Raw genomic sequence first — 72,089 nt, 5'->3', positions numbered from 1 at the left:
TAATGCCCGTTGTCATGTCGCAGGAACAGTGGCTGAATTGCTACAGAGATGGGATTGGGAGGTACTGGAATATCATCCGTATTCCCCAGACATGAGTCCTTGTGACTACAACTTGTTTCCAAGGTTGAAAGAACCACTTAGAGGCAAGAGGTTTCCAGATATTGTAGCAATGCTTCATACAATAGGGTAGTCCTTCAGAGAGATCAACAGAAACAAACGGCATTCAACGGTTACCACGAATTTAGCAAACGATACAGGAACGCGCTGGTGATTACATTGAAGAGATGTAAATGTATTTTCCATGTAAATTCAATAATATGTTCGTACTGTCATGTTGCCACTACTTTATTTACAACCTTCGTATTATTTAGATTAAAATGACATAATATACAATGTAATGTGTATTCATCTGAATGTTAGTTGGTGTCTTGATCTTTATAATCTGATGTGTTGCAGTGTAAAATGAGGTATTTTTTAGTTTCGAAAGTGAATATTCTTCTCCTTTTCCCGAAACGATATTTATATCGAGAGAAAACTTATTTCGACGTCACATAAAGCAATTGGTGCAAATTTGAAATATTCTACATAATGGTCCGATATAGTTTGCCATTTATTTGGGACCTTTCAAAGCATTTATAATACCAAAGTTTGCAAAACAAACAAGGATTTTTCTCCAGGACGACTTTTAATTTATGCTGCACTTTTTCTGAAATTGATTCTGAAGATGGTCTGTTTATAATTTCAGATATCTCCTCTTCACGTTTTAGGGTATTTAACATTGGAATATTTGTCGATTCCATACGACTACATAACATTTAGGAAAATATTTGTTCAGAGCTGTTCGGCCTGCGAAATGTCAATTTACACATCTGTAATAATTTTTTTTTATTAGGGTTTTCAGCTTCAGAAAACGGAATATTAACTGACATTATTATTTCACATAATTAAAAAAATATCAGCTCGTGTATCTGAAAATTTTTCGTAACTCTCTTTGTTTACTAAAAATTTAATATGTTTTCATAGTGTCTTATAAAATTACAATATCGTTTCAATTCTAGACGCTTTTAATTCTTTGATTATATCTTACGAAACTTATATTTTGACATTCAAATTCCTTTATAAGCATATTCAATTTAGAAATACGTGATATTGCTTGTTCCATTTCAATAAAACTACACTACACATAAGATACGTAGCTTCATTCGATAACTTCCACACTGTTAGCTTAGGAAGGCACTTCAGTAGATATTGAAGCGAGATTCTACACTCATTCTACCCTCCTCCTCCTGACGTCACGTATCCAAACTCGCGCCACAATTATGCTGATATGTTGTTTGCAAAGGAATTGTTTCATATCTAGTTGTTACTAAGGGGAAGGAGGGAGATCATGCCCTTCTGATGTGCTAAGGGATTGATTCGCGAGTCAAGAAATGCCGAACGAATATTACTGGATACATTTCATACTCACGTCATTAACATGACAACATACAAGCACAAGATACAGTCCTCGTACAGAGGATATAAATCTCACTTTTCTGTTATTAATAACATGATAATTAATTAGATATGCTATTAATAACAGCAAAAATTTCCAATCTAAAAAATGTCAATAATATTTAGTGATTTTAGAAGCCATGTTTAATTTATAAATAATTAAATGCAACTGACTCTCAACATTTTAATCAAAAGAGCATATTTAAACATGAAGCATATCTGACATTTTATTTGAATCAGGTCTTCCGGGGCAGATATTGTAGAACCCATCCTGTCCGCCAGAATGATCAGCACCTTCGGATTCAAATATGGACGAGTTGAAATAAAAGCTCAGATGCCTAAAGGACACTGGTTATGGCCAGGTACGTGCAGAGTTTTGTGTTACTCGACCAAGGCGAGTGGAGCAGCGGGAGTAATGTAAACTATCGCGATGCGTTATTACGAACGCAGGAGCAGTAGCGCCACGGCTCCGGACTGCAGGACTCCACTGGCCTTGGTCGAGTAATAACCACTTTTTATTATTATTATTATTATTATTATTATTATTACTATTATTATTATTATTATTAAGTTATTGTTATTATTATTAAGTTATTATTATTATTAAGTTATTGTTATTATTATTAAGTTATTATTATTATTATTATTATTATTATTATTATTATTATTATTATTATTATAGTTTCACTATGTTTACTATCACTATCATTATTACCTTCAAGAATTTATTGATCTATTTGACTCACCGTGTCTTGTGGAGAGTGTGAATTAGATATAACTCGCTACTCGTATGGTCATATTAGTGCTTTTTAGTGAGTGAAATAAACATTTAAAAGGGTGCTATGCATAGATATTTCGCTAGCCAGCACTATGAGCGTGCTAAACTAGCCCCGGCTATCGTGTGATTACTTGTACGGGATTCATATCATATCGTATCGCTGTCACTGGTTTATGAATACGAAAAACGTTAGTTCGCTGATCATCCACCGGAAGCCCGCGCTAAGAATGTCTATGAATATGGCCCTCAATATTTAATAAAATTAAATTGCCGTAATTCTAGACAATTGAAAAATAAATGAAGAATCTTCACAATTGGGTCTCAATTATACCCTTTTTTTATTTCTATAGCTATCTGGATGCTGCCAAAGGATAACGTTTATGGTGACTGGCCTCGGTCTGGAGAGGTTGACATTATCGAAACTAGGGGAAATGAAAACTATTTCGATCAAAGTGGCGTGAATCAAGGAATTGATAGGATGGGTTCGACGATGCACTGGGGACCAGACTATTTGCACAACTGGTACTGGAAGACACATTGGGAGCAGTGAGTACTATACATATTTTCTCATTTTATGACAAAATGCTACAACTATGATTAGCAGTTCTTCCATTAATATAAAATAGCAATATTTAAACGTTTTTATCGGCCTACTAGAAAGGAAGATAGGAATCATAACGTATGTTAAATTGTGACAAACTTTGTCCACTTCATACTCGTACAATATTAATATGTAATAAATAAAAAATTGCCTCCCCGGACGTTTCAGGAGTCTCGCAGGAACAGGCCGCACATACGCCGATGACTTCCATCTGTACGGAGTAGAGTGGACCGACCAATACATGCGCTTCACTCTAGATTATGTGGAATATGGGAGGATCGATGCTCCTGCAGATGGATTCTGGTACTTCGGAGAATACGACAAAAATCCTGGAGGTGATAACATCTGGCAAAATGGAAACAACATGGCCCCATTTGACCAAGAGGTGAATGCATTTACATTAAACTATGCTTCATCCCTGACCACATATTGCTATTCCCATGTTATGAAATGGCAACATAAAAAAAGAATCACTGGAGCCTCCACTGTCGAAAAGGCATTTTTGGTAACGACCGCTAGATGGAAATACAGTTGTAAACTATTACCACAGTCTAGTATATACAGTCACGAAGCTCAATACGTAGGGAATATGCATCCATAGACAGTTGCTAACCACTAGGACCGCTACTGTCGCCTCATCACAGACAATGCGATATAGTACCGGCACAGTCTATTGTTCCTAGTACCCTCACAACTCAAGCTTCGTGACTGTATATACTAGACTGTGCTATTACTCTATGCAATCCCATAATGAGTATAACGTGACGTGTTGTCATTAGACGGCAGCATAATCCAAGTGATAAAAGTTATCTTCAAAGTCCATTAGGCTGATGAATCTGTTATGTGATCAGAGGCTTCACGATGGTGCACCGTTAGTCGAATTCCTTTAGTAATTCAATATGTGGGTTGAGAATGATTAAAAAATAAGACATTCTTAAAATAATATTTAAACCTTTAATTAATTGATCATTGATATTAGATGAAGAGATATGTTGTTGTTTAGTGAAATGTCCGAAGACAGGTCTGAACCTCATAAATGTCACCAATAAAGCATCACTCATGAGGCAACTAAGGCAGGAGATAATGGGGTAAGTTGGCCAGTTATTTCTGCCCTCCATTGCATATATCGCTGATTAATAACATATTATTATTACATTAATGAGAATTCAGATGCATAGAAACAATTGAATTGAAGCGTGTGATCCTGAAACGCATTCAGTGCATTTTTATGAAGGGACTGGGCTAGTTTTTTTTTTATCTACCGGTCTACGGACTGAGCGAGTTTTCATGTGACATGCACAACAACACAAACTTCTAGACAAAGATTGGCGTTGTTTTGGAAGAAAAGAAGCTTAAGTTATAATAATACATTTCTAAAAAATATCATGTGTATGAATAATTTAAAAAAAAAACGGGCAAACGGACTGAACGAGGTTTGGGATGACACTTTTCAGTTGCTCTTCCTCTGGCAAATATCATCAAATGAGATGTACTGCCTGATAATAGATGTACCTATCAGCCACAACCTCAATCAGAGCTTAACCAGATTGTATGAGTGTTAATTTTATACAAGATTATTTATTTATTATTTAAATTTAAATATACAGAATACAGAATATAATTACAAGAATATAAATAGAAACAGAAATAAAATAATACAATCAATTTAAGATACAGTAGTATTAACAAAATTTTAGGACCGAATGAGCAGCGCAGAGTGCAGCATTCAGACTTTTAGGAACATTTACTCAATATCCTGTACACATGAACGAAGAAGAATGTAATTATGGGTACTTTATCGAGTAAAATACCACTGCATGTATCGCCACTCATTCAATGACCATAAATCGTGAAGTCATTGTCAGTTGTGATCTGTAGCCACCACGAGTTTCCATGTATTTCACTTTGTGTGATTATTATTTATGGGAAAATTTTAAAGTTGAACTGATGAAGAACATTCCCATTCCGTTGATGAAACTAAAATATATGAACAGTTTTCCAAAAATTAAGAATTCGTTTCCGTAGAATAACGTGAGTAGTGAAAGAGTGGCATAAGTGTCTATTTATTACTATTAATGTATATCAATAACCTAACTGATGATATTGTATCTTTTTCAAGTTTACGTTCATCTTCAACGTGGCTATTGGAGGCTACTTCTTCCCTGATGAATGGGATCCACATCCATGGAGTTGGTTCTCCGGACACACTATGAGGGACTTCTGGGAAGGCCGCAGTGAATGGCTACCGACCTGGAATGGCGAACAAGCCGCCATGAAAGTAGATTATATCCGTGTTTTCTCTTTAGATTAAAATAATGTATTGTATACTTGATCTAAATAAAATACGAGATATTTCCTAGAGATATTATGCGATTTATTATTTCTTTAAATTTTAATATCATCCTAAATGCTAAAAATTTCCAAAGATTTCTTACATTGTGCAAATTAATTGATTAACATATCGTAACCAAACATTACTGGCCACTAAATAAGAAAAAATTATATCCTGCCTTGCTTAAATTTAATTTTAATCATGACTTCAGAATTCGACATTAGCGCCAATTGTAAAAGCAACAAGAATTAAATCGTATTTTATTCATAGCAATCTTTGGTTGGTTCTGTAAAAAACAAAGAACTTGACAACTATATCTATGACAATTTTTATTACATTACGCTTCATTAATACAACTTTCAGTTTATTGATAACGCACGTACAATTACCAGCTAGAGATGAGGATTGGGCCAGCCAGGCCCAGTGTAAGTTCCGTATAATATCATGCAGGCTTGTATCGTCCGTTGCTCATACTTCGCGGGCTAAGTAAAGCATACTGCATATCTATAAGGGGTAGCTTATCGATATAGCGCTCTAAATTTAGTAGTACGGACAACACGTATATAGTTTCCTTCACAGTAACTTAAGGTGAGCGAAAGGTATTTACATTAAATATGCTAAATTATTAATAGAACAAAATACGGTATTCACAAATAAAAAAGTGTCTGCATAAAAATTCAGTTTCAAGTTGTGTTAGTTATAATTATTGTTGTTAATTTTTGTATTTCCTTTTCAATCAATGTAAAATATACAGTTGTAAGTTAAAATGCAATATTATTATTGCATATAAAATGTGTATTTGCTGAGCGTTTGTAAAAGAATAAAAGACAGAGCTGGAGTGATACTGATGTGGAGGACGATAAGAATAAAATATAACTGTATAACAATGAGGAGAAATATTCACTATCACGAGTAAAGACTGGTTCACAATTAACCGGGAATAGAAACAACGAGAACGAGAAAGGAAATAATGTTAAAGTAATTAATGTTAATAGTACATTGTGAATGCTCACATTTAAATACATTTATTTTAACAATATCTGCTTTCTCGTTGTCGTTTTCGTTCCAGGTTTATTGTGAACCAGCCTTAGCAGCTTACTTAACTACAATTTTTCGTTCACAGATACGTCCACTCCTCATTAGAACCTACGTCCATTTTATTAGCTGTCTAATGTCTGTAAATAATAAAATATCTCCTCATTTTTTACATCTAAACAAACTTAGTCATTAGAATTGTGTTTGAGGAATTTTTTTTCAGTTATACAATAGACCTATTATGCACTTTCCGTTAGAAAAGATGAACGTATGTGAAGAAATATATTCCAGAATTTGAAAACTACAGCACAAGGTATAAACTCGGATTTAAAGCTACAATTTAATCTTAGTGGAATTCAAAATTAGTGCAATAAATGCCGCTCAAGTTTCGTTCCAAAAGTATAGTAAAGGGATGTCTATTTCTTTGTCGTTAAAACATTTGGCGTCACACAGTAAATCTTGGACTTCGAGAACATTTCCCAAATAATGTCATTCGTATTGGCTTTCGTCGCCTTCTGATCCTTCCTCTTGTTTCATTGGAAGATGTAGAAGATAATTTAGCCCAATAGCATACCGATCGTTTTGCATACATTGAGGCAATATATGCAAGAGGCAGAAGAGGGCTACCTCCAAGATTTTCACTCGCACTTTGGAATGTCTATGGCCAAAAGATAAATAGAGTGCAGAGTACTAATAAATTATGTGGAAGGTTGGCACTTCCGTTTTCAAAAAATTCATTAGAACACATCATTCAAACATTGGGACGTTTTGAAACATATTGATAAAGATCGTTCGGAAATACAAACAGCGATTCTACAATTATCCGCGGGACACGTAAACATCAGATAATAATAATCCGTGGCGCTTCAGCCCGTGAAGAGCCTAGACCGAACAGCCGGCTGCTGGCCTCACGCCCACATGCCGAAGCAGATGTGGACGATCATCCTACTAGAATGGAGGTATCGTGTGATTAGCACGATGATCCTCCCAGCCGTTATAGCTGGCATTCGCAACCGGATTTCGCTACCTATCGTAACTCCCCAAGTGCAACACGATGCTGGGTGGGCACCGGTCCCATACACTGGCCGAAATTTCATGAGAAAATTTCTTCCTCCATGAGGACTCGAACCAGCGCGCATTTAACGCAAGTCCTAGGCAGGATGCCTTAGACTACGACACCACGGCGCGGGACGTAAACATCAGATACCTTGTTAAAAAGGCAGTCTACTCCTGAAGCAACTGTAACTAGAACAAATTGTGGGTAGATATCAAACATATTGTAAACATAACAACATTAACCTGTATTTGAGAATCATAAGTTACAAAATTAGTCGATAGAACCACAAGGAGAAAGAGAACATTAATAACTATAGGCAAATCTTTTGACGAAGAGACGAATATACTTAACATGGAATAATAATACAATTATTATTATTATTATTATTATTATTATTATTATTATTATTATTATTATTATTATTACTATTATTATTTTCTATGACCGTGATATCATATGGACGAAAAATCCTTGTGAATGAACAATAGGCCTATAGAGGGATGAAAAGGGAGTGGAGAAAGATATAAGCTTACTCACAATGGAGGAAAGATGAATGTAGACATAAAATAAGAGTAGACGAAGAGATAAGCGACAGAACTCGTAAGGACGACACATCTGGGAATAATGAATATTTGTTATTATACAATTAATAATGAGAATGAATGGTGGTAATGTCAGAAAATTGCCATATCATTTATTTGTTAACTTTATATTGAAGGATTTATGTAGGCCTAATGTTGTATAAAATAAGAGTATTTTTTCTACCTATATTTTACTTTTCATTCGAATATGAACAAGTTTAGTGTGGCAATACTGTTATTTTCAAAATAATAAGAGCAAAGGATAAGATTATTTACAGAAATATGTTATATTATGCATAAAGTGGAGGAATATTGTGTTTTAATGCATTAATATTATATAAGCGAATAGTAATAGATCAATCGATGTAAGAGGACAGAAAGAGGAAGGCTATGTCGTCTTTGAGACGGGCTCGGAGTTCACACGAACTGTGAAGGAGTCACTGCGGTCTCCAGGCAGGTCTGCGTGGACTCCGCGGGCCATCGATCTAGGGTCCAGTGTATAACATTAAAAGAAAAGAAATTCATGTCATCTGGATCAAATTGGAGATTAAATCACGTCAATAAAATGTGTATAGAAAATATCCCAATACGATTCCTGAGGTATCGCCCTAAAGATAGCGGAAATCAAATTTGACCAACCGCCTGAGCAATTAATAGGTATCATTATAGGCCAATGTCGTAACACATATCTGATGATGATGATGATGATGATGATGATGATGATGAGAATTTGATTTGGTCATACATTTCAAGTACTTGTGTTTGTAGACGTTCCGAGTATTTATTAAGAAACACGTTTGATTTTTAAATGTCTTCTTTTCCTTCGTAAAATAAACTAAACTCTTCATTCTATTATGGCTTAACTATTTCACATACATACATACATACATGCATACATACAGACATACATACATGCATGCATACATACATACATACATACATTACATACATACATACATACATACATACATACATACATACATACATACATACATACATACATACATACATACATACATACATACATACATACATGTGGAGTAACGGTCAGCGCATCTGGCCGCGAAACCAGGTGGCCCGGGTTCGAATCCCGATCGGGGCAAATTACCTGGTTGAGGTTTTTTCCGGGGTTTTCCCTCAATCCAATACGAGCAAATGCTGGGTAACTTTCGATGCTGGACCCCGGACTCATTTCACCGGCATTATCTTCATTTCATTCAGAAGCTAAATAACCTAGATGTTGATACAGAGTCGTAAAATAACCCAATAAAATACATACATATATACATACATACTTTGTTGTTGATTACAAATGTATTATACATACATACTTTGTTATTGATTACAAACGTATTAGGAATTAAAGGTAAGATATTAAAGTATTTGTAAATTAGATTAATGTAAAAAATTAATCACATAAACAATCGAACACCCTTGGCTGCTGAGTCTACAATACCCTGTAATATATTAGGGTTTAAGAATGTAAAAAAACAAAACTCGGTACAAAAAGCGACAATCTTCCAAATAATAAAGTTCTGAAGTATCTAGCAAAACTCAACAATCAAACCAATTGAAATTTTACAAGACGTCCCAGTAATAACATATGGCTGTGACCATTGGTCTTTAAGTCGTACAGCCGAAAGGAAAATTATATCAAATGAAATGAAGTCCCTCCGAAGTGTAGCGGTTTTCACTCTCCTAGATCATCAGAGAAATTAATATATCAGGGAACAGTAAGATATTTTCAATCTGACAGAAAGAATTAAAAAACAAAAGCAGAATTGATATCTCCATCTAAAATGGATGGAAGATGACAGGGTACTGAAATAAATTCTTAACTACGTATAGACTAAACCAACCGGAGGGAGAAATATTGGAAGGCCGAGGACAAGATGGATTGATGATATACAGAGTGATTCAGAACCTCTGCGACAAACTCTGAGGGATGGTAGATCTAACAACAAGGAACCCTTTTCGTTAAACAGCCTATGTCTTTTGACGCGTCGTTTCGAAGTTACCGTTTTTTGCGCGGGCGTATGTCCATGTCTACGAATGTGTGCATCCCTGTTTGTTTGTTTGTTTGTTGAGATATTTGTAAGAGACGAGAAGGGTTGTTGTTTGTTTACGTTTAATGTTCAATTCCTTTTCCTTTCAGTTCAGTCTAATCATCAATTGAGAATGAATGTCTACACATTTCCCGAGTTAGCCGACATGGTAATGTGTTATGAGGAGGTTCGTGGAAACGGAAGAAGAGTTCTCCACATGTGCCAATAACAGTTTCAAAACAGAAATCACCCTCACCACACAATGTTTGCTCGACTTTATCCGCGCCTTCGAGACGATGGGTTTCTTCGTCCCCGGCTCATTGGCGGAAGATCGCGCAGACATCCATATGAAAGAGATATGGTATGATGGCAAGAGGAAGAGAATACTTAAAAAAGTCGTTATTGACACATTTTCTGTGATTACCAGAGGTGCTCATTAAGGTTCCTAGGAATAGGAATCCTGTGAGTTCGAAAGTCAATGCAATAGCTAGTTGATCAGGAATAATAATAATAATAATAATAATAATAATAATAATAATAATAATAATAATAATAAAACAACATATCGTTACGTTGTGCTGTTGAAGGTAACATAGACCAAGAAGAAAGAAGGAAAGAAACAAGAAATAAAAAGCAGCAGGGAAACAGGGAAAGCAAGGAAGGAAAGAAAACGAAAGAAGGAAATGAAGAAGCAAGATAAGAGAAATAAGAAACAAATACGAAACTAACACTTGTATCGCATCGAAAATAATACCAGTAGCTGATAAGCTGAAATCCTGTTCACCCTACAGAATGACACAAAACTGAAACCTTCAGAGTGACAGACACTAACATAAAACTCACTATTTAGAGAAAATAATAGGCTTGTTGAGGTCCAATCCAGGTAATAAAATGAAGTGGGCAATGCTGTGAAAATTGAGACACTCCAAATATTACGACTGCCAGAATGTACGGCAAAAGCTGTCACTGAACACAGTAACGGAAGGCATTAATTTCCTACCTGCCTTCGTGGCGCAATCGGCTAGCGCGTTCGGCTGTTAACCGAAAGGTTGGTGGTTCGAGCCCACCCGAGGGCGAATATTTTTAGAATTAAGCGAATTACGCGTGGCTAAGTTCTAAGGCAGGCATTTGAGGCCCATGAGGATCGGACAGGTTTAACATGTCATGTAGGCCTAATATCCGATGTTTACATACAATTTTGCTTTGGGAATTTATTTTGTATTTTTTTTATTACCTAAGACTGTTATCATTAGCCCAAACGAGGTAAATTAATGAATTCTGATTCATTTCTTCAAAAAATAATTATTAAATGCCAATATTCTTGGCAGATCAAAGGGCAATTCTAAAAAATACAAAAAGAAAAGTTGGACGGATGAGGAAAAGGTCTTTTACATATCACAAAATCTAGTGACATAAGCCTGTCGCATTTAAGCACACTTAAATGCCATCGACCTGGGCCGGGATCAAACCCTCAACCTCGGACACAGAAAGCCAGTGCTATACCAACTGCGCCACTCAGGGCGACTGTAAATCTAAGATACTATTTCTTTCAAATGCATGGTTATTCCTTGACATTGTTTTACTTTAACATGAAAACTTTTATAATCGCTAGAATAGCATTTAAGGTACACATTTGAAAATGATGGATATTAGGCCTAATATTTATTTTAAATTACACTCGCTCCTTTTCATTTTTACTATGAGGTAGACTTGACTAATCATATAATTGTAACACGAATACAAAACAATATGGCTTAGTGGTCTAGGGGTATGATTCCTGCTTTGGGTGCAGGAGGTCCCGGGTTCAAATCCCGGCTGAGCCCTATTTTTTAAATTTCAATAACTTATAGTTGGAACTCTAAACACAAAGGCTCCTTTTCAAATGCCAAACATAATATCTTCTGTTTAAGGTAATAGGAAGTTTGCATACAAAAACATCAAAAATACTATGTATTTCAAGTACACTGCAAAGCAACTTTGCTGCACTTACACGCAAAGATTTACAGTTGACTTGTTTTCGTATTATGATGGGAATTCATGTCGAGGACTGAAAAAAAGACATTGCGCGTCCATCTAAGGCAATATATAATCTTATATTAACATTACAAACGTAACTGTTAAGGCGGGTTTCCACCAAAAACACAAAACAGAAACACATTACTTTGTCAACACAAGTGCAACGTTGACACAACATATTGTAAACTTGAGTTGTTGGCGACTGTTTTGTGCAGGTTTCTGAATTGGGGCGAGGGTTAAATTTGTTTCCACCAAATAGATAAACTGAAAACAAAAGAGAAAGTCATAGAGTTTCTTGTCGCCAGCGTAGTCATTCACTACATTATCCTTGGACTGGAGTTGTTGGGATCTGTTTGTGTTGTTTTGAGAGCCCCAATTCAAACGGGTCATGACATTTGTCTATACACGATCTGCATAGTGAAATAGGTTGTTGGTGGGAACAGACGCGGAGTCGGAATGACCGAAGAAAGAAACCATTGTATTACGGAAGACGTTGTGAATTTAATCTATGTGTTTCGCGAACATTCAAATGTATGGATCACAAAAGGCACTTACTTACTTACTTACTTTACTTACTTACTTACTTACTTACTTACTTACTTACTTACTTACTTACTTACTTACTTATGGTTTTTAAGGAACCCGGAGGTTTATTGCCGCCCTCACATAAGCCCGCCACAGGTCCCTATCCTGAGCAAGATTAATCCAGTCCCTACCATCGTATCCCACTTCCCTCAAATCCATTTTACTATTATCCTCCCATCTACGTACTAAAGGCACAAATTACAAAAATAGAATTAAGGAAGTAGACTCATACAAAGAATTAGCAGGGATTTTTAATACTACCTGTAATGAGATTGAAAGAAAAATTAAAAAAAAAAATGTAGTGACTCAATAACAGCGTGAAAAAATAAATAATAATATAGTGAAGAAATCTGGCTCTGGCAATGTATTTGTAAAAAATGGTTTGACTGTGATGCAATAAGCTTTCTACATGACACAAATAAAGACAGAAAAGGGCCAGAAGTTGGTATGGCATTGCAGGCGAATGTATATTAATTTATGTATTTATGGTATATTTGCTTCATTCTGTACGTGTACACTATAGCTATACATGATTTTAAAATTTAACTACAATACTTAGGCATACTGTAATTGCGAGGGTTCTTGTCCCATATCTGACATTATACAGGGACATCATTTTATTTTTTACTAACATTTCTAATATTAACCTGGCTATACCTTTCGTTGAGAACCGGAAACACCGTTTGCTACCCCCTTCCACGATTGGAGTGCGATGATACGGGAATAAAATACAAACAAATCACTTTACTAGGTAGGCTATGGGAGGGAAGAAAAGTAGTTCATCCATTTACGTAAACTAGGAAATATCGCGATTTTGAGTTTGATAATTTTCATTACGTTTTTGTTTAATAAAAATACAATACAGTATTAACAATAAGTGTTTTTACTCGCGAACTGAGCTATCCATGGGAACGTATTCATTATGCAGTATATATTATACTGTCTACAGCACATTAGCGTGCAATATAGAGAACGAAGTTAAATTTAAAAATAATTATAATATGGATATTTAAACACATTTTTGAAAATGGTGGCCGTTCATTTCGATACAGGCTTCAGTTCTTTTGTGCATATTACCGCAATATAGATTACTGTACATAATTCCAATTACCAGTTTCGACTTTCGTACTAGTAACTCATATTGAAATAATTCTGTACCTAGACTACTCTATAAAAGAGTACCTTACGTACTGTAAATTCAATCTTCACTTCTGCCCGATCCGAAAAGATAAAATTACTCAGACATGCTATCTACTGTCCGTCCAAGTGGATATGTAGCAGGGTCGTAGAAAGGGGGGAAATCACGTGACAGTTAATTACTTAACAAGGCCCTTTTATAATTATTTTAAACAGTTGTATAACATTACGTAGACGTCCAATTCTTAACAGAAATTAATGTTTTCAGAAAAGAGGTAAGACAGCCCAGCTACTAACCTTTACAGATGAGCGAGCAGAAGCGTGTGGGGGAAACCGGGATGCGACGTAGGCAGACGGAGGACAGTGTCTGTGAGAAAATATGATTTAATATTGAAAGCTCTTTCGTCACTGGAAAATGCGAACATACAGTATATCTGGAACGTACTATACTCACTAACTCAGTACTGCTTACTATGATTGCATACGTGGCCTTGGCTCTGTGTGGAGAACGGTTGGAAGTTTACTAGTAGAGGGGTGGGAATGAAGTACATTCAGAACCTCAGGTACAATAAAAATTGAAGTAAAAATAAAATGATGTCCCTGTATATTCACAGAATTCGTCCCTTATCATTTTTATTTCTTCTGATCATTTTCTTGGTCTATGCCTAAGAGGTAGAAATGACTCACATGGTTGAGGATCGTTTCTCCATGACCCTGGAACTACAAGACCACTGTCGAAATCGTACATATCAAAAGACCCTGCTGGTGTGTAAGATAATTTTGATTCTGAATTTCTACGTAAATAATTGTGTAGTAACATACAGGTCTCAACAATTTTCTCACTTTCTCTGGCTCTAATAGTAAGTTATAGGTTTACGGAGAACCCATGAAACATACATTTTCTATGACTCTTCGCGCCCTGCTAATACGATAATTTTAATATCCCTTGCCTTGAACCACGCTCTTGGTGTTCTGGATATGGCTCCATTATTTTTCTTGACAAGGGAAACGCATCATCTGCCAAAAGGACATTCGGTACATGCTTGTCTCTTCCCGGAAAAGGTGACATTGGTGGCAGATTTAATAGTTGCCTGACCAGTGCTTTTGCAAATCCGGTAGTCTTGAACACTCCTCCATCTGGTATACGACCTTGGCATCCAATAGAGACGTAAATGAAATTGTAGTTGGCATCCACTTCTGCAAATAGAACAATGCGAAATTCCTTTTATAGTTATAAAATTCACTTCCACTATTCTTTGGCGATTGTAGTATTATATGCTTTCCATCCTTACTGCCAATACACATAGGAAAGTTCCAAACTGCATTATAATTCTTCTGAACTTGTAGGAACCTGAAACAATAGTATTAACCGAATTTAATATTTGTACAAGATTACATCATATCTAGTCTATATATATTAGTACATAGAGTGTGACCCAAGATTTGCCCAACTCATTTTGAAACATTTCCACTTAAAAGGGATAAAAATTACAAGTGTATTACAGACTTCTTAATATTATGTTTGTTGTTTTTTGTTGTAGGACAACAATTCATCGGATAAGATCATTACAGAAGAATCGCAGGCAGGCAATGAATGTGTACATATGGAGAGTGAAGGTTCAAACCAGGAGTAATTCGTTTAATGCTAAAAATATTCGCCCTCGGGTGGGCTCGAACCACCAACCTTTCGGTTAACAGCCGAACGCGCTAGCCGATTGCGCCACGAAGGCAGGTAGGAAATTAATGGCTTCGGTTACTGTGTTCAGTGACAGCTATTGCCGTACATTCTGTCAATCGTAATATTTCGAGTGTCTCAATTTTCACAGAATAGCCTACTTCATTTTATTACCTGGATTGGACCTCAAGAAGCCTATTATTTTCTCTAAATTGAGAGATACATAGTAGTTGAAGTGGTAACAAACGGAAAACCAAAACCAACTCAGAAACAATTGAGGCCTAGATATTCCACAGGCGCAATGCAGCAAAGATGATGGCACAAACCATGAGGTTTCAGAAGTATATCAGATGTTGAAATCCGTTTTCGAACGGAGAGATACAGCACAAAGACTATGAGGTATTTGGCGAACTGGTAACTCGCAACATCCGAAAATTGAAGACGGAATATGCGAAAAAATACAGTGCAAAACCGAATAAATAATCTATTCTATGAGGCTTAACAAGTGTACTATAATTTTCCACAAGACTCCGGTCCATCCACGCCAGGATTCTGGTATCACAGAAATAAAACAGAAACATCTGCAATCACTTTTGAGCCTGCGTTATGTGAACCCGCAACAAGTAAGGTGTGCGAAACCGGTGGAAAAAATGCTTTGCAATGAGCCATGGAATCGTCATTTGCAGATGAATACGAAACACGCCAAAGGCAAGAATATAGAACAAAGTGTTACTTTTCCTTCTGGCATATTAATTTCTTTATCAAATACGAATACGTTCTTTCAGTAGGTATGAAGAATAAAATGTAGGGTGTTTGAGTGAAGTAAAAATAATTTTGTTTTCCATGTAGACTATAAAGACATTGTTTTCATTAAAAATGTTTTTCAATGCACTAAACATTTTGTCAGGTACATTGTGAAGAATTAAGTGATTATAGTCATACATAGCTTTGTTTCATTAATAAAACGAATTTTGGACATAAGTTTTTGCCTTCACTTACCTTTATAGAATTCATTAGACTTTCGCTTAAAGCACTGCAGTCTTGAGGCACAATGAATGATATGGAAGAAACAGATACTCGAAATAAATACATTAGACTTTGATAGCTGTCTCCAGTAGCAAAAAATTTCAGAGTTACTGCTGACCGGTCTTTAACAGGAATGGCATCTCTATAATTCGTTTTTTTAAGTAGGCTATTTTACGACGCTGCATCAACATCTTAGGTTATTTAGCGTCTTAATGAGACGAAGGTGATAATGCCGGTGAAATGAGTCCGGAAAGTTACCCAGCATTTGTTCAAATTGGGTTGCGGGAAAATCCGGGAAGAAAACCTCAACCAGCTAACTTGTCCCGATCGGGATTCCAACCCGGGTCACCTGGTTTCGCGGCCAGACGCACTAACCGTTACTCCACAAGTGTGGACTTCTGTAATTCGTATTCTGCTTACAAATCTTACTGCTAACTAGATTGATGAGGTTTTCGAAGTCGCCACTAGACATTCTGACGAAATTATGAAACGATAATCGCAGTTCTCCATGCAATCTAGTATCATCCGTTTTTAACACATTCAACATTCATTTGGTGTAATTTTCACGTCTAGACAAGAACTGTCTCACTCAATATCGCGACTTACAGTACGACGTTTCCTTCTTGTAGTTTGCATAGCCGCAGTATAAACCACCCACATACGAATAAATACATCATCCTCAGTGAACATTTTGTTGTACACCGTCCCTCGCTAGTGATAGCTGACAGCCTCTAGAGTTCTAGACAGAAACCTGTTCGTGTAGTTGAAATACGTTTCTTATTGTTTCTGTTTTGGTTTGGTGTGTTGATGTTTACATAATTCGGAAACAAAACAATAACCCGATCGACCGACCAATCAATCAATCAATCAATCAATCAATCGACGTGACGCAAAACCTAAGTTATGCATTTTGTTCCAAGTATCACACCAAAAGAGATGTTTGCCTCGTCAGGTTTTCAGATCAAACATGAGGCGGTCAGCCTCCAGTAATACAAAATCATTATATAGAAATATATTAGATAAACAACAGAAACGATTAGATTAATTGGCTAGTGAATTGTGGCCTTCTGAAAATAAAATGTTTGGTTTCACCTATTATTCTCATAATTGAAACTTCAGCCTATTGGCATTTCAATATAAAGTATAATCCTTAATGATTGACAGGTGAAGTAGTGTCAATGACCATGTTGCGTAGGCTTATTGAAAGGCTGAATTGTCGCCATGATTTCTTGTATTGAACATACTAATAACGACACTGGCTTAAAAACCTCCTTCAGTTTTAATAGAACGTTTGGATGTTAAAATAATGGAATAATTTATGAAGTTAGTGTAATTCTGTCTCTAACGGTTGAGATGTTTGTCTATATGATGATTGTGAATTGATAGACGCTATTTAACCAAGTTGAAGTTGAGATGAAAGGTGATGGGGGTTGCATTCTGGTTCACTTTGTGGTATGGGTTCCGGCGTTGTGGGTTAACGTATGGAATAAACTTAGGGCAATGACGATAACTCGCATTGTGTTTATCTCCACAATATGCACATAGAGCTTTATATTCTGGTCCTTTCTTTGGACAGTCAGTTCACTCGCGCACTTAACACATTTACTTTAGTGATGAGCTGATGACACCCAGTAGACACATGACCAAAAGCCTGACATTTGTAACACTGACGTATAGATGGTTTAGGTCGACAGGATTCAACAGTCATTTAATATTAAATAGTCCTGTACATTGACGTAATGATTCACCGGCAGGCGAATTTTCTAGGCAGTTTGGAAGCTTCTTGGAAACCAGTTGATTTTGAGGTAAATTCACGAAAAGATTGAACTGGATAATTCAAAACTAGAAATTCTTGGTAAATTAAATTCTTCGGAATTTGTGGGTGGCAGTCGTTTAATTCCACACTTTAACGGCCTTTCTGATAGTGAAATAAACATATGAAATTCAATGTTTTCAGATATGAAATGTTTAGTTAATTTGTTGTGGGCCTCTGCTGCTTTTGGGTGAATTCTTAATCCATCAATAGTAAATGTACATGTGAGGCTTGGATCACCTTTAATGTCTATGGACTTTTTAATGGAAGACAAATGATTTTTACCTTTCTTGACTACAATCGGTGGTGGTTTAATGAGCCTCGAAGACGGAGTCTGGGCGTCTGATCTCACCAACAATCTATTTCACTACGCAGATCGTGTGTAGGCAAACACCGTGTTCTGTTTAAATTGGGGCTCTCAAAACAACACAAACAGACCCCAACAACTGCAGTCGAAGGATAGTGTAGTGAACGACTGCGCTGGTGACAAGAAACACAATGACTTTCTCTTTTGAATTCGGTTTATCAGCTTGGTGGAAACAAATTTAACCGTCACCCCAACTTAAAAATCTGCAAAAAAACACTCTCCAAGAACTCAAGTTTACAATATGCTGTTTCAACGTTGCACTTGTGTTGACAAAGAAATATGTTTCTGTTTTGTCTGTTTGGTGGAAACCCGCCTTAACAGTTACGTTTATAATGTTAATATAAGATTATATATTGCCTTAGATGGATGCGCAATGTCTTTTTTTCAGTCCTTGACATGAATTCCCATCAATACACGAAAACAAGTCAACTATAAATCTCTGCATGTGAGTGCAGCAAAGTTTGTACAGCATACTTGAAATACATATTGTTGATGTTTTTGTATGCAAATTTCCTATTACCTTAAACAGTAGATGTTATGTTTGGCATTTGAAAAGAAACCTTTGTATTTAGAGGTGCAATCATAAGTTACTGAAATGTAAAAAATAGGGCTCAGCCGGGATTTGAACCCGGGACCTCCTGCACCCAAAGCAGGAATCATACCCCTAGACCACTGAGCCATGTTCCTATGTACTTGTATTATAACTACTGTATATGATTATTCAAGTCTACCGCATAGTAAAAATGAAAGGAGTGGGTGTAATATATAATAAATATTAATATCCATCATTTTCAAATATGTAGCCATTCTAGCTAGACAATATTGAGAATAGGACGCATGTTTATGACATTTTTTTTCGATTAATACACACACACACACACACACACACACACACATACCTAAACTGGGCTCTAACCCTAGAGGAAATGCCACTGCCCCTGTACGGAAGCGCGCCCAAAAATACAAATATTAATCCCCAAAGTAAAATTGTATGTAGATCTAAACATCGGATATTATACCATATGCTAATCCGGTGCGATCTTCATGGACCTCAAATGCCTGCCTTATAACTTAGCTATACTGTTCTCGCTGTAAGAGAAATCCTAATGTAAACACAAACACGTTGCTGTCATACCCGTGATTGGCTCCCAGTCAGAAACACTCACATGACGCAGGAAAATATAGTTCGTATTTGGAAACCACAATCTTGTATTATTTGAAAATAAAACATTGAATTCTAGTTGTTAAATACGATGAAACATTTAACTTCACTCATATGTAAAACGCTATGTAAGAGAAAAGCTACTTTTATATTTTGTTATGTACTATGAACGCGGATGAATACCAACAGTAATACCGAGGTAGTCTGTTCCTGTAATAAGCTGGCGTCACTTGAGCTCGTAGTTGTTCACGTAAGCACGTAGTACTTAAGTATGGCTTTTGCATCCTCAACTATCCATTGTGAAGACATAAGACTTAAAAATAATTTAATTACAGTACTTATAACGTAAATGTTTCCTAAGCAAACGAATGCATAGTAGTGAGGTTTGGCCTACTTGATGAGTAACGGGAAATGTTTAAAATGGAACAGAATGTACAACAGTAGGCGGGAACACGTACTGAGATTCTATGGCGCCAAATAGCGGCCAATGAAGCCTCACTTCAGTCACGTGCTATTGTTTGCATTAGGATTTTTCTTATAGCGAAAAGATTATAGGAGTAATTCCCTTAATGTTAAAAATGTTCGCCCTCGGGTGGGCTCGAACCACCAACCTTCCGGTTAATAGCCGAACGAGCCGAACGCGCTCGCCGATTGCGCCACGAAGGCAGGTAAGAAATTAATGCCTTCCGTTATTATATTCAGTGACAGCTATTGCCGTACATTCTGTCAATCGTAATATTTCGAGTGTCTCAATTTTCACAGCATTGCCTACTTCATTTGATTATTTTCTATAGCAAGTGGATAAACTGTGCGACTTAACGTTCATTTTTTTCTATTAATGTTTCAAAAAGATATCGTTCTTTTCACATCGCATCATTATTTTATAATTGCTAAATTCTTTTTCTTCTTCAAGTGTTGAACTCCTTTTTTAAAAAAGTAACTGTATTACAATAAATGAAATGAAAAAAAAATGACTATAGTTCAAACGGAACCTGGTGAAGCTTGACCTTGACGACGAAACCAGTTCTACGGGCGATTAGGAGTGGAGGGGATCAGTCTCACTTGCTACTCGTCACTGTAATATCGGCCGGTAGCCGAATCCACACCACACTACTGCTCCCTCACTCCAAGATTCACCAGGTTCCGCACCCTGGAGGTTTATGCTGGCACAGCGTTCTAGAAAGAGAAAGGAACACCTTGTCACTGGGGACAGAACAACTAGAAGCTTCAGTGACGTCACTACAGAAGAGCCCACACATTCTGTGCTCGTTGCCCACACACAGCAGAATTGTTCGTTGCACTACAAACTGAAAACTTTGACCACTTTCTTTCACTGATCCAGCTGCGCTCTCACAATACAATAACTTCCGTTCAGAAAATGTTTTGCAGCTGAATGGTATACCTGGTAGTGCGCTAGGAGGGGGTGGTCGGACTGCTTAAAAGTAACGGCCTCCAAGCTAGACGTTCTGTCCCCGGACCTGACTCACTGAAAGGGGAAGCGGATGTCGCAGTCGGGGGAGGGTTGGATATGTCATCTTACTGCTTTGTTCCTTACAGCTTACAGTAATCCTCAGATAGTTGTCAGTCAGTGGCAGACTGTTAGTTATGTGCTGTAGTGCCAGTGACTAATAATTTTATTGTGATACATTACTGTGCGTTTTATTACAGCCACATTGAAAATACAACAATTAGGAGATATCGTGTCCTTGGTTCTGTACTTAGTAGTGTTTACTTTCGTGGTTGCAATTTTTCAAGCAGTATTGGGAAAAGCATTGCAATCTGGTGGACAGCAGATTGTGTTTAACGTCCATATTTTACGGATGTATGTGAGGCAATAAAAACGGACCATGTACAATGTCTGTTACGGAGAGCATCGAAAAAACTACTGCTGCTACCGGTGTGTCTCGTTGTTCCGTATACAGAATGCTTAATGAGAAGAAGATAGAATCTGGAACAAATGAGCCGTTGAGAGCAGAAGTGATGTAAATAAAAAATGGATAATGAGGGTTAAAGTAAACATTCTGTAATATATAGCGCAAAGTAACAATTAATATTCAATTTATTTAAACTATTAGTAGTCAGTGGATAGCACGAAGTACATATTAATTGCTACTTTGCGCTTTATTTTACAGAATTTTTACTTTAAACCTCATAACCTAATTTTAACTTACACCACTTCTGCTCTGAACGGCTCAAACGTGTGAAACCGAAGAAGTAAACGGCCTAATAAGACGCCGAAAAAGATTATTACCAGTTCCTTACTGCAGGTGCCTTTAAAAGGAAAATTTATTCTTTACACTCCACCACTATACAGTGGGGTAAATATTGAAGCAAATCGTCGTTACTGAGAAATATGGCGGAAGTAGTAAATGACTAGTGGAACGCTCGTTCACAAGTTTAGTGAACATCGCAGAAGGAACCAACAAACTAAGGAGGGATCTAAAAGACGATATCCTGAAAGCGGTGAGTAATATAAAGTATGCATTTGCAGATCTAAATAATAAACTAGAAGAGAAAAACAAAGAGATAAAAGAGCTACTGTACAGACGCAGCTCAAAACGGAGGAAGTAGATACACACAACAAATATACTAAGACAGACCCCAACACCAACCGCAGACAAGTGGCGACATCTAGCGGCGGAAACAAGGGAACTCCACAGACGGGAGCAAGCGAAGTGGTGACATCAGGCGATTAGCCCGGGAAGCCGAAGCCGGAACAGTACGACCAACAAAAGAGTAGAAATACACCTACACAAGAAGACATTACGAAGCTAAACCAGAAAATGGAAACGATAATGGATTTCATAAACAACAAACTGGAAATACTAATAACGAAACAAGTAAAGAAGACATTGGAAAATGAAAAAGGGGAAAGAATTTACAACCGTCCTGAAGAAAATACGAACACCCAGAAGCCAGGAACTCATAGACGACAGGACCCACAGCAGAGAGAAACCGAAAACGTGAAAAGGACAACGGATAGTACGACCACGAATACCGAACGCGCGATAGAGGAAACAGAAAACGAAGAAAACGAGAGCTGGGCAACGGTCGCGAAAAGAAGGAGGAATGCACCCATAATCCTGGGAACAAAACAAAGTAACGACGAAGAACTGCAACCAGAAGGTAAAACGGCCTGGCTGTATATAGGGAAAGTGAGAAATGGAACAACAGGAAAAAACGTAAAAGACTACCTAATGAAAAACGGCATTAAAGAAATTAAGGAATGCGAGATGCTCAAGACAGAGGGACACATGAAAGCCTTCAAAATAGGGATCCCCTTCGAAGCGCTACAAATAACAGAAAACCCAGACTTCTGGCCAGAAGGGATAATAGTAAGGAGATTCTCCTTTCGGAGGCAAAGGAACAACAAAGGAGTGCCACTCTAATAAAATAGTGAAAATTCTGCTCTGGAGCACAGAAGGGATCAAAAATGCTCTAAAGTACTCACCACTCAAAACCACAGACCACTTTGACATAGTAGTCACCACAGAAACCTTCCTACTGGAACCCATAGAAATAACAAACTTCTACGCATACCATTCATTAGCTCAACCAACCGGAGGTAGACCAGCAGGAGGAGTCTCATGCTTCATCAAAGACACAACAGGGGAAGTAAAAGAAACAGAAAAGGAAGAAAACACCATCATCGTCAAAACCACAGACTTAACAATCGCAGGGCTATACATACCGCCGAACAAACCAACAGAAGACGTAATAGAAATAATACTGAAAGTAATAAACGCAACTGCTTCAGATGAAGAAGTAATTATAGCCGGAGACCTGAACTGCAGGATAGACAGACCAAACACAAAAGCTGAACTTGTAATCCAAACTCTAGAAGAAGAAGGCTTCCACCTAATAAATAGGAGCAGTCTGCAAACTTACTTCGCATCAAATGGATCAAGTGCAATAGACCTGGTTTTTTATAGGGGAAACAAATTCACGGTAAAAAATCAGGAAGGATTGTGGTCCTCAGGAGCTGCCCCAATTAGAAAACATATCCCTATATCAACAGTACTAGAATATAATGCGACCCACAAAACACGAAAAAACAAAACCACAAGTACTCCCATAGCAAGAGAATTAGACACAAAAAAGATACAAGATGGAAATAAAATAAAGGAAGCAAGAACAAAAGCCGCGTCGGGAAACATAAACGAAGCAACGGAAATCGCGACAGAACTAATCCAAGGAGCAACACTCGAGGCGAAGAAAAGAAGGGCTCAACGGTGGTTCGAGCAAGAGTGTTATATCGCACGCAAGACAGCACTACGCGCGCTGTATACGGCGAAGACAACTCAATCCGATAGAGACATAGAAATATATGCACAAGAAAGAAAAGAATACAGAAAACTACTAAAAGGAAAAAGAGCACAACACCTAGAAGCCGAAGCAACAAAGATAGCCACAGAAGCCGAAAATGACCCGTTTATCGCAATAAAGAAGAAGCAACCAACGAAGGCCAGGGAAATATCAATGGCAATATGGAAAGAACACTTCATGAAACTCTATAACAGAAACTACAAGGCACATAATAAAGTCATCAGGGCGGACGATGCCACTATCCATAATAACAAAATAACCATAAAAGAAGTAAAGACGGCAATAAACAGGGGGAAAAAAGGAAAAGCAGCCGGCCCGGACAACATCCACATAGAACACCTAAAATCGTCACAAGAACACTTAATACCATTATGGACAGACATATGCAATCAATGCATGCAAGCAGGCGAAATCCCAGAAGCATGGAGAACAGCAACGATAAAGATGCTATACAAGGGAAAAGGAAATGCAAACAGTCCAGACTCCTACAGCGGGATAGCACTCGGAAGCAACGTATACAAAACTTTCGCAAAAATACTAGCACAAAGATTATACGCAGAAATAAATCCACATATTCCAGAACAACAGTTCGGTTTTAGGAAAGAGAAAAGCACCATACAAGCCGTAACATACCTGACAGAAAATATAGAAGAAGCACTGAGACACCCAAATGGAAAATACTACGTAGTATTCGTAGACTACAAAAAAGCGTTCGATCTCGTCAACAGGGAAACTCTCAAAACAAAACTAAGACAAATGATCGGGGCACAACCCCTCACAACTGTGATCGAGTCAATACTGGAATACAACCTAATAGAAATATACGACGGAGTAACCACATCTGGAAGGATAAGGCAAACAAACGGAGTCCCACAAGGGGGCCCATTAAGCCCCCTGCTATTCAATGTGCTGACAGCGGATGTCACAAGCATATTGCAAGAATGCCCATCAACCATTCTAAGCATGTACGCAGACGATATGGCACTAGGCTCAAAATCAAAGACAGAACTACAGACCGCACTAGCAAAACTAGAAAAATGGCCAGGAGAAAATAGCCTCGAGATAAATAAACAAAAAACCATGCAGATAGTATTCAGAAAAGGTGGCAGAACATCAGCAAACGACGAATTAAAACTGGAGAACCAAACGCTAGAGATAGTAAACAAATTCAAATATCTGGGTGTAAAACTACAGCCAACCATGAAATCTTTCAGCAACCACATCTTGGAAAGAACGACAGCAGCAATCAAAGCAATGCACAATATAAAGAACGTTGCTATCCCTAACAACGGTCATGAAATTATTCATGACCACAATCAATCCCATAGTCACATACGGCATTGATCTAATATGGGAAAAATTATCAAAGACGGATCTGCAAAGGATAGAAAAAGTGAAGGCGAAATTTCTCAAAAGAGTGCTAGGAGTTGGAACAACAGCTCCAAGTCGACTGGTATACGTCCTAGCGAGAGAGAACTACTACGTCGAAGACTTGAGAATGACACTACCAAACACCAAAGCTTGCCAAACACTGCGGGAGGAGCTAGAAAGGAAACGAGCCGAGATTGACCTGGAATTCTATGGAGTCAACGCAATGATAGAAAGAAACTGGACCAAAGAAATCCAACAGCAGAGACATACAATCACCAGAAACGCAATCCATGGATTCCACCACAAGATCTGTGCAACGACAAGATTCCACAGCCCAGAGGAGAACTGTGTATGTAGTTTGTGCAACGACAAATGTGACAGATATCATCTCCTGAAGTGCAAGAACAGGGAAAAAACACTATCTGAAAACAGCAAAGAGTGAACAATTTCAAACACAAATACTCAAACGAGTGAACATTATTATTATTATTATTATTATTATTATTATTATTATTATTATTATTATTATTATTATTATTATTATTAAATCGTCGTTGTTCCTGCAATAACTCCTGTGTGACATATTTATCGATTTTCAGATCTTTGCTCTATTAAATAACTTAAATAGTAATACAGCAAATATAAAATCTCACATATGTAATTATATTTCTTCATTTCGAAAACGTAAGAATTCACAGTCTCCTATGTATTCTCAAAAAACAACACAAACAGCCCCCAACAACTGCAGTCCAAGGATAGTGCAGTGAACTACTGCGCTGGTGATAAGAAACACAATGACTTTCTCTTTTGTTTTCGGTTTGTCTGTTTGGTGGAAACAAATTTAACCGTCACCCCAACTCAGAAATCTGGACGAAACATTCGCCAACAACTCAGGTTTACAATATGTTGTGTCAATGTTGCACTTGTGTTGACAAAGACATTGTTTCTGTTTTGTTTGTTTGGTGGAAACCTGCCTTAACAGTTACGTTTATAATGTTAATATAATATTATATATTACCTTAGAGCTTAGATGGATGCGCAATGTCTTTTTTACAGTCCTCGACATGAATTTCCATCATGACACGAAAACAAGTAAATCGTAAACCTCTCCCTGTGAGTGCAGGGCACTTGAAATACATATTGTTGATGTTTTTATATGCAAATTTCCTATTACCTTAAACAGATGTTATGTTTGGCATTTCAAAAGAAATCTTTGTATTTAGAGATCCAATTACAAGTTACTGAAATTTAAAAAATAGGGCTCAGCCGGGATCTGAACCAGGGACCTCCTGCACCCAAAGCAGAAATCATACCCCTAGACCACTCAGCCACAGTCTTTTGGATTCGTATTACAATTATATCATTAGTCAAGTCTACCTCATAGCTATCTTGTTTTTACTCTCAAAACATACTTACTTACTTACAAATGGCTTTTAAAGAACCCGAAGGTTCATTGCCGCCCTCACATAAGCCCGCCATCGGTCCCTATCCTGTGCAAGATTAATCCAGTCTTTATCATCACACCCCACCTCCCTCAAATCCATTTTAATACTATCCTCCCATCTACGTCTCGGCCTCCCTAAAGGTGTTTTTCCCTCCGGTCTCCCAACTAACACTCTATATGCATTTCTGGATTCGCCCATACGTGCTACATGCCCTGCCCATCTCAAACGTCTGGATTTTAAGTTCCTAATTATGTTAGGTGAAGAATACAATGCGTGCAGTTCTGTGTTGTGTAACTTTCTCCATTCTCCTGTAACTTCATCCCTCTTAGCCCCAAATATTTTCCTAAGCACCTTATTCTCAAACACCCTTAACTTATGTTCCTCTCTGAGTGAGAGTCCAAGTTTCACAACCATACAGAACAACCGGTAATATAACTGTTTTATAAATTCTAACTTTCAGATTTTTGGACAGCAGACTGGATGATATGAGCTTCTCAACCGAATAATAATACGCATATCCCATATTTATTCTGCGTTTAATTTCCCCCCGAGTGTCATTTATATTAGTTACTGTTGCTCCAAGATATTTGAATTTTTCCACCTCTTGGAAGGATAAATCTCCAATTTTTATGTTTCCATTTCGTACAATATTCTGGTCACGAGACATAATCATATACTTCGTCTTTTCGGGATTTACTTCCAAACCGATCGCTTTACTTGCTTCAAGTAAAATTTCCGTGTTTTCCCTAATCGTTTGTGTATTTTCTCCTAACATATTCACGTCATCTGCATAGACAAGAAACTGATGTAACCCGTTCAATTCCAAACCCTGCCTGTTGTCCTGAACTTTCCTAATGGCATATTCTAGAGCGAAGTTAAAAAGTAAAGGTGATAGTGCATCTCCCTGCTTTAGCCCGCAGTGAATTGGAAAAGCATCAGATAGGAACTGACCTATACGGACTCTGCTGTATGTTTCACTGAGACACATTTTAATTAATAGAACTAGTTTCTTGGGAATACCAAATTCAATGAGAATATCATATAATACGTCCCTCTTAACCGAGTCATATGCCTTTTTGAAATCTATGAATAACTGATGTACTGTACCCTTATACTCCCATTTTTTCTCCATTATCTGTCGAATACAAAAAATCTGATCAATAGTCGATCTATTACGCCAAAAACCGCACTGATGATCCCCAATAATTTCATCTACGTACGGAGTTAATGTTCTCAAAAGAATATTGACAAAATTTTGTACGACGTCAACAAAAGTGATATTCCTCGAAAGTTATCACAGTTGGTTTTGTCCCCCTTTTTAAAAATAGGTAAAATTATGGACTCCTTCCATTGTTCTGGTACAATTTCCTTTTCCCAAATAGCAAGTACAAGTTTATAAATTTCGCTATATAATGCACTTCCATCCTCTTGAATTAATTCTGCTGGAATTTGATCGATACCTGGAGACTTGTACTTTTTCATATTTTCTATCGCAATTTCGACTTCTGAAAGCGTGGGTTCGGGTATAAATGGCTCAGCAGTTTGTATTTGAATTTCGTCCCGATCATTTCTATTTGGCCTATGTACATTTAGTAGTTGCGCAAAATAGTTTTTCCATCTGTTTAGGATTGATGGAGAGTCTGCAAGCAATTCACCATTCTCATCCTTGATCACGTTTACCCTTGGCTGATATCCGTTCTTAAATTCCTTTATACCCTTATATAAATCTCGAATGTTTTTATTCTTACTATTTGTTTCTACCTCATTCAATTTTTCCTTCTAGTAACCTCACTTTTTATTCCTAAGTGTACGACTTGCTTCCCGTCTTTCACTGAAATAATTATCTCTCTTCTCCTCAACTGGATCCTGTATGAATTTCAATTTTGCCTGTTTCCTTCTTTCTACTACCATGCAACAATCTTCATCAAACCACGGTTTCTTTTTCTTAGTTTCATAATAACCTATGCTCTGCTCAGCTGCAATTTTGATACTCTCAAAACATTGGACTCCTAAATTTTAAAATGTCAAATTTGCTAAAGTAATCTTTTTTTCGTCCGTCTCACTTTTCTTTTTGAATTTTTTAAAATTACACTTTGATCTTCCAAGAATATTGGCATTTAAAAATTATTTTATCAAGAAAGGGATCAGAATTAATTACTTTACCCCGTTTATGCTAATGATAACAGTCTTGGCTTAAAATTACAATAAAAAAATTCAAATATAAATCCTCAAAGTAAAATTGTATGTAGATCTAAACAACTTATATAATACGATATGTTGAACCTGTGTGAATTTCATGGGCCTCAAATGTCTGCCTAAGAACTTCGTTAGTAATTAGCTTAATGTTTAAAATGTTCGCCCTCGGGTGGGCTCGAACCACCAACCTTTCTGTTAACAGCCGAAAGCGCTAACCGATTGCGCCACGAAGGCAGGCACAAAAGTAATGGCTTCCGTTATTATGTCCAGTGATAGCTATTGCCATACATTCTGTCAATCGTAGTATTTCGAGTGTCTCAATTTTTACAGCATTACCTACTTCATTTGATTATCTGGCTTGGACCTCAACAAGCCTATTATTTTCTCTAAATTGAGAGTTATATGTTAGTGTCTGTCACTCTGAAGTTTTCAGTTTTGTGTCATTCTATAGGTTGAACAGGATTTCAGCTTATCAGGTACTGGTATTATTTTCGATGCGATACAAGTGTTAGTTTCGTCTTTGTTTCTTATTTCTCTCATCTTGATTATTCATTTCCTTCTTTCGTTTTCTTCCTACTGAATTTATGTTTTGCACATAGGAGTTATTGCAGGAACAACGACGAAATGAATCTTTGGTAAGCTAAAGACGACAGAATTTTCTGATAGAAAGACTTGTTGTGACTTAATGATTTAATTTCTTAGGGAATGAAAGCGGGGGAAGCGAACGAACGATTGTGTATCTAGATCAGCCGTGGCGAAAATGTGATGGTGCGCCGAGCCACTGTGTAACCTGCAACGTGCATAGCACCTATGTCCAGTGATATCAAAGACGGATCTGCAAAGGATAGAAAAAATGAAGGCGAAATTTCTCAAACGAGTGCTAGGAGTTGGAACAACAGCTCCAAGTCGACTGGTATACGTCCTAGCGAGAGAGAACTACTACGTCGAAGACTCCACGTTCCAACCCTTGCGGTGGACGGACGTCTCATCTTGAGCAGCTTGTTCCGACTAGTGTGCTCGCGGTTTGTTGTTCTTGCTTTGCTTGAATTATTTTGATTAGCAATGGCAAGTAAAATCTGTAGGAAGAATACTATTAAAGCAGTGTTTAATAAAGATCAACAACGTCCTACTGCATATGAAATACACCAATGGTTAGAAGAAAGTATCAACGTTCGAGAAGATGAATTGGACACATTACAACTAGTAAGTAAACAGAATGCAGTGTACATAAAATTCAATAATCAACTTAGCTACGAGAAACATCTTCAACTACACACTGGAACTTCAACAATCCAGCTAATGAATGGTGCAACAACAACTGTAAACATAACAGCAGGTGAGTTTGATACTACTACAGTTAGAATTTTAAACGTGCCACCAGAAGTGTCAAATGACAGAATTATGCATGTTTTGCAAACTTACGGGAAAGTGCAAGAAATAATGAATGAAAAGTGGTCCAAAAATATCGATTTCAGGTTGATACTGGTATTAGACTAGTGAATATGCAAATTAACAAGCAAATTCCATCTACATTATATATTGCTGGCTATGAGGCTTATGTTGTCTATCCCGGTCAAGAACAAACTTGCTTCCTTTGTGACAGTGCATCTCATATTCGCCGTTATTGTCCTGGTAAAGGTTCGCGTCAAATTGGGAATAATTATAACAGACCCTTGCTGATGAGTGATCTTCTAAAACCGATACGAGGCTTCCCTGAAGAAAATCATCCTTCGACCGTACTTCCGATCTCAGAGGAGGCAACCACCAGTGCTAGCTCGCGTACGATTGAGCCGAATACTAGAGAAGATGGGCAAGGTGGACAAGATGTCACAAGTGAGATGGAACTTCTACTGAAACTACTACCAGACCGACCATGTTATTAGCACACGACCCCATACAAGACGATATAGAGAACAATCTTGTTGAAATGGAAGATTCTGATACTATAACGGCTGATGAGGATGAAAGTGACACAAGTAATAGACGAATTTCTAAAACATATATTGAAGCTAAAGAGCCTGGGAAGAAGCGCCGTAAGAAAAATCCTGAACTTGATCAAGTCAAAAATGATGGTCAATCTACGAACATAGAAAAAAACAAAATATTTGGAAAGTCATCACAACTGGATTCCCATACAAAAGATGATGAAAATCAAGTTAAATTAACAAAGGGGAGCAGTAACCAGTCTAATGCAATGACCAGTATACAGGAGTCTCGGACGCGGATGGAAGGTGATAACTGGAGTGACGAGATAGAAATGGAAGGGAAGACATTGGAAAGTGAAGTAGACATGAATGATTCACGAGCTGAGACGCATGGTTAAAAAAAACTAACGAAACTGATTACGAAACAACGTGTACATCCATACAAGTCTGACGAAAGCAAGTCAGGCACTTTACACTTACGGTAAGCAGATCAATACTAGTCTTCATGGCTTCGCCGCTAATTTATAGTGTTATTATGGCACTGACTTTGACTATTGCAACGGTAAATTTTAATAGCAGTTCATCACCTACAAAAATGAAAATGTTACAGTCTTTTTTAAATGTAAATGACATAGACAATGTTTTTTTACAAGAAATCGTATGTGACAGTTTTTGCTCAATTTATGGTTATAATTCATATATCAATATTGGATCGGAATATTTGGGTACAGGGTTCTTAACTAAATCCGGGTTAAATTTGGAGAAAATTGAAAAACTCCCCTCTGGTAAGGGTATCAGTGGTACTTATCGGGGACATGTTTTTATAAATATTTATGCACCTTCTGGAAGTAACAAAAGATTAGCGAGGAATGACTTTTTTCAAAATGATGTTCCTTATTTGATGCGTGACCTACCCCATCATACATACTTGGAGGGGACTTCAATTGTGTTCTCAGGCCCCAGGACTGTACTGTGCTTACCAGCCTAGTGTTGCTTTACAACAGCTAATTAATCAATTGAAAATGGAAGACGCATGGATACACACAGCCCGCAGTATAGAATATACATATTTCTCACACAATTCTGCTGCAAGATTGGATCGATTTTATGTATTGAAGAACATTAAGAAGAAAATTAGTCGGGTAGAAACCTCAGCCGTCCCCTTCTCTGACCATGCAGCTGTTATACTTCGTATAGCATTGAATGCCTCCTTTATTCCTATGGGTCGAACATATTGGAAAATGAATATAAGCTATTTGGAAGATATAGAACTTAAAAATCTCGTACAACAATCTTGGGAAGTGTGGACTTTACAAAAAACACGATATGCTGATATAGCTGAATGGTGGGAAAAACTTGTAAAACCCAAAATCAAATACCTTTTCAAACAATATTCGTATAATAAACATCACGCAGAAGAAAATAAATTAAACTTTTACTTCCGATGTTTATCGGACATACAGAAGCTTTATGTACCTACAGCGAAAAGTCGATCTGATATGAGTTGTATTAAAGCAAAAATTACAAGTATATACCGGAGGAGACTTGAAGGACTCAAAATACGTAGTCGAGTGGACAAGAATGTGATAGACGAAAAGACGAGTCTATATCATCTATTGGCTGATCAAAAACGCCGTAATAAAAGTATGATCCTGAAAATAAATAATAACGATGGACAGGAATATACTACACAACATTCAATTAGTCGTGTGTTTTACGAACATTATATTCATTTATTCAGTAACGAAACAGTTCGACACACTAATCTAGAAAATTTTTTTGGACCTGCACCATATCGAATCTCGGAAATGGAAAATGAAAATTTGGAAAAACATATCAGTAAAGAAGAAGTTTATGCAGCTCTTTTGCAAGGGAAAAAGTCTAAAACTCCTGGCAGCGACGGAATCCCACAGGAATTCTACCTTAAATTTTGGGACCTAATAGGCACCGATTTTACAGAAGTACTCAATGTTATTATTACTAGACAGAGACTTTGTACATCTCAAAGACGTGGGATAGTAGTCCTAATTAAAAAGAAAAATGGGCACGATCATGTGAATGATTATAGACCAATCAGTCTCCTTAACTATGACTACAAACTGTTAGCGAAGGTATTGACCAACAGGATACGACCACTTCTTAGCCAGCTCTTACATTCAGAACAACATTGCGGAATAATAGGACGTAATATATTTAATGTCATATGTTCTCTAAGAGATATCATCGCTCATGCCAATCACTCCCGAACAAAATACCTTATAGCCTCCTTGGATTTTCATAGGGCGTTTGATAATATTAGTCATGAATACCTGTTTCACTGCTTGTCTTGGTATGGTTTTAGTGTGAAGTTCATATCTTATATACAGACTTTATATACTAATATTGTATCAGTCATTCAAATCAATGGTTTTCAAACACCAGAGATTCCTGTTTCAAAATCAGTTCGTCAGGGCTGTCCAGCATCTATGACATTATTTATCTTAGCCTTACATCCTCTGCTACTCAAGTTAAATGAAAATATCACTGGTGTATCCTTTAATAATTATCATCTGTCTGTGGCGGCGTATGCTGATGATGTGAACGTAATCCTTGCAAATGACGAGGATATCCAACACATGACGGATTCTCTACATCAATATTCTGCGATGTCTGGACTAACGCTAAACTATCACAAATCACATATATTACCTCTTGGGCCCTGGGATATTCAACCTCAAGTTGCTCCTTTCACAACAATTACATCCCTAAAAATCCTAGGTATTTTATTTTCACCATCCATTATTGAAATGCAACAACAAAATTGGAAAATTGTCTCTCAGACAATTAAAATTACCGCTCAACAGCTTTATTATCGTGATCTCACCTTACATCAGAGAAGTTGGATAGTGCACACATTTTCACTATCGAAATGTTGGTATCTGGCCCAGGTGCTTCCAATAACAATTACCTCTGCAAGGCAAATAACGAGTGCAATATGCTGGTTCTTATGGAAAGGAAGCACTTTTCGCGTACCCCTGTCAACTCTGTGTCTCCAACCCACTAAAGGGGGAATAGGATTACTAAATATTCGTCTGAAGTGTATGGCCTTATTTTTAAGTCGCGGACGGAAAATACAGCATACTCTATCGTATTTTTCCGCCTTCTGGCTACAGTTTTGGACGACAGTAGGTGATTTGCGAAATCCTCCTGATTTACGTGTTGTGCCACGATATCTCAAATACCTTTGGACTTATATACAAGAATGGAGTTACCTAGATCCCGCTCAGTTTCTAGTAAACAAAAGTTTATCAAAGGCAATTTATACTACATTAGTACCAACTGTTCCTGTTGCTCCTCTACGTATTCAGCGTATTGTACCGGAGAATACCAAGTTCACTCAACTTTGGAAGAATATAAATTCTCGGGTACTACCGGTGACAGTGCGCTCTGTGTGGTATACAGTAATCCATGACATAATCGCAACAAAAGAACGTTTATTTAAAATAAACAGAGTAAACAACGATGTGTGTCAGTATTGTCAACAAAAAGACTCCTTGCATCATCGTCTTAATACTTGTACAAGGAATCTCTCCATACGAGAACAATTTGGGAAATATGTGAAGGACAATAATATATTTGGAAACGACACTCTTCACCCCACAATGTTTCAATTACCAGACTTCAATCTTAAGCCACAGCAAAGACAAAATGCTGCACTGTGGCTGATAGGTCATACAGTAACTTTCCTTATTCAGAACCAAGAGAATACCTTTAAAACACAATATGTAGCTTATATTAACCAGGCTAGAAGGAACAGAATTCTCTATCGAAAATGGGACCTTTTGTTTGGGAATTATCTCGGGAACTTAGATTAATTAAATTTGATAGTACAAGTACTATTTTCAATAGGGAAATGTAAGCATAATTTAAATACATGTCTTTGTTTTAATTTGTCTTCATAAAATAAAATTCCCTCTGAGTATAAAGTGAGTGGTTTCTCCCGGAGTGAATGATTTTGTTATTGTATGAATGAACATGTACTGTTTAATTATTATAGAGTGAAGAATTACTTAAATAGTGCAAGTCAGACTCTTATTTTATTTATTATAGTTAATATGTATTTACAAGGTTATTTTAAGTATATACGGGGGAAAAAGTATATATGGAATTTGTTGTCACTACGGCACCCACTTTTCTATCATTTATTGACTAGATTGAAGTGTACATGTGAAATTTTGTCAGTACTGCATACTGACTACGACAGTTTATTTGTCCAGTTTGAAATCTATATGTGATTGGTTTCAGTACTGCATATTGATAATATCAGTCAAATTGTTTAGACTGAAAGTGTATCTGCGCATTTGCTCTCAGTACTGCATACTGACTATATCAGCTTATCTGTTCAGATTGAAATGTATATGTGATTTGGCTCAGTATTGTATAATGGTAAAATCACTAATTTGCTTAGGTTGAAGTGTACATCCGAAATTATTTTCAGTACTGTATAATGATATATTAGCTTATTGTGTAACTTGAAATGTACATATGCATCAATATTAGTATTGTATACTATTATATTATTTTTATTGTTATAAAATAAAAAAAAAGGTTGTAAAAAATAGAAGTTAATAAAAACATGTGAAATTGAAAAAAAAAAAAAAAGACTTGAGAATGACACTACCAAACACCAAAGCTTGCCAAACACTGCGAGAGGAGCTAGAAAGGAAACGAGCCGAGATTGACCTGGAATTCTATGGAGTCAACGCAATGATAGAAAGAAACTGGACCAAAGAAATCCAACAGCAGAGACATACAATCACCAGAAACGCGATCCATGGATTCCACCACAAGATCTGTGCAACGACAAGATTCCACAGCCCAGAGGAGAACTGTGTATGTAGTTTGTGCAACGACAAATGTGACAGATATCATCTCCTGAAGTGCAAGAACAGGGAAAAAACTCTATCTGAATACAGCAAAGAGTGAACAATTTCAAACACAAATACTCAAACGAGTGAACATTATTATTATTATTATTATTATTATTATTATTATTATTATTATTATTATTATTATTATTATTATTATTATTAAATCGTCGTTGTTCCTGCAATAACTCCTGTGTGACATATTTATCGATTTTCAGATCTTTGCTCTATTAAATAACTTAAATAGTGATACAGCAAATAATAAAATCTCACATATGTAATTATATTTCTTCATTTCGAAAACGTAAGAATTCACAGTCTCCTATGTATTCTAAAAAACAACACAAACAGCCCCCAACAGCTGCAGTCCAAGGATAGTGCAGTGAACTACAGCGCTGGTGATAAGAAACACAATGACTTTCTCTTTTGTTTTCGGTTTGTCTGTTTGGTGGAAACAAATTTAACCGTCACCCCAACTCAGAAATCTGGACGAAACATTCGCCAACAACTCAGGTTTACAATATGTTGTGTCAATGTTGCACTTGTGTTGACAAAGACATTGTTTCTGTTTTGTTTGTTTGGTGGAAACCTGCCTTAACAGTTACGTTTATAATGTTAATATAATATTATATATTACCTTAGAGCTTAGATGGATGCGCAATGTCTTTTTTACAGTCCTCGACATGAATTTCCATCATGACACGAAAACAAGTAAATCGTAAACCTCTCCCTGTGAGTGCAGGGCACTTGAAATACATATTGTTGATGTTTTTATATGCAAATTTCCTATTACCTTAAACAGATGTTATGTTTGGCATTTCAAAAGAAATCTTTGTATTTAGAGATCCAATTACAAGTTACTGAAATTTAAAAAATAAGGCTCAGCCGGGATCTGAACCCAAAGCAGGAATCATACCCCTAGACCACTGAGCCACAGTCCTTTGGATTCGTATTACAATTATATCATTAGTCAAGTCTACCTCATAGCTATCTTGTTTTTACTCTCAAAACATTGGACTCCTAAATTTTAAAATGTCAAATTTACTAAAGTAATCTTTTTTTCGTCCGTCCCACTTTTCTTTTTGAATTTTTTAAAATGACACTTTGATCTTCCAAGAATATTGGCATTTAAAAATTATTTTATCAAGAAAGGGATCAGAATTAATTACTTTACCCCGTTTATGCTAATGATAACAGTCTTGGCTTAAAATTATAATAAAAAAATTCAAATATAAATCCTCAAAGTAAAATTGTATGTAGATCTAAACAACTTATATTATACGATATGTTGAACCTGTGTGAATTTCATGGGCCTCAAATGTCTGCCTAAGAACTTCGTTAGTAATTAGCTTAATGTTTAAAATGTTCGCCCTCGGGTGGGCTCGAACCACCAACCTTTCGGTTAACAGCCGAACGCGCTAGCCGATTGCGCCACGAAGGCAGGCACAAAAGTAACGGCTTCCGTTATTATGTCCAGTGATAGCTATTGCCATACATTCTGTCAATCGTAGTATTTCGAGTGTCTCAATTTTTACAGCATTACCTACTTCATTTGATTATCTGGCTTGGACCTCAACAAGCCTATTATTTTCTCTAAATTGAGAGTTATATGTTAGTGTCTGTCACTCTGAAGGTTTCAGTTTTGTGTCATTCTATAGGTTGAACAGGATTTCAGCTTATCAGGTACTGGTATTATTTTCGATGCGATACAAGTGTTAGTTTCGTCTTTGTTTCTTATTTCTCTCATCTTGCTTATTCATTTCCTTCTTTCGTTTTCTTCCTACTGAATTTATGTTTTGCACATAGGAGTTATTGCAGGAACAACGACGAAATGAATCTTTGGTAAGCTAAAGACGACAGAATTTTCTGATAGAAAGACTTGGTGTGACTTAATGATTTAATTTCTTAGGGAATGAAAGCGGGGGAAGCGAACGAACGATTGTGTATCTAGATCAGCCGTGGCGAAAATGTGATGGTGCGCCGAGCCACTGTGTAACCTGCAACGTGCATAGCACCTATGGAGGGCGGCGAACACCCGAAGGGGAAGTGAAGCAAACTGTCTGACTTATTAACGGATTTTCATTTTCCTTACGTCAAGCACTTAAATATAATTTTATACAGTACCGTATAAGATTACAAACTAATGTTCAGTACGTGTAACGAAGAAAGAAATGAATAAGAAAACATAGGAAACATTATCACAACCTAAAATCAGGAATTTTGTCACTTACTGCCAGTCGTAGTTGATCACGAAGGTATTTGTCTTGAAGTCGTGATCTAAATTTGGTTTTTACTATTTTCATTGTTGAAAATAATTTTTCACAAACGTAAGATGTAGCGAACATGGCTTCAACAGAGCAAACGAAAGAACGAAGCTGCTTCGGATATTTATTTTTTGGCAAAGATTTGAAAAGTTCAACTTTTGTCAAGTGCTTACATCTAGCTTTCATTTAACATCATATTGTCAATTTGTGAGTTTAAATTGAATATCTAACCGGATTATTCGAACATCTGCTGAAAAGGATGGACGTACAGAGATAATAATAATAATAATAATAATAATAATAATAATAATAATAATAATAATAATAATAATAATAATAATAATAGTAATAATGATAACACTTAACCTTTTAATGTTTCATCAGTAACATGTAGTATAATGCCGTTTTGTGTTATACAACCGCTTTCCTTGTAATATTTGTGAACAAGTCATATGTTTAATATTCTCATCATACTGGCAGCAAAAAAATACGTCCTCCCATCCTTCTTGAAACTTTCGTTTTGGCAGAGGTACATGGTTTCGAGAGAGACTTTGCGACGATACGCCATTCTCACTTCAGAGACAAATACAAATGGAACGGAGTTTGACTCCAGTGAGTGAGAGGGTGGGAGTTGGAGGAGGTAGGAAGCAAGAGAAATGCATACTGTCCACACTTCAGGAGAAGATCAGAGCAAGGAATGTGAGTTTTTCCCCTTCTCTTACAACCAACTCCCCAACATGGAACCGGCCGGCCAATGACTAAGCCTCGTTTGTCCCAGCCGGCCAATGACACCATCTCCATCCATCTGCCGCTTCAGAGGAGCTGAGTTATTAGTTGAACTTCTCCTCTCACCCCGCAAGAACCGTACTCCCCTCGCAGGTATCTTCTCGTGAAATTTGGACAGTAGCTATCATTGCGAACCACAATGTGCTCGCGAGTCACATTTTCGCCACGGCTGATCTAGATAAAACATGGATCAACTTTAATCATACAAAAAGTAAAGCGTGGATACGTGAGAAATCCGATGTGACAATTTTCCCTTGGAAGTACCATTATAAAGGTGAAGAGATTTATAATTCTCCACGTAGGATATTGGTCTGGATCAATTCCGAATGTCCTTTGTTGTCAATTGAAGTCAACAAAGGACTAACATGAGAAAATGGACATTGCAGTTTTTAAAGATTGGTTAATAAATAAACTTCTTCCAAACATTCCACAAAACAGTACTATAGTTACCATTCAACTGAATTAAATAAAGGTTCAGTATCATGGAAAAAACTTCAAATGCAAACCCGCTTACAGTAGAATATTCTGAATTTGATTTTAGTTCTACCAAGGTAGTTTTATACGAACTCATTAAAATAAAAAGATCTAAACTCAAAAAGTATGAAACGAAATATAGTCTTCAAATTAAATAGTGTAAGATCATTATCTGAAATAACATTGTAAAATATCAGTTCAGAAAATTGTAAAGCTGCATGTGAACACGTTGAGAAAGAGGAAATATTTTACTGGGAGAGGGACAGATTGGTTGATCAAGTCATCGACCAGTTCGTAATTAACTTCGAGAATTCGAATAGTAAAAATGAGGAAGACGGGGCTGCTTGGAAACAAGAAAAAGAGTCCGGCACTGATATCTTTATCCTCCTAGTACTGTCCAATGCTTGGGACAACAACGCTATGGGATGAGTACAAGTACAGCTCGAACAAGTTAAGTCTGCGAGCCGAGAGGGGAAGTTGGAGACAGTTCTGTAGTGAAAGGAGGCGGTAACGAGAGGAGACCAGTACAGTCTCATATGACAGCAAAGTTTTCCTACTGCGCTTCTGTTCATAGAGCGGTAACAATTTAAGACTCTTTGAAATAGACTGTACTTCTACTTCTGCTTGACAGTTAGGTTTGGCGTTCTGATTGGCAAGCGTGGGCGTAGGAGAGAAAGTTGCATGAGGGGGGGGGGAGTCTGGGAGACAGCGTAACCGTTGTCTTTATCTGAAGACAAGGACAAAAAATGCGTGCGCTCCGTAGTATATTTTAAACGATGTGCACAATGTGCAACTAACTAATTTAATAATAATAATAATAATAATAATAATAATAATAATAATAATAATAATAACCCTCTTTTATTCTCTGTTGTTATGATAAAGCAAATATAAATGACACTCAGGAGGAAACGCAGAATAAATATGGGGTGAAATGCCTGTTATTATTCGGTTGAGAAGCTTTTGTCACCCAGCCTGCTCTCAAAAAACTTGAAAGTTAGAATTTATAAAACAGTTATATTACCGGTTGTTCTGTATGGTTGTGAAATTTGGACTCTCACTTTGAGGAACAGAGGTTAAGGGTGTTCGAGAATAAGATTCTTAGAAAGATATTTGGGGCTAAGAGGGATGGAGAATGGAGGAAGTTGCACAACGCAGAACTGCACGCATTGTACTATCACCTGACATAATTAGGAATATTAAATTCAGAGGTTTGAAATGGGCAGAACATCTAGCATGTATGGGCGAATCCAGAAATGGATATAGAGTGTTAGTTGGATGGCCGGAGGGAAAGGACGTTTGGAGAGGCAGAGACGTAGATGGGAAGATAATATAAAAATGGATATGATGGTAGAGACTGAATTAATCTTGCTCAGGATAGAGACCGATGGCGGACTTATGTGAGAGCGGCAATGAACCTCCGGGTTCCTTAAAACGCATTTGTAAGTAATTATGATCAATTTGTGAAAGGATCTACTCTGTTTCGTAATTCTGTCCTTCCTCTTGCAAAAGTGTTTCCATTTCACATGCAGCATTTTATCAGTTGGGAAACAAAAATATCTTTTGTCAGAGTCTTTGGTCCTTTATAATAATATAAATAAGTATTAATTATTTTATTTCGTCCTTACACAGCACAATAATTACCCATGCTGATGAAGATGCCGTTGCATAACAACGAAACATCCAGATGTGAACGCGAAATATAATAATACAGTCGTGTGTTATCCATTACTATAGCGTATACAAAACACTATCGAATGATTAAATATGCAATGTCAACGAAATGCTGATAGCGAGAAAGTATATCATAGCTCCAACCATAACTTGTTATTGTTTTAGACTAGCTTAGGATTAGGTAACGACTGAAAGTGCTGCATTATTTTGCTTCTCCAGAAAGGCAATAAGTAGTTCATTAAAATAGTGTGCCTTCTGTAAGAATGTCGACAATCATAATGTGCTGTATTATTGCATACCACACTGCTGTGCCTTCTTAAATTACTTTATGAACATTAATATTTCAGAAAGAGTCACGAATTTCAGTGATGAGCGGCGATTAAGCCGGCAGTCAGTGTACGCATTTCGTAACGATAAGTCGGCCGTGCGATAACAGGCCGGGACCCGGTATTCCTCGTTCCCGAGAGTGCCAATCTCGAGAATACGATTCTCGGAACTGGCGTAATCGGCCAGCCAGTCTCGCCTACGAGACGAGCGGGAGTAAGAGGCTGTTTGCCCGACTCTAGTGCACATGTTGAAATCTGAGCGTCAAGTGACCTATGTGGCAACTGTTTTTTGCCTCTACATTCCATCCCGATATCCCCACTCGCAGACTTGACTTGGACAAGCTGTATCTTGCAAATGGTGTATCAAGTTTCAAGTAAAACCTCATTAGCAAACAAACATGCTGACCTGCCTTTAGAGCTACCTGCATATTACCTATCAAATAACGATTCATCAGTGTAAGTAAAGGTACAGAAGTCATGAGCAGAGTGGTGCAGTGGAAGCGTGCTGGGCCCATAACCCAGAGGTCCGTGGATCGAAACCACGCTCTGCTAAAATAATCTATAATCTATTTTATTTTTGGGAAAATAATAATTACTAAGTACCAATATCATATTTAATGAGAAACAAGTATTAATATAACTGTGCTCTAGCGTCTGAAATATATGAGTATTGATGAATTAATGATAAAGAATTATATCTTTTATGAGTGTAAACATGTTTTTCATTTTTCTGTATACCTGGTAAATTACAAACGCATTACAATTAAAGACACGGTGTAAAAACATTTGTAAGGTAAAAAAGTCAACCCCATTACAGGACAAATCGACCCCATGTATGGCGGGAAGTTAAGGCTCCCACATCTACAAACGACATTAATGACATTAGAGATATCAGTGCTATAGGCCATTCGTTATCTAGTGAAACCTTCCTGCGCGTAAGGGGAAGAACAACGTGGAGTGGGAAGCTTCCTTCCTTCGCTATGTTTCCACTTCCTTACCCAAAAGGTTCTTACTGTAAGCCACGGCGACTAGGTAAACCCCAGGGACATAGCATGACCGAAAGAATTAAATCAATTGAGAAAATCCATGAACCCCTCGAGAATCGAACCCGCGTTCTTTCGACTTTGTAGTGTTACATCTCAATCGCAACGCTACCGTGCCACAGTGATACAAAAAGCAACTCTAACACCATTATAGGGGTTGCAGTGAGACAAAAAATTAATTTCGTTGAAGGATTGCATTTATTTATTTATTAAACACAAATACTATGTCGTTTTAAAACAATTTATTATTCCCTTTCATACAATACAAATTCCATATTTCTAGTAATACTTCCAGACATTTAACCCAAAGAATAATATTTATTTACGATTTGAGTATCGTAACGTTTCATATTACAATACGAGATCGATAACCAGGCGAGTATTACAATAATATGAAGTTACGATAAGTATACCGTACTACGTTTTATCCACTTTCTTAAGAATCAATTACTATTCTTCTAACAGGTTTTCATGATAGCATGTTTGTTTTGCAAATCTAGCTTTCAGGTAAAACTCCCTCTGAAACAAACTTGAATAATTTCGAGGGAGAAATTGTTACCGATCCGGGTATCGATCCCGGGACTTTTTGCTCAACGCACCAGCGCTGTTACCGACTGAGCTTCCCAGGCACTTCAGTCGACAACGTCTCAATTTTTCCTCTTATTTCCACACACCTAAAGTGGGCTGTTGAGACGCCAGAAACCCACATCGAGTGCACACAAACTCTTTGTGACTTGAATTTTATTGTGGTTTTCTGTTAATGTACCCACAGTAACGTTACCGCACAGTATAGTACAGTACGTACATTAACGTAACAGTAACGTACCTACGTCACTGTAAAAAGGCTGCGAGCGGTAAGTGAGCAGAGTGGCGCAGTGGAAGCGTGCTGGGCCCATAACCCAGAGGTCCGTGGATCGAAAACACGCTCTGCTATAAGATTTTTAAGTTTCTCAAAATTAATAATTAGTAAATATTTTATCAATAACGTGTATTTTTGTAAGTGTAAGCTAGCATTTTGAAAGTATGAGTCCTGAGGAATTAATAAAAAAAGAATTGTAACGCTTTTGTAGATAAACACGTTTTATATTGTTGACCTCGATAGTTTTACAGGCTACTTGACCATATTCCTGGAAAATCTGCGCATTACTCTTTGTGATGCAGTTATAGAAAAGTCGCTGTTGTTTCTGTAGTTCCTATTGCGTGCAGTTGGTACAGTTTGCTAATTCAAGCAGTTCGGTGTGAATTGTGGTCTTGTGAACTTGTCACAAATGGTAATCAACCCTTAAGTAGTCGCGCGGGGTGTTGTCAACACCCCAGTCACATATACGCAGCTGCCAACTACATATTGAGTAAGTCTGTCCTTCTGAAACTTTCAGTACCTTTCTTAGAATTGGTAGGACAGCAATAAACAGAAATATGTTTGAAATCGGAAACCGCATACTCGAGATAATGACGGTTTAAGTGGTGTGGGTGACGCCAACACCCCGCGCTCCTATTGTAAATAGTGACAGTGACTAAGCTGACCATACGTGTGTAAAAAATAATAACAACGAATGTTAAGTAGTGACTGTGCGCACAGGAAATCAAGAAAGTGGTCTGAAAATGAAGATAAAAAGTAAATTATGATTAGGAGAGAATAAAGTTCGAATATTACATGTGAACCAATCTATACTAATAATAAATCTGTAGCCGAAATTTTTCTGGTAATTTTCGATTTTCCAAAAATAATTGGTCCTAACATATATATTTAACCACCCTGAAACCGAAAATCGCATTTTTGAAATTTTTGTTTGTATGTCTGTCTGTATGTTTGTTACCTTTTCACGCGATAATGGCTGAACCGATTTATATGAAAATTGGAATATATATTAAGTTAGTTGTAACTTAGATTTTAGTCTATATGGCATTCAAAATACTTTATTTAAAATGGGGGTTATAAGGGGGGCTGAATTAAATAAATCGAAATATCTCGCTTATTATTGATTTTTGTGAACAATATTACATAACAAAAGTTCCTTTAACAATGATTTCCGATAAGTTTTATTCTTTACAAAATTTTGATAGGACTGATATTTAATGAGATAAATTAGTTTTAAAATTAAAATAACGCCATCTAAGATGGTGCAATGAATTAAGAACAAATGACTTCGTCTATAAGGGGCCTTGGACAACAACAATCGAAACAGGGGCCTAGGACATCAACAATCGAAAGCTATTAAACATAGCCTACAGAGAATGTTTCTGTGTTTGTATGAAGTAATATCAGAAGCTAAATTAATCGATTTGTAAAATTAATTATTGTTTCATCATTGGAAAGTGTAGTTTCTCTAGATGGACATAATGCTATAATGTTATTACAGTAACGTCTGAGTAAATCGAGGACAGGTAAGATTAAAATAGCTTCTTATGCACAGAAAATTTGATAGGCTATTTTGTACATTCGTTTTCTGTATTTCTTAAAATAATATTTATGTACACTCATTTTAATCTCAGAGAATTAACGAACAACGAGAGTGTATTGATTTAGTATGCAGAAATAGTACGTTAGCTTAGCAATCCATTATTTTATAATTCAAATTTTAATTATGCTCAATTGAATCGTGTTAAAATACACAAAATATATATGCAATAAATGCAATGAAAAAAAAAATTGGGTAATGAGCGAAGCAGATTATCTTGCGCTGTTGTAAAAGTTGTTCCCTGGATCAAACGTCCTATTTTAATTATGTAATTACTTTATATTTATTTCTAACAGGTGCAGCGGAGCGCACGGGTACGGCTAGTATTGAAATATTACCATTACTGTATATTAATTATAACGTTGTGATAGGTATTAAAATGTTTGATACAGTTGTATGAACTAAGAAAAATCGATAGGCTATTTCAATTGTTCACTAAAAAAATATTCCATAAGAACCCATTATATTTTGGATGTCAGCAACACCCTGCGCCACGAATGTTACAAAGTTAGGGTTAAGTGTAAGTTTTATCTTAATTGTATGTCTTATTTAATTGGTGGAAGAGGGAACCATATCGTTCCGAAAATAAAGAGCTTATTTACCGGGTTCACGAGTATTTTTAGAAAGAATATGACGATGCAAGGTGTGATAAACCTATGATATCCGTCACTAAGTGTATGAAAGAACTATTAAAGCGATTGGGATTAGTAAAAAGTAGAATTCTTAAGGAGATACAAACAGGCGAATTGAAAAGTCCAACAAAAAAGCTGCCGCGGGGTTGTTGTGAAAGTAATATAGATGATTTCGATGTTAAACCTCCAATAGTAAATAGGAATACAAATCCTAATGATCATAAACAAGGATCTCTTTTAATATACAGTGGCTAATCAGGTAAAAATTGTAATTCCTGTTGGTACTGCAATAATTGCGATGCATTGGGAAGGAGTATTTTAAGTTTGTGTGGAGAAGGGTACAAATAAGGCAATAAAATTTGGAGCTCCCTTGTTATTCAAGTAGACTATCACAATATACTGCGCATGTGCAGTAAACAAGAGCCCCTGTATATATGCTATTTGTGGACAGTCGTGAGAAATTGTTGCTTATATACAGGTGGACTCCTATGAAGACTCGCTCCAAATTTTAATTCCGTATCTATACATTCCAAGCTTGAATGATATATTAAAAAGTGCCAAAGAGAAGCTGTGTTTCTCTGCGTATCGATCTTCTCTCTGGTGGATAATGAGAAACATTGGGTTCTGCTATTAGAAGAATAATATGGAGCGAAAATATTTGATAGAACGTCAGGATGTAGTTGCGCTGCGTAATACTTCTCTTTGTGCAAATAAAGATATAAGATCAACCAAATATGCTGTATTCTTTCCCGACGAAATATGGGTAAATGTGAACATAACAAAAGATAAAATATGGACAATTAGTGATGACGACCCAGTTTCGCGTGCGCCGATTGGTACAGGTTCCAGGATTATAGTAGGCTACTCCATGCCGGTAGTGAACAGGTGTTTGTATAAAAATGGATTATTGGTGTTCAAATCACGTTCAACGAAGGATTATACGAACAAATGGAGAGCGAACCTTCAGAATTACACCAATATAAACAGATCCAATCTATGTAGGTTATAAAGTGAAGTAGGTAATGCTGTGAAATTAAGACACTTGAAATACTGTGATTATCACCATAGGCGGAGAGAGAACTGTTTACTTGGGGGGGGGGGGCAAAGCAAAACAATAGAATCCCCATATAACGGGGTTATGAGGGACATCATTTACCTCCTTCCCTGTTATAGCTTGCCCGTGGTACAGTATATCGGAATATGATCATTTAATAAAGATATTTTCCAGGGGCACGTTCTTACAGTGATACATCCATACCCGCGATTTTTCGAACCGAGTTGTAGCCTATAGGGCTTGAACTGTAGGTCTACTACAAATTATAATAGGGCATAACTTAAAACAATCTCTCTCTTTTTCTCTCTCGTACAGATACACATGTATACATCAATACAACTACGTAACAGTGCTAACAAAAACTTTTTTACATGAAGCTTACCTTCCTGTAGATATATGAAATGTAAATTCTAATTATGTTATTTAATCTCGTCTTAAAGTTTACACATTATACCGGGATCACTTTTCTTTTTTTCTGCATTGTTGTGCAGTACGGTATGTTATTCATATTTCTCCAAGTGGCGGCCTAAACTCCTGCAGACTTCTAACACATGAGTACACATGTTACAAAAAAAATACAGTGCTTCCATTCCTCAAATAAGATATAGGAATTCTTATGCATTCAGAAATTTAAAACAAATATTATAGTCCAGACACATGATCTGAAGACATTCATTCATCAACTTAAGCACAGAAACTTAATCATAAACAAAAGCAAAAAATATATTTTGAATTCAATGTTTTTTAATGTTAATAGAAAAAAAAAGAGGTCAGACAAGTTTGGGGGAGCACTGCCATCCCATAACTCCGCCTATGGTTATCACTATTTTCAGTATGTGTGTATGAGATAGCTGTCCCTGAAGTTAGGAAGCGAAGGTACTACCTGCAACCTTGCCTTCGTGGCGCAATCGGCTAGCGCGTTCGGCTGTTAACCGAAAGGTTGGTGGTTCGAGCCCACCCGAGGGCGGATATTTTTAGTATTACGTTAAGTATCAGTTGGAGAAGGAATGGGTCAAACATTTGAGGGCCATCAGGATGGCACGGATTTACAATGTCGGATTATAACCACATTTTTACTTACGCTGATTTATATGTCTCTCTTTCCGATTTTTAAGTCAAGGCTGTCCATTATTAATTCAAAAAACGTAAAATAATTAATGTCCATCTCTTTCATGCAAGTTTGATTTTTAATGCCAATATATTAACAAGGAAGACTCACCAAGTGATAATGAATTTTCACAACGATTTTTCGCCCGTACGTTCGATTTGAAATAAAAAATCTCCCTATAAATTTCTACATCCGGACAATGCCTAGCCTCCGAGATATGATTTTTCTGAAATAATCGCTTGACATTCGTATGTCTCATATCTCCATTGCCACCGAGGAGAAGAAGAAAATGTTTAAGACTCCAAATGTTTATCTGTCAGTGATCATAGCATTCTTTGTACACCAGTTACCGAGGTACACAGGCTATAGAAAGAATAACTCCAGAAGGTAAAACGGTGGAAGTGTTAACAATTCCAAAGCACACAACTCCGATTGTTCAGTCTTTTGACGTTTATAGCTTTAGGCCTTGAGAAAATTTCCTTCGGAAGTTCTTTGATAGTGTTTTATTACTTGACACGAATAAGGCTCCGAGTATTGATAAAATATCAGCAGAGCTAATCAAAGCAGGAGTGAAAGATATGGTAGAGACAATATACAAACTGGTAAAACAGATATGGCAAAAAGAACAAATGCCTAGTGAATGGAAAGTTGGAATAATCTGCCCAATTTATAAAAAAGGAGATAAACTAGATTGCCAAAATTATAGAGGCCTAACTCTCCTATGCACAATGTATAAAATATTCACCTACATTCTTCGGAAAAGATTGGAGAAATACTACGAGAATATCATAGGCGAGTACCAAGCAGGCTTCCGGGTAGGAAGATCGACCATAGATTAAATTTACACTGTTAAAGGCATGACAGAAAAGTTCTGGGAGTATAACCTCAACTTATACCGTTTATAGATTTCAGAACAGCTTATGATAGCATTAATAGACAAGGATATACAAAATTATGATTCATCAAGGGATACATCCAAAGATAATAAGACTCGCCAAGATGGCCATGGCAAAAACCATGGCTCAAGTGAAGATATATGGTGTTACAACAAAACAATTTAATATTGATAATGGGTTGAAACAAGGGGATGCTCTAGCACCAATGCTCTTCAATCTTGCTTTACATTGGGTGATGACACAGACAGGTATAGATCCTAACAGCACTTTAGCTTACAAGAGAGTTCAAATAGTAGGATACGCAGATGACTTGGATGTTATGGGACGGTCGTTTACAGCAATAGAAGAAGTGTATAAAGACCTGGAACAAGGAGCCGCTAAAATCGGGTTGCAGATTAATGCAAGTAAAACTAAACGGATGATACAAATAAGAAATATACAACCCTCCTAATCTGACGATAAACATGGTTGAAGAAACTGAGAAGTTTAAATAGCTTGCAACAATAATGACAAGTAACAATAACGAATTAATTGAAGTACAGAGTCGAATCACCGCAGCCAATAAGACCTACAGGTATTTAGCATTAAACGGAATATTGAAATTTGTGTGTACAAGGAAACAAAACTTAAAATATACAAAACAATAAATTATTAAATGTATTCTTTGTTATGCAAGCGAAACTTAGACATTATCTAAGGAGACAGAAGCTAAACTACGTATATTTGAGCGTAAAATACTCAGAAGAATTTTTGGACCGTGCAAGAAAATATGCAATGGAGAATACGTTATAATAATGAGCTATATAAATTATATAGAAGTTTCGATATTGTTACTTTCATCTAATTAAGGAGGCTTGAATGGGCCGGACATGTCTATCGGATGGAAGGAAACAGAATAGCAAGGAAGATCTTAGAAGGGAAAATACATGGTAAAATACTAATTGGAAGACCCAAAAATAGGTGGATAGATGCGGTATCGACCGATTCTCAGAACTATCTCGGAACAACTGCCTGGAGAAGATTAGCACAGGACAGGGACAGTTGGAGGAAGAAAATTGAGGAGGCTAGGGTTCGACTTTGAGCTGTGATGCTATCGTACTAGTAGTAGTAGTAGTAGTAGTAGCAGTAGTAGTAGTAGTAGTAGTAGTAGTAGTAGTAGTAGTAGTAGTAGGCCTAGATATATGAATATGTTTAAATAACTTATGGCTGACATAAAGCCGGGTACCTTGGTAACAAACCTAATAAATTAGTCTCTCTTATAGAATTCTGGTTTCACGTTGATGTACAGAACTGTTGTAAAGCTGACTGTGAGAAACTTATTGTTCTGAAATGTTCGTGGTGCAAAGTTCCACTGTGTTATGAGCATTTTTACAACGATTTCCATTACTGTGTTCAGTACAGTGAGTAACTTCAAGTAGGTATGCTTACTTTTCCTTATCATTTCTTCATAGACTATTCTATAGTCAATTTCATGAATATTTTCTATCTGATATCTCATTTTCATAACTTATGTTATTTATGGAGATTTTGACAGTACGGTATGCAGATAATGAGATTTATTGCCTCATATGTCTAGCACATAGCACTGTTTGCATTAACTGTTACAGCTATGGAAATGTAAACATTTATACTTTAATTCTCCTAGAAACTCTCGTTTAATCGCAAACTGGGTTTGTCAATTATTATTATAATCGGTTTAGTTAACGTAAAATATATTAAAGGAGCTTTAGAATGAAACAAAAGAAACGTGGGCTATCAATGGGATAAAGTTTACTGTCCAACATAATTTATTCAGATTCTTCACCGGACAGGATTGTGATTATTGTGTTAAAGGGTGTCAGTATTTGAACTGCCTCTTCTAAAACGCGCCACTCTTGCTCTGTAATAAAAATATAAGTGGATATAACTTAAGGATAATTGTAATTATATTATTACCAGACGTTTCTTTAGTTTCATTCAGAAATATTTTAATCCAAACAGTAAAATATAACTCAAGTTCTAAACAGTAAAATATAATTCAAGTCGTCTTGTAAATATTTCATTTGTTTTTTATTGCCTCGAAAGTTATGTTTTAGAGAAATTTCAAGACTTTTTCATAGACTGTGAGCTTTTGGGAACGATAGCACTAAAACAATTTAAAAAGAAATAGTATCAAATGTTTTGCGTAATTGTTTTCATCAAGTTCGCGATTGTGCGATCGCTTCAAATGGTCTAACAAATTCGAAGTTCCACCACCCTTAGAGTAAATTCGCCCACAAAGTTTACAGTGTGCGACTTTATTATTACCTTCAACTAAATTAAAGAATTTCCATGCGACGGATATCCGATTTGGTGCCATTTTATTCCTCTCACAACTACCGTCAGTCCGTACGCGCCTGTCGTCCTTGAGCTAACTGTCGCTTCGCTCCGAACCACCGCATCCCTCCGATGTCCCCTGTTCCACCTACGGTAGTATCGGAGATCACCGGTGGAGAGCTTTATTCGTAATCTCCGTTTCCTCCGCGGTAGTAGTCACTCCGATGAGCACCACTGTGGCAGGCTGATATATTAAATAAAGTCGGCTGTTGTAAAATCGTAATATTCGCAAATATTACGTAATTCCGTGCACCTCTGTGCCATTAGTCATTAGCTCATTACCAGGGACGACACTTTGTCCCAGTTCGCCACGAGGTTCACTGGTACTGGTGTATGGAGAACCTATGTTTACTAGTTGATGGGAGCAGTTCAGCGACAACACGCGACTGTTTGCTGGGATAGATCGGCGGAACAAGAACGCAACATTTCTACAGGTTACCACTGCCGTATAGTATGTATGCGTGTAACATATGCCTTGATTAGTTACATCTTTACAATATTACTTACACATATTTATAATAACGACGAGTTAGTCAAATTACACATACGTATTTGCAATCGAGGTACGTACATTATTCTGATACAACTGTAGTCCGTTACAGTATATAACAATGTGCATTTTTAAGTGTGAAAAAGTGAAATTCCTTCTGTTTTCACTAAAAATATGCTTGTACTGTGAGAAAGTTATCTCAACATCGCCACCATGGAGTGGATGGGCTACGCAAGTGAGGTGGATTATGTTGGGGTGTATGGTTTTTAATTCATTTCCTGCTTTGATCATATATGCAGTACTGTCTGTCACTAAACAGTAGATGTCTCAAAAAGATTAACAATAGTTGCACTGTTTACTTTTCTTAGTACTTCCGATGTCAACAAAAATTCCTTTTCTGGTTCATTGGAGGACATCACTCCTACAACAAAGCGAGCTACATATCGTCCCACAGCATCCGATGTCTCACCTATAGATAGAAATATTCTGTTACTACCTATAGCTGTTTGAATGCGGTTCACAGTTTTTTCGTAAATAGGTTGTACGCATTGATGTTATACTAGACAGTTTTCTAGAAGTGTATTTTTCCTTAAACCGTTGAAAATGTGGATTACTGAGCTGTGTATTGGAATATTCGCCGATACCATCATGTCACACAAAACATTATAAAACTCAAGAATATGTAAACCGTGCAGACGAGAGAAATAACGGCAAACGTTCACTATGCTTTTTCGTTTCACAGTGCTTTTGTAAATCTTTACGATCATTTACCTTTAGTTCTGTGTTGCACACTTTACAGCGTATGTTGTTGCCCTCCACACTAAAATACTCACTTCCAAACGCAGTTGCAATTACATTCAGTTTAGAGCTCTTGTCTGACTACATTGTATTATGTTTACACTACTGCACACAGTCACGATCACAACCACCTTGCCATTAAATGACAACAGGTAAGGAACTGTAGGTAAGCCACTACAATGCAAAACAAGCAGGCAGTGGCAGAGAGCAGCATAGGTTCGAATCCTAAACAAATCAAACATACGTTCGTTCTTCGACGCAGTACACACGTGTTGCTCTTTCCTATCACAGTACAGTACCTTCGAACCCATGGCCTCCGTGACGTCAATATAGGCAAGCAATAACCAACCTAAAATCTGTCCACGCTGGGACAAAGTATCGTCCCTGCTCATTACCATCAATAATGCTAGTTTGAAGAGTTACATGTTATATTCTCATTAACTTCTTTATGTAATCTAAGTTTCTTGTTAGTATTTTGCAACAAAATTCAGTTGTCACACATTCGTCACAGTTATCGGTGAATCATAGTTGATTTTTAATATTCAATATTCTTTGTAGAAAATACTGCGATAACATTCTTGTAAAGTGCATAATCAGTTATAAAAACAAGGAAACAGATTATTTATTAGGCATTTGTTATTCCCCTAATAGAAATTCTGTTTTAAAATTGTTATGCATGGGACAAGTTTATGGAACTTATTTATAATATCTCGTAAAAACATTTATTTTCTTCACAAAACCAGAACAATCCACATTTAAATGTAGGCAGGCGGGAAGTGACATTTATGAGTACTGTAACTGGAATACTTTTTGAAATTTGTATATGGAAAAAAATGTTCATTTAAATGTTAAAAATAAATTATTTACTAATTATTAATTTTGAAAAAACTTAAAAATCTTTTAGCAGAGCGTGGTTTCGATCCACGGACCTCTGGGTTATGGGCCCAGCACGCTTCCACTGCGCCACTCTGCTCACATACCGGACATAGCCTTTTTTATTTACAGAAGTTTTATTGTAGAACATATTAACAGAGTCCCCGCCGTAGTGTCGTGGTCTTAGGCGTCATGCCTGAACTCGCGTCAAGCAACGAGCACTGACTCGATTCTTCAGGAAATTCTGGTTATGTATGGGACCGGTGCTCACCCACTATCATGACGCAGTTGGGGAACTAAAGTAGGTGGATAAATCCGCTTCCGCGAACCAACTTTAATGTTTGTGGGGAGGGGGATCTTCGTACTAACACATATCTTGCCATCGGCGTAACTCATTCGGATAAGGCGCTAGCCTGCCGATCCGAAGTTCACCCCCTTTGGTCTGATTACCTGGTTGGGTTTTTCGAGGTTTTCCCCAACCATAAGGCGAATGTCAGGTAATCTTTTGGCGAATCCTCGGGCCTCACCTCATCTCACTACGTCTCGCCAAAAAATTTAAAAAAATTGCAAAGTTGTAAAATTGTAAAAACTGTAAACTATTGTAATCTTGTAAAATTTTGACTTGTTCCATATCTTAAAGCTAACGTAATACCTATGGAATATAATAAATGAAATGAAAAAAAATTCGTTCGGGAGCGTGTTCGATGCCCTCTTGGGTTGACTACTAATAGTATATTACGATAAACGTTTGTGAAGTGCATTACAAAATCTCAGAAATTTAAATACTCGCTCTGCTAGTTCTTCAAACCTTTCCTCGATTTTGTAAAAAAGCTCTTCCCAACATGTATCATAATATACTCTTACAAGCTACAATCCATCAGTTGGGCTATGTATTCTTTGTTTTGTCGCTTCGGTTGCTACAGTTATAAGCAGAGCACATAAGATACATCATAATTACGGGATTTAAAGGTCTCCAAGTGTCTATACGTCTCCTTCTGGTATAGCAAGTTAACAGTTAAAACATGGCGGCAGATAATTCAAGCTAGGACCACCAAGAGCGCTGATACAAACGAGATGGTCACTCCATATTCTTACTTCTAGTTCGTTGCTTCTCAAAGATTTTCCTACTTCAACCGGGATTATATATTTGAAATAGAAATTTTCTCTGTCAGGTAAAGGATAAGAATATAATTCCGGAAAGGTTTCTTCTTTCAATATGGGATCTGGAGGAGAGGAAGTGAAATGTTCGTTCAAGCTGTCAGTGGCAAATTAGTGGCTTCTACTTGAGATTTCTGTTTCGTTAGATCCATAGAGTTGATATTTTTCCACATTTCTTTCATACTAACAGAAGGATGAATCAAATTTAGGGATGTATAAAAGATTTTACCGATTAAATTTGTAACTTCTTTACTGTGTTAATATGAGGAATTTTACCTGGCTGACTAGTTTCGAAATGATATTCTTCATTGTCCGAAGCCTAGTGAAGATCCCGCGCTATCTTCTGGTTTCCTGCTGTGGTGGGGTGTGTTCATGATTGTGTCGAAAAGGGTGTGTGTTTTGAAATTGAATTGAATTTTCAGGATGTGCTGGGGCGTTTTTTTACATGTTCGTAAATTTCATATTGTTCTAGAATGTCAAGTCTCTCTCTCTCTCTCTTTTTGGCTGGATGTATAATATTTTTATGTGTCTATGTTGCAGTAGTTGTGATTGGAGTTTGTGATGTGTTCTTTGTAGGTTGAATTGTTACGTAGTTTTTACAGTCTGTCCGATATAAAAGTCATTGCAACTATTAGTTGATAGTTTGTATACACCAGTTTAGTTGTATTTATTTGTATGTCTTGCCTGTGAGTAAGATGTTTTTGTAGTGTGCTCTGTATGAAATGTTGTATTTTCATTTCATACAGAACACAAAATACAATATGTAAATTTTGGTAAAGAACCCCGAGCACCAAAAAATTAACCTATTACCCTAGATCATATATATAACAGATATGTCGGGCTTATAGCCTTTGAGGTTAACAACTTTTGTCAGGTTTACTACGCTGCCATCTAGTTGTTACATAAGGAGTCACGTCATAATTCCCATTTGAATTGCATTAGCGACTGTGCTGCCATCTCGTGTTCGTTTACGGCGGACGGGTGGCAATCCTGGCGGTTGTTCTCTTCAAAGTGCTGCCGATTTTAACGTAGCGAGGAGTTATCTGTTACATATATGATCTAGGCTATTACTGACCAATTGAAGAAAGGGATGTTATAGGCATATACCGAGACATCATTTTATTTTTACTAACATTTCCAATATTAACCTAGCTATACCTTTGGATTAACGGTTGAGAACCGGAAACACCGTTTGCTACCCCCTTCCACGACTGGAGTTTGACGACACTGGCGTAAAATACAAACAAATCACTTTACTAGGTATAGGAGGGAAGAAAAATAGTTCATCCAATTACGTAAAGCAGGAAATATCACAATTTTGAGTATGATAATTTTCATTAGGTTTTTGTTTAACCAAATACAGTACAGTATTAACTATAAGTGTTTTTACTCACTATCCATGCGGACGTATTCATTATGCAGTGTATATTATACCGTTTACAGCACATTAGCGTACAATATAAGTTGAAAAATAATCATGATATGGATATTTAAACACATTTCTGAAAATGGTGGCCGTTCATTTCGATACTTCAGTTTTTTTTTTTTGCATATTATCGCACTATAGACTATTGTATCTAATTCCAATTTTCAGTTTCTTCCTTCGTACCAGTAACTCATGTTGAAATAATTCTGTACCTACTCTATAAAAGAGTATCTTACGTACTGTAAATTCAATCTTCACTTCTGCCCGATCTGATGAGATAAAATTACTCAGATATGCTATCTACTGTCCGTCCAAATGGTTATGTCGCAGGTTCGTAGAAATGGGGGAAATCACGTGACAGTTAATTACTTAACGAGGCCCTTTTATTTAAGTTATTTTAAACAGTTGTATAATATTACGTAGATGTCCAATTCCTAACAGAAAATGTTTTCAGAAAAGAGCTAAGACAGCACACTCACTAGCCTTTACAGAGGGGCGAGCAGAAGCAGGTAGGGAAAACCGGGATGCCACGTAAGCAAACGGACGCACAGTATCTGTGCGAAAATATGATTCAATATAGAAAGCTCTTTCTTCACTGACCATTATTTCTGGAACGTACTATACTCACTAACTCAATACTGTTCACTATGAACGTAAGGCGTCTGTGACTGCCTTGGTTCTGTGTGGAGGACGGTTGGAACTTCATTAGTGGAAGGGGTGGGGTGAAGTATATTAAAAAAACTCAGGTACAATAAAAATTGAAGTAAAAATAAAATGGTGTCCCCGTACTTGGCATTAAGATAGGGAATACAAGCTCATAAATGGTATTCTTTTCATGAGAAACCTAATGATCATGGTTGAGATCTCTCTCAATGCCTATAGTTGGATCTATGATAATAGCCTTTTGTTATTATCTGTTTAATACTATTATATCCCCTCTTCTGTGAGAATCGTCTTCAGAAATACAGTGAAGCTCTTCATGAATTTCCCATTATTATAATCACATCGATAGGTTTGAATCTACGTATACAGCATCAAATATTCTGTGATTATTTAATAATAATAATAATAATAATAATAATAATAATAATAATAATAATAATAATAATAATAATAATAATAATAATCTTGTATGCGAGAACTCGTACAGGGATAAATATCTACCAGCCGTATGTCTACATATCTCAGCAGAGATGAACGATCATCTAACCAGCACGAGGTAATCTGTGCTTAGCACGATGACCCCCCCCCCCCAGCCGTTAGGCCCTATAGTTGTCTCGCGCAACCAGATTTCGTTACCTACTGTAACTCCCCAAATTCATCACTATGATTCGTGGGCATTGGTCTCATACACTGGCCGAAATTTTTTGAGCAAATTTCTTCCCCAAAGAAGATTAGAACCAGCACTCATCTTGTAACGCGAGTCGAAGGCACAACGCCTAAGACCACGCCGCTACTTGGCCAAATGTTCCGTGGTATAAATTGATTTCTCATGTTATTATGTTCCTTTACCGTCTTTATCAACTTACTACAGATTTTGTTCTGAGACGAAAATGGAGCAATAGTGTAATAAGAATGACTGGTGAAACTCGGAAGATAGTTCTCTCTAGTGATTTTATCTGTTGTGAATATCAATTTAATTGCCACGTGAAAGTCTTGACAAGTGTTGTGTTGCATGTTTCCAAGTATTCACATTTTTTTATGTTCTAGTGATATTCAACTTATTTTATATTTTTGTTTTCATATTTTCCGATAATGGTATATCTCTAATGTGATAAGTTGAGCTATATATAATCTTAATTTTCCTTATTGTGTGTACTTTAAAATATTGTATTCACTGTATGCTTTGTACTGCACTATTTTATTGCTACTATTATTATTATTATTATTATTATTATTATTATTAAATGTTACAGTACATTTTACGGCTGTTTGCAACATGGCAAAGCGAGGGCTGTTTTTATTGTGCCACAAATTCATGTTTTACTGTAGGCCTAATGCAAATATACCGAGATACATCGTTTGCACTTCAAGTATCATAGCGTATCTGATCTTGTTATGAGAATAGAAGAGAATACGAAAACTGGGTCGATTAGATAAATAGTACATGTATTCTGTATATTATCGCAGCACTCTTTTGTGCCAGGTGTAATGGCAATCAACAAACCACTTAATGGCTCTTGCTGATAAAGAATGAAATTGATTTAAAGATAGCTATAAGTTAACATATACAATATATGACATTACGGTATAATAACTTCATGTTATAGTAAGAATATTTTCAAAATTTTTACTTTCATATGGTTATTAAATCACGCGAGCGATCCCTGATGGTCCCGTAAGGAGATATTCACAGCGGATCACAGTCCCCTCATAGCACTTATTATATCTATCTAAATGCAACTCAAAACTAAGGAAAACATAAACATCTAGGCCATACAAAAAAAAAAAAAACAATTCCCGAGGAAAAATTCCTTGGCAGAGTCTAGAATGGAATCAAAAATCTATTAGAAGCCAGTATCTATAACCACTAGATCTAGAGCAGAGCTGCAGAACTGTAGCTCCTGAGAGCGGTCATGATGTTCTAGTTACGCTTGGCTGCATTAATTCATTCGCGGCGGCAGGTATACAATACGCTATCAAGAATTACAAATGAACAGATAATAAAATCCTTAGGAACATACCTTTAAAAAGTAAGAGAAAAATGAATGAGGGAAATAAATAAATTAAAAGACATGTAAAATAAATTTTAAAATGTATGTGTGCATATAATGTAAGAAGGTATACCTATGTATATATATCGTCTTATTACTAGTAAAGCCGATTAAATCCACTTTTTGTGTAAAATAAGTTAAGTACAGTCCCCGACATATCTTTCCGTGCTCTGTAATCTACTAAAATGAAATAAGTCCGAAATGTTGCTTGCAGGCAACAAACCAATTACTTAACGCACTCCAGCTAAGCAAGCAAGCAAGCATTACGTACGTAAGTAGGTAAGTAAGTAAGTAAGTAAATAAATAACGAACGAACGATGGAACGAACGAACTAACAAACAGACAAACAAACAAAAAACAAATAAGTAAATAAATATACAAATAAGTAAATAAATAAATATATAAATAAATAGATAGATAAATAAATAAATAGGCCTAAATAAATAAGTAAGTAAATAAGATAATAAATAAACAAGTAAGTAAGTAGAGAAGTAAACAAACAAACAAATAAATAATACGCGTACTGCAGTTTAACCCTCTATGGCCCAACGTGACTTCAAAGTAACAATCCCTTTTTATTCAATTTTTATACGTTTCTGATCAAGTACCACTGTATCCCAGTGTGTCTTTGGAGCCACAGTATGGCAGCTAAGAATCCATGCCTTGTTTGTATAAGTAGTGTAATTTGTTCTCACCAGATAGCATAGGAAAGCTAGCGTTTGCTCACAGAGGGAAGGTTGTGAAATCGACGAACTTTATGTTTATTTTTTGTGATATTTATTTGTGAATTTAAGTGGTAAAAAATATTCACAGTATTCGTAAGTATTAAATTTAACACTTATACAATGTAAAATTCAGTTAATCGATTTTATCTTGCATTATTTCATAAACATACGTTTGTGTCTTTCATGCAACATTGGGCTACTACGTTTGAGGATATGCACGTGCAGCATGGTAGTGCAAATATAGAATGATCAGTCGAAATCCTCTTTTTATTTCTATTTATACTGTATTCAGAGCCTTCATATAATTTTATAATTTTAAACAATAATTATATTATATTGTCTTTTATGATCATTTCGTGATTACTGAAACAAAATTAATAACAGTACCTGTAAAATTTTAAAATATTGGTATTTTATAGTTGGTATAACATATTTACTTTCAGCCTTATTTTGCGTAATTTTCTTATCACTGTAGTGCATCTATATAATACAGCACCGTCAATATTTCTCTTACACAGTCTATTCGGGGATGAACCCAAAGAAGTTTTATGGACATAACAAGAGAAGCGAAACTAAAGTGAAAACTGTAGGAGATTACGCATCTGATGACCCTGATTTAGCATCTGATAGTGAAGATGTGGAAGTGCATCAGAACCTTAGGACCCAAGAAAATATAATTATTCCAGAAAGCGATACAGATGAGAATGGGGAAGTTGCCGGTAACCACCACCAAGTTTTGGATGATGCTAGTGATGATGGAAACGATAATGCCCAAGTAGGAAATTATTCAAAAAGATGTGGTGGCACAGTTGATTTTACTTGGAAAGTGAAACAAAATTAGGCAATTACAACCAGTTCAACCATGGAAAGGGAGACTTCCTGATGGAACCAACTGCCCTGATGAGCCTATACATTATTTCAGAAAGCCATTGGATGAGAATATATTGAACAATGTGGTGAATGAAAGTAACCTTTATGCAGCAAGTCCTGATCCTACAAACCAAATACAATTTTCTCTAGAAGAGATTGAGCAGTTCATTGGTTGCTGCTTTTATATGTCAATATATGCAATATATGGCTTGCCAGGTTCCAGAATGTATTGGAAAGAAGGTACTGAAGTTCCAGCAGTCGCTGATACAATGCCGCGCAATAGATGGGAGGAAATAAAGTCTAATCTTCACTTCAATAATAATGAAAACGTAGAAAGGAGTAATGACAAATTATACAAAATAAGACCATTTCTAGATTCCTTAGTGAAGAATCTCAACTCCATTCCTATGAATGAAAATCTTTGTGTTGATGAGCAAATGATAGCGTTCAAGGGAAGACATAGGCTGAAACAATACATGAAGAACAAACCAAAAAGTGGGACTACAAAGCTTTTGTATTGTGTGATTCATTCGGTATAATGCATAATTTCTAACTTTATAGTGGTGCAGTGGAGCATGATCCTAATTTACCAGATTTGGTATCAGAGGAAATGTTATACTTCGCCTCACTCAAATAGTGCCACGAAATCATCTTCATAAAGTTTATTTTGACAACTGGTTTACCAGTATTCAGTTGCAAGTGGAACTAGTGAAGATTGGTATTCTGTCCTTGGTACTGTAAGACCAAATAGATTTTGTGGCTGCAAGTTTTCCTCTGATAAGGATATGAAGTAGCAGGGAAGAGAAACTGTAGAAGAAATGACGAAGATTAATGGTATCAGTCTCATGACAACGAAGTGGTAAGACAACAAAGCAGTTCATTTGCTGAGCACTTTTGTTGGGGTGTATCTTACTACTACAGTCCAGAGATGGGACAGGAAAGAAAAAACAATAATCGATGTTCAGTGCCCCTCTCTTGTAATATATTACAACAAATTATGGGTGGTGTCGACCTTATGGATTCACTTATAGTCCTGTATCGGACAGCCATTCGGTCCAAGAAATGGTACCATCGCATTGTCTTCCACTTGTTGGATCTGACAGTGGTACAAGCATGGTTACTTTACAGAAGAGGCTGTAGATCCTGCAATGTAAACACGAAGGACCAGATCAGTCTACGTGACTTCAAAATTTCAGTTGCAGCTTGCCTATGTCAGGAGAAGAAAGGAAAGACTAAGAAACGAGGAAGATCAAATTTCTCCTCATTGCAGGCCGAAATTGATGTAAAGAAAAAAAGAGGACCCAGTGCAACTTTTCCGGATAAAGTAGTGAGAACGGATGAAGTAGCACATTGGACACATTTCTCTGAAAAGAGGGGACGCTGCAAAAAGCTGAAGTGTAGTGGAACTCCAAAAGTTATGTGTTCCAAGTGCGAAGTCCACCTGTGCTTCACACCAACCAGAAAATGTTTCTTGGAATTCCATACCACATAGACGCACTTGTCAGAATGCTGAAAAGAACTTTTACGTGTTTGCAAATCAATCCAGATTTTCTTTTAAATCTATATCACTTTTCTTCTAACCTGTACTGTAATATTTACCACATTATTATTGTCAATTCACTTGTATACAAACAAAAAAATGAATAAACATTTTTTGGGAATACGAGTACGAAATGATAACCTTATAGCCCACTGTGTCCTCAAAGTCACAAACCGATTTTGAAAAATACAAAATTGAAAATTTCCAAAAAATCTCATTTTATTCTTAACTAAGCCCATATAAGTTGCTATAGCATGAAAAAAAATTTTTTGCTCAAAGAATAATAATTCGGGCCATAGAGGGTTAAAGAGAACTGGAACCTGGCAAAATCTAAACCCGTGAAGGAATACTACTTCCAAAGGAAATGGGAATATGATTATTTTGTTGTTGAAGACGAAAGAATTGCTTGTTTACTGTGTCCCATCCAATTTATTTCCACTCGTTATTTCAATATTAAACCACATTTCAACAAAGTCCATATTAAGAATTATGGAATGCACAAACTTTCGGGTAAGTTCATTATTACGAACTGTAAATTGATTATTTATTTATATAGTGTAAAATTACGGACGTCACTCGTTGTGTTCATTTTGAATTGAAATTAATAGTGACTTTCAAGGTTCATTACTTAAATGCTATAAATTTATGTTTCTGTAGGTGATGATAGGAGGAAAGTTTTCGAAAATCTAAAACAGGTTAGGTGCAAAGAAATCTCAAAGAAGCTACCGACAGGTATCTAGCATAATTGTAAACTTTGAAACGAGATAACGCATTATAAAACAATGAATTTATTACAATCCTTTTTGAAAATTACATGCCGCCACTGATGGACTTTTGACGACAAGAGAAGGTAAATAACTCTACGCAGAAGTCGATCATCCCCAATAGAAGTGGAGTGAGGCTGACGTCATATTTCCTCTACTTACGAGTTCTGCAGGCCTGGGTTAACCTAACCTTGAAGTGGAGCAGAAGAAGAAGGATAAAAAAATGATAATGAAGATGATGAGGATTGTGATATTATTTCTGGGGACAATGAAGAAATTAGGGTGCACATTTTTTTTATAAACTCAACTAAGACACAGCTGTATTGTTCAGTACCCTTTCGAGAAAATGGAATAGAAAATAGGTTTACATACAGTATTCATGCTCCAACCCACAATGTGAAAACCACGAACTTCAAACCTTAGGGTCTGACTGGTAGCTATTTCTCAAAATCATAGAAGGATTAATTACCACACTGCATCCTTCCGCAACGGAGTTTGAAATTACGTGTCGATTTCAGAAGTTAATAATATCTGTAATCCTTTTCCTGAAAACCAGGAATGCATTGCATTTTTCAAGACCAATTAATTCAGTTTTTCTCTTGTTTATTATAGCTCAGTCAGCTTAAGACATCTTACCAAAGGAAACAGGGTTTAATTTTCCATTTCTATCTTAATATGCTATCAGCAAACGTCGGTAGACAGATATAAAAGTCTTTATTATGTACCGGAGAATATTTCAAACGTAATTATGTTAATGCCTAACATAAGGCAACGAAAGAGCCATAAGAAAGCTCCAACTACAACCTCGTCATTCACAAGTGTCACTATGGAGATTTCAATGAAAAGTTCTAGACCTCATTAGGATTCGAACCAGGATTTCGTATGTTCACAGAAACTTGGCCTATGTTCCTCTTGGCTTGAATTCTTGAACTTAGGCTTCATTTGGCCGATTATGCGACCTATATATCGATCGTCTAGTTCAAAAGTGCGACAACTCAAAAAAACAAGTTTTGAGATATCTTCAGTTGAAAGTTTCAAATAAATCACTTAGAAAGGAACAGAGTTCTGGTTCATAACCACGACAATTAGAAATGAGTCAGTATTCAGGACGAGTATATCACAATCTTCCAGTTCATTATTAATACATTTCGAAATGTACTGATAATGAATTAGTAAAGTCCATAGTTATAATTATTTCTAAAACAGTTTATTTAGTTTTATTCATTTTGGTTGTAAATATCTTTTATCTCAATACTGAATTGGAAAGAACTCCGAAAGGGGTTTTCAGTAGTATAAATAACTAAAAAATGGCAATTTTTGAGTTGTCGCACTTTTGAACTGGACGATCGATATACACAATGATTGTCCAACTCTGACAGGTGGCGTGGGTGGCATTCGTGAATCCGATGTTTACAGGCGGACCATCCTGCCTCAGTTCTGACAGAACTAGGTCTCGTTATTCTCAAACGAGTACCTGATAAGCCCCAAGGAACCCGAAGCCCTTCTAATATCAGCATCGGAAATTCATATTACACTTAAGATTCCACCCCAACCTATTTTTAACTATTGCAGATTGTAGGTGAAATGAGGGGAAGATAGAGAGTGCTTGTGCAATGATAGAGTGAAACTGGAGTATCCCGAGAAAAACTTTCTGAAACGTCTGTTTTGTTTATCTCAAATTTCATCATGACCTGGCCCGAGTATCGAACCTGGACCATCCGAATGGAAGACCAGCGCGCTAGCGCTTTAGTCACATGAACGGAGTTATTCTACTTTTTCATTTTGCCTACATAACGATGGAAATATAGTACTTACTTTGATAACATTAATTTGTTTATTGTTCGTCATCTTGCATATACTGTAATGAGCTTAGGTCCCTTGGCTTGTTCTCAGAATACTTCTTCTAGCCAAAATGCATATTGGTATGCTCTTAGTTCGATTTTTTTAGGAGAATTAGATCATATGCGCGTAAGTTTTACGTTTATTATTGAAAACAGCTGGGTCAGACTTCATACAGGCCTTTCTAGCTCCGAGTGGAGAGATGCGCTGAAGATGACCGGTAATGTTGCTCCTGTACGAGCTGTTCCAGGTAGAACTCAAGACAATAACCACTGTAGGCGATGCCACAGTGAGATTGAAACTTTGGTTGATTAAAGTTCTCGTTAACACTTTTTTAAAAACATAAAATTTACTTTGTCACACGTTAAAAGTGTTAAAATTGTTAAAAAGGTATTTACCTTATTACTTTCACTCGCGTGGTTCGATATTGGTGAACTAAATGACTTATATCGTCGTTATTCATTGATTAAAGTTCTCGTTAACACTTTGTTAAAAACATAAAATTTACTCTGTCACACGTTAAAAGTGTTAAAATTGTTAAAAAGGTATTTACCTTGTGGTTCAAGAGACACTGAAGACGACGACACATAGCGTCGAAACGGGCCGTCTGTTGAAGGTAAAATACCTTTTTAACAATTTTAACACTTTTAACGTGTGACAGAGTAAATTTTATGTTTGAAACTTTGGCTCATGTCTTGGTTCATGGCGAAACTCTTCGTAACAGCAGGCATCACAAGATCAGGTCTGTAATCGCAACATGCCTTAAGTCCAATTGCTACAATGGAATAGCGGATACCGGAAGTGTTCGGCGTATTGATATTATAACATTTAAACCTGGAGAGACAAAAGGTTATATTCTGGATCCGACCATCAGATTCGATATGCATCAGAATCAACTCGAGGAGGTTAATCTAGAAGAAAGGGTAATTTATGAACCAACTATCCCTTATTACAAAACATCATATAAACTCAGAGATATAGAAGTCATTGGATTAATGGTGGGCGCTAAAGGGACCATAACAAACCAATTCGTCTCATTGTCATAAATTTGGAGTCCCAGTAACAACAATTTCTATGATAGTTTTGAAGGGTTCTCTACAGATTTTACGACGACACTTGTACTTCAATTCAAATTATAGTTCAATTTCCTCATTCTATTTTTTATCTGTTTTTTATTTTATTGCAAATTTTTATTATTGTAAAACATTATCTACTGTAAATTTCAGTTTATTGTAAGATATTTTTAATATCGCATCTTAAATGTTACTGTTTAACATTCTTTGTCTTTGGCAACTCACCAAGTTGAGGAAGATTAAAAATAAATTAATATATTGTTGAAACATTGAAGACATCGCTATAGAAACGTATGTAAACATAATACCCGTACGTCGATATTTCGATGAAGGAGAATAAGCTGAAGAATAACCTATACTTAACTTTTATAATCAACGTATTTGTACTTCAAGGCAGCAACGGTTTAATAAGTAAGTAGAAGCTTTAAAAAAATACATGCATAGAATTATCTAGCGTACTAGATTTTCCGGTCATTTGAATACTTTTTCATCGCTGGAGACAATGAAGATTCGTTATCAGTCAATTCTTTCGTTCTATATAGATAGGTATTAGATTCATTTTATTATTTTCACTTTCTTGTTGATACCAGGCAAGTCGTTTAATGAAAATACCCTTTCTTGCAATGATCATATCGACAAGGTTATTTTCGGCATATTCTTCCTGCTTACACTTAGTTATATTCATCATATTTTCCTGAACTAATGAATGAGTTTGTTAGTGTTCAGTATCTATGAATTATTTCATCCTAAAGATATAATCATTTTTACTAAGAAATACACATGGTTAGGGCCTATTTGACAAAAATGGGACAAGGTAGAGTATCCACCGGCCACTGAACGAATATTGCACACTTTTATCACTGCCAATGTGGCGCTATAAACCAATTTTCAATACTTTCATCACAGCCACAACACATTTCAATTCTTATAGTACTATACAGTTATATCGCACATCGGATACAAGGTTGGCACAACTCAAAAAAAAAAAAATGAAAATTGAGTTAGTACCATAACTGGATAACTACAACAATGTTCTACCAACTATAAGACTGACACATCTTTAAGTCAACTGTTTCACGACAGATGGGGCAAAATTCAGTGTTTCACTGAAGTAAAAATTATTTATATTAGCTACAAAACAGACACAACTCGAGTTGTATCAAATTATTCAAGTTTGAGTTGTGCCAGTCTTGTATCCGATGTGCGATATATGGAATTATCACTACATTAACATATTTACTATATCACAACACATACACTGAACGAATTAAATGCAATTATTATGAAAGTCGCCATGTTTTTCTTCCTGGAATTACAATCCATTTCCACTAGATGGCTACCGACACGATTAGGAGTGTCGGCAATACATGCAATCGAAATAATACTAAACGTGAGGAATGTTACTACAGGTGTGAAGTATTATGTGACAAGTTAGGTTAGATTAGGTGTGTATCATGTGACAGATTAGGTTAAGTTTGATTAGGTGTATAGTATTATGATAGAGGTTAGGTTAGATTTGAGTAGGTAGTATTATTACTATGTTAGCGACACTGAAACCCACTGTTACATTAACGAAATATGGTCGCATTCTTCATTCACGCACGACGATTTTCGTATAGCTATAAGTAAGGTACGTATTTAGGGCGGGTTCGGTGGACTTACAGCTCTCCCAGTGATCACATCAATTTCTAATAATCAATACTATAAATCCAAGACAATTTCAAGGTATTTTATCAAGTTCCTATAGTGGCTGGGACATAAGTAACCTTCACCCTTACAGCATAAAAGTGTCCGGAAATTGGAGTATCACGCATTTCTCAAGATAAAATCTTTCGGTTTTAAAGGGAATGCACACATATTACTCTGGAAAGTCAACTTAAGTGTAACCTTTTAGGAAAAAGAGGAAATCTTTATTTATTCTGCTAAATGTATTATTCAGTGGCGACACTAAGCTGTAAATACTAGTGGGCTAAAAAATCTGCTTACTTTGTAACCTTTTATACAGCAGATGTTTCTCAACTTTTCTATCATCATTTTTTGTGACACAGACCCCACAAGAAGATGACCACTCATTTTCACCTCCACACAGAATACAGATATAACAATACCTATAACTTACTCGTCTCAGAGGACCCTGTTAGCCAAGGATATTTCTTATAGGCCTACCATGAAAATTGAAATTTCCTATTTTGCCTCTCTCCATTCGCAATTTTAATATGTAAATGTGGTGTCGATCTCCTATCTTTGTAAGCTTATTTTATTTCATACGCCCGACTTGTAAACGGTTTCTTTTTTAGTTCTACATATAATGACCTCAATGTTCTCTCAGTATGAGCCATTTTACACAAAATTAGTACCGGTATATAACACATACGCATGCACATTTGATTGAAGTAACACTCAACAATGCAGCTCATTCACAACACGAACATACTGTGACGTATTATATCGTGGTTGAGGCTAGCTCCGCATCCTGCTACTGAGTCTTAGCGAATCCCCGGCCTTCCCTCAAGCTTGCGAGTGCCGCTGCCTGTGAGCTAGACCGTCGCGCATCGCTACGAGGCTTCTGTCACAAGCCTCTTGCAGTGGAATGATGCCGACAATGAATTTAATATATGGGAGGATCAGAGTGAAACCAAGTGTTATGACACATCGTTATTACGAACTTATACTGTTACTAGATATAACTCAAATTTTTGGGTAGGCTAAGCCTCAAAAGCCTCTTAAAAGCTTCGACGCTGGTATTATTGTCTGTTGTTGGTAATAGACCTACCGCTAATTCACCAAAATACATTTTTTATTATTATTAATTACCTTACATAACATAAATTATATGTATATAATATATATATATATATATACATTACGTATTTATATACATTACGTACAGTAGTGGCAAAAAACCGGACCGAGCCTTGTAGCTGATTTCAGAGCCTTGTTCACTCCAGAGCACGATAGACTGGTAACTAAGACTTTCGTGGTTCGAATCCTGCCTGGGTAGGAAACGTTTTTTTGTTCCTTATTCAAATTCATTCCCAATACTTTTCGATTGCAGCGATATTTTACTACTTAATTAACTTATTATTCCCATAACATGAATTTTACCAGCAATCGAAAAGTATTGGGAATAAATTTGAATAAGGAACAAAAAAAGTTTCCTTCCCAGGCAGGATTCGAACCACGAAAGTCTTAGTTACTAGTCTATCGTGTTCTGGAGTGAACAAGGCTCTGAAATCAGCTACAAGGGTTGGTCTGGTTTTTTTTTGCCACTACTGTACATATATTATCAGGGAGTACATCTCACTTGACATTATGTGTCAGAGGAAGAACAATACAATTGTTTGTATTCATTAGTGTAATATGTAACTAGTCAGCAATGTATGCAATGAAGGGGAAAAGGAACTAGCAATCCTACCCCATTATTTCTGGCTTAGTTGCCTCATAAGTGATGTCTTATTGGTGTCACAGTTATGAGGTTCGGTTCTGTCTTCGGACAGTTAATGAAGAACAACAACCCCACTATAATAGCCACCTTAGTTGTTGAGTTGCAGAACGTTGTCTTACGACGACAGCTGAGTCGAATTCAAATCCTAGCAACTGCGGAGTTGTACCTTGTAGACAAAGTCTAAGTTGTGAGGGTTTATTTCGCGATTCTCCCATTTTCCCTCTTCGTTGCACCAACAATCTCCACAGTTTCTTTTCATTATCATCTCTGGCTGGAAAAATATGGCACCAATGGTGTTTGCATGACGTCGAATCTACCATACTCCATGGTGAATGTTCTTCGCAGTTTATCCAAAAATTTGTAGTTGGTAGTAGTGGTGGATTTTAGACGACTCACAGCTCTGCAGTAGAGGAGAAACTGGAACCTCCCAAGTTCCTCCGTGCCTCATGGGAACATGAATCGTGTACACAGCTGTGGTGTAACGGTTAGTATGCCGACCATGAAAGAAGCGGGCCCGGGTTAAAATCCTGGTTGGAACAAGTTACCTGGTTAAGATTTTTTCCGATGTTTTCCCTCAATCCATTAAGAGAAAATTCTGGGTAACTTTCAGCTTTGGACCCTGGAATCACTGCCATTATGACTAGGGAAAGGATTTCCAGTTCCGTACCTATTTTGTTTGCAACGTCCTGGACTATGTTATTCAAATATTTATGTGTTTCACGTACACAGGATCCCTAAAACGTCTAAATGAAACATAAATTCCTATAAATGCCTAATGACTTTGTGTGTACCTGAAAAGCGTTTTTTGTAGTATTTTGCGTCCTATTTTAAATAAAAATACTAGTACTAAAAATGCAAAATATGTTCGAAAACACTACACAAATGCTATTTAAAATGAAAAGAAAATTCTCTTATAGACGAACACTGGACTGACAAGTTCGTTTCATATTGGTCTTAGAAGCGGAAGAGTAAGATTTTACCTAATTTCCTGGAACAAAGTCCGTTTAGAAAAATCCATCCTAGCATAAAAGGGGTGGTAGGCTGTTCAGGTTAGGCAGGTGCTTACAAATTAGTTTTCGCGACAATGCACCCACGTTATGCGAAATGGAAGTGACTAACCAGCAATCAGTCTTTTTCACTAATAGAATTTGAGTCTACAGTTCAGTAACTGAACTGTAGACTCAAATTCTATCAGCACTAGTTCTTTGCACCTAAATTCACTTACAAAGGAATAAGTTAATTACTAAAATTAAAAATTAATTGTTAATTTGACAGAAATTCCTAAAGGTCCTAAGTTGGATTTTGACACGTAGGCGTGGTGTTGCTGTTGATAGAACTGTAGCGATCATTTTTGCAGAAAATCGAGAATTTTGTTTTAAATAGCCTATATAGAACGTATATAAAAGTTGATTGAAAAGAAAATGGTTGCCATGCATAAATTAAATATTAATGTCTTTCAACTTCAGTCTTTTGTAAATAAATTGAGTGTTTATATTATATGATTGGAAAGAGAGAAGGCTGTTCAGTAATTTTTATACGAAAAAACGAACCAAGTCAGGATAAGAGAAGAAATGTTGAAAGGAAGTGAAATAGAGAGAGGAGTACGTAAAGAATGCCGCTTATCACTTACGCTGTTCAACATATACTTGGAGGATTTAGTGAAGAACTGTTTTCAGAACATGGGAGGAGTGATAGTAGGAAGAAGAAGAATAAAGTGCATAAGATTTGTTGATGATATGGCGTTGTTAGTAGAAGAGGAGATGATTCTAAGAGATATGCTACTGGAGCTAAATGACAACTGTGAGCTGTATCATATGAAGATAAATGCTAACAAGACAAAAAATCATGGTCATAGGAAGAAAAGCAAAGAAGGTAAACTTGCGAATTCTAAATGAGGCAGTAGAGCAAATGGACGGCTTCAAATATTTGGGGTGTACTATAAGCAGTAACATGAGTTGCTGTCAGGAAGTCAAAAGGAGGATAGCAATAGCAAAGGAAGCGTTTATTAGAAAAAGGAGCGTCTTATGCGGGCGCTTAGACACCTTGGAAGGGCCATTGGAATGGATCCTGTGCTGCTTGGTCACCTTGGCGGTATGAATTTAGAGCGGGGGAGGGTAGGAGGCTCCCATTGGGTGAGCGGATGAGGGGGGTCACATGCGTCCGGTGAGCTGGTACACCCTCATCCTCATTCATCCCATACAATTCGGGGTGCACAATAGGTTTCAGTATGGCCGACGTGCAAAGGGTCGTCCTAACCCACCCGTAGCCACCCTAACCTAACCTAACCTTAAGTATATTGAATAAATTAAACAGTCTGTGCTTATCTAATAATACATTTATAGCATTAACGTTTTCAGTACGTGTGTACCATTTTCAAATGCGAATGCCTATTACATTTAAATAGGTCTGCATAACTGTGGAATTGGAACATTCATGAACATTATGGATGCTGTTGGTAAAACTACATAAAACACAACTTAAGGATAAAATATATAAAATACCTGGTCAAGAGGTGTGAGGTGTTGTACACGTTGTATGTGATACGGGTACACTATCTGCTGTCGTAACGTTCTATGCACTGTCCAATGAGATGTACCAACTTCTCGAGCAATGCTTCTCGTACTACGAGCTGAATTTCCATTTACAATATTCAATAATATGTCTTCTTTAATAGCTAAAATTTCTGGTCGTCGTTGAGGTCCACGATTTTCGAAACGGAGTAAGAGACTCCCAGTTTTTAATAATCGTTGAGAAACTGCTACAAAAGTTCGCCGACTAGGTAACCTTCTTTGCGGAAAACGTTGTCGGTACATACTGTACTTCTTGCCGCACTTGAATTACGACGACTTTCGTCATAAATTAATAACATATCATAATATTCCTGAACTGTAAATGACATTATAAGTTAATGCACTTAAAATAACACTGTATGTACGGAATACCTATACTGAACTGCCATTCGTTCAGCAGGAGACCTATGGACAGGGGGCTTGAACTCAACTAACCTGTACTGTATGTCTGTGCAAACTGTGCAGAGTACTGTCAGCTGCATGAGGCCTGCTGAACATGTTGCCACGTCTCTCACGCCAGAATATTAACCAATTTAAGCATGCAATATTATTTAATATCACGGAAACGTTATAGAGCACAAATATGTATTTAAACTAATATTAACTCTTTGCTAGATATACCTACTGATGTAATTGTTTTCGTCTTTTTACTATCGATATAAGCAGTATAACGCAAATAAAATAAGGAAATAAATACTTTTTTTCCTGATAAAGCTATCAAATTTTGGCCCTAGTTGTATGAACATTTTTTGATCCTGTAGACCGGTGGTCGTCAGCATGCGCTGATATGGGTAAAGGGTAAAGGAATGTCTCGGAATATGCACCGTCGCGTCGTGCAGAAGGGAGAGAGAGAAAGCAT

General features: G+C 36.6%; 1 protein-coding gene and 10 non-coding genes across 11 annotated transcripts in view; 5 read left to right on the top strand and 6 right to left on the bottom strand.

Moving 5' to 3' along the window:
- The window catches only part of LOC138709231 (beta-1,3-glucan-binding protein-like), a 10,610-nt gene extending 5,355 nt beyond the window's left edge, over positions 1–5,255 (top strand). Inside the window, exons 4-7 of the mRNA XM_069839853.1 lie at positions 1,735–1,856; positions 2,623–2,818; positions 3,042–3,258; positions 4,993–5,255. Of these exons, the coding sequence (XP_069695954.1) occupies positions 1,735–1,856; positions 2,623–2,818; positions 3,042–3,258; positions 4,993–5,184 (727 nt within the window). The 3' untranslated portion in view covers positions 5,185–5,255. The remainder of the gene's footprint in view (positions 1–1,734; positions 1,857–2,622; positions 2,819–3,041; positions 3,259–4,992) is intronic.
- Positions 5,256–10,925: 5,670 nt separating this feature from the next.
- On the top strand, positions 10,926–10,999 carry TRNAN-GUU (transfer RNA asparagine (anticodon GUU)). Its single transcript has one exon. It is a non-coding gene; the product is annotated as a tRNA-Asn (tRNA).
- Positions 11,000–11,674: 675 nt separating this feature from the next.
- On the top strand, positions 11,675–11,746 carry TRNAP-UGG (transfer RNA proline (anticodon UGG)). Its single transcript has one exon. It is a non-coding gene; the product is annotated as a tRNA-Pro (tRNA).
- Positions 11,747–15,317: 3,571 nt separating this feature from the next.
- On the bottom strand, positions 15,318–15,391 carry TRNAN-GUU (transfer RNA asparagine (anticodon GUU)). The gene has a single exon. It is a non-coding gene; the product is annotated as a tRNA-Asn (tRNA).
- A 3,758-nt stretch (positions 15,392–19,149) lies between these two features.
- On the bottom strand, positions 19,150–19,221 carry TRNAP-UGG (transfer RNA proline (anticodon UGG)). The gene has a single exon. It is a non-coding gene; the product is annotated as a tRNA-Pro (tRNA).
- A 1,066-nt stretch (positions 19,222–20,287) lies between these two features.
- Positions 20,288–20,370, bottom strand: TRNAN-AUU (transfer RNA asparagine (anticodon AUU)). Its single transcript has one exon. It is a non-coding gene; the product is annotated as a tRNA-Asn (tRNA).
- Positions 20,371–29,202: 8,832 nt separating this feature from the next.
- TRNAN-GUU (transfer RNA asparagine (anticodon GUU)) lies at positions 29,203–29,276 on the bottom strand. Its single transcript has one exon. It is a non-coding gene; the product is annotated as a tRNA-Asn (tRNA).
- Positions 29,277–37,241: 7,965 nt separating this feature from the next.
- On the bottom strand, positions 37,242–37,315 carry TRNAN-GUU (transfer RNA asparagine (anticodon GUU)). Its single transcript has one exon. It is a non-coding gene; the product is annotated as a tRNA-Asn (tRNA).
- A 4,563-nt stretch (positions 37,316–41,878) lies between these two features.
- TRNAM-CAU (transfer RNA methionine (anticodon CAU)) lies at positions 41,879–41,950 on the top strand. The gene has a single exon. It is a non-coding gene; the product is annotated as a tRNA-Met (tRNA).
- Positions 41,951–47,479: 5,529 nt separating this feature from the next.
- On the top strand, positions 47,480–47,553 carry TRNAN-GUU (transfer RNA asparagine (anticodon GUU)). Its single transcript has one exon. It is a non-coding gene; the product is annotated as a tRNA-Asn (tRNA).
- Positions 47,554–53,134: 5,581 nt separating this feature from the next.
- On the bottom strand, positions 53,135–53,206 carry TRNAM-CAU (transfer RNA methionine (anticodon CAU)). Its single transcript has one exon. It is a non-coding gene; the product is annotated as a tRNA-Met (tRNA).
- Between the last annotated feature and the right edge of the window lie 18,883 nt (positions 53,207–72,089).

Source organism: Periplaneta americana, chromosome 1, assembly GCF_040183065.1.
Source record: "Periplaneta americana isolate PAMFEO1 chromosome 1, P.americana_PAMFEO1_priV1, whole genome shotgun sequence".
NCBI lineage: Eukaryota > Metazoa > Arthropoda > Insecta > Blattodea > Blattidae > Periplaneta > Periplaneta americana.
The sequence above is the reverse complement of the archived record's forward strand: the minus strand, read 5'-3'. Positions and strand labels throughout refer to the sequence as shown.